Source organism: Equus asinus, chromosome 6 (genome assembly GCF_041296235.1).
Source record: "Equus asinus isolate D_3611 breed Donkey chromosome 6, EquAss-T2T_v2, whole genome shotgun sequence".
Classification (NCBI taxonomy): domain Eukaryota; kingdom Metazoa; phylum Chordata; class Mammalia; order Perissodactyla; family Equidae; genus Equus; species Equus asinus.
The window spans coordinates 13,886,863-13,958,430 of NC_091795.1; the positions used below are offsets into that span (position 1 = coordinate 13,886,863).

The 71,568-nt window shown below is 43.9% G+C and overlaps 1 protein-coding gene across 4 annotated transcripts; it reads left to right on the forward strand.

Annotated features, from left to right (window-relative positions):
* The first annotated feature begins 11,339 nt into the window (after window positions 1-11,339).
* Window positions 11,340-40,770, forward strand: CHST10 (carbohydrate sulfotransferase 10). Of its 4 annotated transcripts, XM_044772983.2 has the most exons (9): window positions 11,359-11,498; window positions 13,392-13,498; window positions 16,689-16,889; window positions 21,668-21,775; window positions 22,322-22,453; window positions 29,166-29,257; window positions 34,905-35,139; window positions 37,330-37,435; window positions 38,902-40,770. In XM_044772983.2, exons 4-9 carry the CDS (start codon window positions 21,733-21,735, stop codon window positions 39,437-39,439), a joined length of 1,146 nt encoding a protein of 381 aa, XP_044628918.1. In that variant the 5' UTR covers window positions 11,359-11,498; window positions 13,392-13,498; window positions 16,689-16,889; window positions 21,668-21,732; the 3' UTR covers window positions 39,440-40,770. The 4 variants fall into 4 exon arrangements, with proteins under 4 accessions (XP_044628917.1, XP_044628918.1, XP_070367722.1 ...); XM_044772982.2 differs by lacking the exon at window positions 16,689-16,889 and having other exon boundaries at window positions 11,340-11,498; XM_070511621.1 differs by lacking the exon at window positions 16,689-16,889 and having other exon boundaries at window positions 21,668-21,779; window positions 22,326-22,453.
* The last annotated feature ends 30,798 nt before the right edge of the window (window positions 40,771-71,568 follow it).

Consider the following 71,568-nt stretch of genomic DNA (forward strand, 5'->3'; position numbering starts at 1 on the left):
GTTAGGTACTGTACTTTGGTGGCCCCAAATGTGGCTGAATCTTAACTTGAATTTGGATTCCTAATTTTCGTTAACAAAGAAAAGGCTTACAACCATGATGTACCATCGAAACAGGGTCTCTGGGTATACAAAGCCAGTCAATTAAAGGCAGGGGGAATTATCAGACCTCTCAATCACAGAATTTCCCAAACTAGGAGAGGTTATCGTAACCAATGTATACTTTGCAACAGTCTACTCCGACGCATTGAACTACTCTCTGTCGAAAGCTTCTGGTCAACTTTGAAGAGCTTTTGAACATCCAATCATAAATGATTCAATTAAGGGGAGGAGGGAGAAGAAAACAGATTTTGACTAAATGGGAAATACAAATAAAACACAAGTATTCTTTGGTGAGTTTCAGAATCACTCAGCCTCTGGAGTTCTCAAGCAATCGAGATCATGCACACAGGTCAATACCCGCAGGATGTTTCCACGATGCTGTGCATCATTGCCAGGGATTCAGAGGTATCTTTAGACTCTGGAAACAAAGAGGACTTAGGCTAAAACTTTGACTGTGGTACTGAAAAAGAAAGGGTCTGTAATTGTATGGACACGTGATTACTATTTTCACTTAGTAAAAACAATTTTAGTACAATTAAACGTAGTGTTTCTCTGCCCTGTCCCCACCAAAGCTGTTCCTTAATTAACCTAGTATCTTACAGTCATGGCATCTAAGTGCTAAGGATATCCAGTAATTCAGGGCCTCGACTAGGCCAGTGTTCCCAAACCTGGCTGCTCACTGGAATCATCTGAGGAGCTTTTAAAAATTAGGACGTATTGGGTAAGAATCTCGAGAGGGCAGAGCATGGATCCGTACTTTCTTTACACACTCCCCTGCTGATCAGCCACGTTTGAGAATCAACAGCAGTGGGAACCAAGTGGTTCCCTCGTGGCCTGAAGAATCAAAGCCTCTCCTTTGCCGCTAACTTATTCCCAGGGGAAGATTTGGAAGAAGATAGAGCACGTGCATAGTGAGTTTCCAACTTTCCACTTGATGTAGAGCCTTTCTGATAACAATCCTAAAACGATCTTTAGCAATAAGACAGCAGGAGCTTGTTACTCGTCGATACTTACAGGCTGTTCACGCTTTATTATTAACAGGTCTTCTCTGAGAAGGACACATTTTTCCACACTCTGTGAACTCAGTATTAGAAGAGAGTTAGGACTAATTTTTCAAAGTGCCAACCTAGCATTACATTATGTCACCATAAGAGATGGCCCCACTGTTGCATTCTGAGCAGCATATCCGGTATGAGAAAAGATAATAGTAACTTTATTTTAATTGGCATTCTCTTTATCATAAGTAAAAGACATAAAAATAGGTCTCATTCTTGCATGATTAGAGAAAATAGTAATTACATTTCTAAGTAATTGTAATTGGATGGGTGGTTAATTATCTAACTATATGCTACATACAAAAAAATCTGCTTACTCATTTCTTATTTTTTGCTCCTTATTTTTTCTTCTTGGATGAATGTTTCCCACATTTTTCCTTCCACATTTTGCTACTTTTGTTACAGAACTTAAACCCAGATAAAAATGTATATTTCCTACAACAACTCTGCATATATTCAGGTCTAGCTTCCATAGGATAATAGGCTATTAGAGCTGGAAAGGAACACAGCAGTCATTCAAAATAACAGACTGATTTCATATTAGAAAACAGATCCCAGAAGTTAAGTAATTTACCAGAGTCTATATCAAAGCCAGAATGGAAATCACACCTCCTGTTAGCGAGCTTTCTTTCCATCCGCCATTCTGCTCACTAGATACACACACTGAAGTGAACTGTAATATATGGGAGGGTATTTTTTTAAATCACTACACATCCACATTTTTAATTAACATTTTTATTAAGATATAATTCAGATACCCTAAAACTCCCCCATTTAAAGTGTACAGTTCAATGGTTTTTAGTATGTTCACAGAGTTCTGCAACAATCTAATTTCAGAATATTTTCCTCACTCCCAAAAGAAACCCTGTACCTGTTGGTAGTGATTCCCAGTTCCTGACCCCGACTCCAGCTCCAGGAAACCGCTAATCTACTTTCTATCTGTATAGATTTGCCTGTTTTGGACATTGCACATGAGTGGAACCATTCACTATGTGTTCCTTTGTGTCCAGCTTCTTTCAGTTAGCACAATGTTTTCAAGTTCATCTGTACTGTAGGAGGTATCAGTACTTCACTCCTTGTTTGCCAAGCCATATTCCACTGTATGGATATAATACATTTTGCTTACTCATTCATCACTTGATGGACATTTATGTTGTTTCTATTCTTTGGCTATTATAAATAGTGGTGTTGTGAACATACATGTACAACTTTTTGTGTAGATATATGTTTTCATTCCTCCTGGGTATATACCTAGGAGTAGAATTGTTGGGTTACATGGTAACTCTATGTGTAACACTCTGAGGAGCTGCCGAGAAGTTTTCCAAAGCAATTGCACCACTCTCTATGCTCACCAGTGATATATCAGGGTTTCATTTCTCCACAGCTTGTCAACACCTGTTAGTGTCTTTTTGATTCTAGCCATTCTAGTGGTGTGAAGTGGTATTTCATTGCGATTTTGATTTTCATTTCCATACTGACTAATGACGAGCATCTTGTCACATGCTTATTGGCCTTTTGCATATCTTCTTTGGAGAAATGTCTATTCAGATCCTTTGTCCATTTTTAAATTGGGTTGTCTTTTTGTTATTGAATTGTAACAGTTCTGTATATATTCTAGATAGTAGTCCCTTACCAGATATATGATTTGCAAAATTTTTCTCCTATTCTATGAGTCTTGATAGTGTTCTTTGAAGCACAAAATATCTTAATCTTGGTAAAGTCCAATTAATCTATTTTTCTTTTGTCGCTTGTGCTTCTGGTGTCATATCTAAGAAGCCATTGTCTAACTCAAGTTTACAAAGATGTACGCCTGTTTTTCTGCTAGATTTTTAGTTTTACCTCTTGTATTTAGATCTATGATCCATTTCCAGTTAATTTTTTAATATGGTGTGAGGAAAGTGTCTAAATTCACTCTTTTGCATGTGGATATCCAGTCACCCCAAGACCATTTGTTGAAAAGACTTTTCCTTTTTCATGTAACTGTCTTAGCAACCTTGCCAGAAATCAATTGACCATAAATGTTTAGGTTTGTTTCCTGACTGTCAGTTCTATTCTATCCATCTGTATGTCTATTCTTATGCTGGTACCATGCTCTCCTGATTACTGCAGCTTTGTAATGAGTTCGAAGATTGGGAAGTGTGATTCCTTTGACTTCAATCTTATTTTTCAAGACTGTTTTGGCTACTCTGAGTTTCTTGAATTTCCATGTGAATATTATGGTTATGTTGCTAAGAAGCCAGCTGGAATTTTGATGAGGATTGCAATGAATCTGCAGATCAGTTTAGAGAGTATTGCTGTCTTAACAATATTAGGTTTTCTGATACATGAACATAGAATGTCTCTATATTTATTTAGGTGTTCTTTAATTTCTTTCAAAAATGTTTACAGTTTTCAGAGTGTAAGTTTTCCTTCTTTCTTCTTGCTTTGGGTTTAGTTTGCTGTTCTTTTTCTAGCTTCTTAAGGTGAAAAGTTAGGTTAAATTTGAGATCTTTTCTCTTTTTAATGTTCGCATTTATAGCTATTAATTTCTGAGCACTGCTTTCAATGTATTCCATAAGTTTGGATATGTTATACTTTCATTTTCATTTATTTTAAAGGATTTTCTAATTTCTTATGATTTCTTCTTTGACCCATTTGTTATTTAGGAGTGTGTTATTTAATTTAATTGTGTGAATTTCCCAAATCTCTTGCTGTTGTTGAATTCTAATTTAATTTCAATGTGGTTAGAGAACATACTTTGTATAATCTCAATCCTTTTAAACTTTTTGATGTTTGTTTTACAGTTTGGCATTAGCATATATCTCTTAGAGAATGTTTTATGTATCCTTGAGAGGAATGTGTATTCTGCTGTTACTGGATGATTCCATAGATATAGAACTTCTGTATTGGAGTGTTCCACAGATGCCAATTAGGTCTGATTTTTATAGATGAGAAAAATGAGATCCAAATGGGATTAGTGGATTATTCAATGCTATATATCTAGCTGGTCACAGAGGTGAAAATAGTGGGGCAAATCATGTGAAATTGCCATTCTTGAACATCAAAAACTATGGATTATCAGAAATTTCTTACAGTTCAGCCTCGTAGAACCTAAGTGTCTGACCTTCAGTCCAGCATTCTTAGCACTAAACCAGAACATTGTATCAGGATAAGCTGTGCATCTAAGGCATATGCCCTGAACTCTCCTTGCCTTAAAACAATGAAGGCTGATTGATTTCTTGTTCATCTTATTCTATGCAGCTACTGCACTTTCCTCCAGATGGTCACTCAGGGATCACACCCGCTTCCATTTTGTGTGTCTGCCTTCTAGAATACATGGCACATGTCAGGGGAAGATAACTTCAGGGTAAGCCGCAGAGGTGGCTTAGATCACTTCTGCACACATATCACTGGCTAGACCCCAGTCCGTGGCCCACACCTACTCTGTGTAGCTAGCTATCTTACTGCCAATATAATTTTCTATCCTTAGCCAATTACATCGAGAATATAGTCTAATCTGACAGTGGGGCGTGTTTGTGGTCTCTTTCTACCTCAAAAGTTCTGCACCTCTTTAAGTTTTCTCATTTTAGTATCATTTAAAATATATTTTCAACAATTCAAAATGTAGGTCTTGAAAATGCCTCTTATACTTAAAACATGAAATAAATGCCTCTTATACTTAAAACATGAAATAAATCCTCTTGGAGAATTTCTCCAAATATGAAGTCCCATCATATTTTAGTTGATTAAGGAGAAGTTACTAACAAGACAAAACAGTCCCCCATAAAGACCATAACAAAGTCAGCAGCGGTTTCTGAGGGCCAGAGCACGGAATCCAGCCCGTTCCACTCAGCCACCTGCTGGCTAAAAACAAAACAAAACTGAATTACATAGCCATCTACAGATTGGAAGGGAAAATCAACTTGTGTGAGCTTGTATATTTCCTGCCTCCAACTCCACCTCTGGGGGAAGTCTAACTAACTCACATTTCACAGTTCCAGAACTACACATAGAGAAGCCTGCTTGTAGTCACCACAGCTCTCCCAAAGCCTTAACCTGGACAAAATCTCACTTCAACCCTGGTAAGCTTCTCCTCATATACTCACCACAGGAGCCAAGTGCAATTTTTCAGTGGGCTGGGGAAAAGGAACTGGGATGTGCATTCTCTGTTTGCAATTTTCCATTACCTTTACAGTCCAGAGAGGCTGAGAAAGAATTTCCAAACCTGATTCCTTTTAAAGGAAGCCTGTGAGCGGCTGGCGTCCACTATGTATACTGAGATGAGAGTTCAGGAATAGGAAAGCCAATATTGTGGGAACCATCTCCTGCCCTGGCTGGCATGGAGCATGCGGGAGCCTCTCTGTGGTATGGCTGGGAGTTGGCACTGGGAAACAGGCAAGAAGGGAAACAATGTCAGTTTCTAGTACTCACCACCAAAGGACCCCAAGTCCCTATGTGCTTAACTCAAAATGAAGAACTGGAGAGAAACTTATAAAAACTTAATACCACAGAATGCTCAGAGGAACTGGCAAATTCCGGCTTGCATGAGACAATGGTGCCCTGTGTGGCCCCTACTCCCTGTAAGAGGCATCTGGTTTCTCTAGATGTATCTGTCTGATTAGTCCACCTTCAGGAAGGACCTTGGTTGGGTTCAAACAGTAGATAACTTCAGTCATTCCCCAGTATCACCTCCAGCCTTGACTTTAGGAATATACACTTGGCAGCTGTGAAGGGTAAGAGAGTCTGGTATATTTTTCTTCTGCCATTAAAAATCCGGGTTTTGGTCAACTAATATTTGACAAAGGAGCCAAGAATACTCAATGCCAGAAAAGACAGTCTCTTCAGTAAATGGTGATGGGAAAACTGAATATTTACATGTAAAAGAATGAAATTAGACCCCTATCCTACACCACTCAAAAAAATTAACTCAGGGGCTAGCCCCATGGCCAAGCAGTTAAGTTCGTGAGCTCTGCTTCAGCAGCCCGGGGCTTCACTGGTTAGGATCCTGGGCACAGACATGGCACCACAGGTCAGGCCATGCTGAGGTGGCATCCCACATAGCACAACCAGAAAGACCTACAACTACAATATACAACTATGTACTGGGGTGCTTTGGGGAGAAGAAGACTACGAAGAGGAGGAGGAAGAGGAAGAAGAGGAAAAGGAAGAGGAAGAAGAGAAGAAGAAAAGGAAAAGATTGGCAGTAGATGTTAGTTCAGGTGCTAATCCTCAAAAAAAAAAATTAACTCAAAGTGGATTAAAGACTTAAATATAAGACCTGAAACCATGAAACTCCTAGAAGAAAATATAGGGAAAAAGCTCCTTGACACGGGTCTTGGCAATGATTTTTTGGCTATGACACCTAAAGCACAAGCAACAAATCAAAAATAAGCAAGTTGCACTACATCAAATGAAAAAGCTTCTGCACAGCAAAAGAAATAAACAAAGTGAAAAAACTTATGGATTGGAAAAAAATATTTGCAAATCATATATCTGATAGGGGGTTAATATCCAAAATATATAAAGAACTCATACAGCTCAATAGCAAAAAATCCAAATAATCCAATTTAAAAAATGGGCAGAAGAACTGAACAGATATTTTTCCAAAGAAGATATATGAATGGCCACTACGTACATGAAGAGATTTCAACATCACTGGTCATTAGGGAAAGGCAAACCCAAACCACAATGAGATATCACCACCTCATGCCTGTTAGAATGGCTATCATCAAAAAGATAAATGCGGGCGTGGATGTGGAGAAACGGGAATCCTTGTGCACTGTTGGTCAGGATTATAATTTGGTACAGTCATTATGGAAAATAGCATGGAAGTTCCTCAAAAAACTAAACATAGAACTACCGTATGATCCAGCAATTCCACTTCTGGTAATATATTTCAAAGTTGTATGAAATAAAAACACTAACTCGAAAAGATATATGCACCCCCATGTTCACTGCAGCATTATTTACAATAGCTGAGACATGGAATCAGCCGAAGTGTCCATCAATAAATGAATGGATAAAGAAGTTGTGGTAGTATTATACAACGGATTATTATTCAGCCATAAAAAATGAGGAATTACTGCCATTTGTGACAAACGTGGACCACCTTGAGGAGGCTAAGTGAAATAAATCAGACAGAGAAAGACAAATTCCGTATGATCCATTTACACGTGGAATGTAAAAAAAAAACCAACACCAACCTCAGAAAAAGAGGTCAGATTTGTGGTTACCACAGGCAGAGGGTCAGGAGAGGAAACTGGAGAAAGTGGTCAAAAAGTATAAACCTCCAGGTATAAGATAGATAACTACTAGGGATGTAATGTATAGCATGATGACTACAGCTAAGACTGCTCTATCATACACAAGAGATTTGTCAAGAGAGTAAATCCTGAGAGTTCTCATTACAAGGAGAAAATACTTTTTCTTTTTTTTCCTATTTCTTTTTATTGTGTCTATGTGCGATGATGTCTGTTAACTAAAGTTATTGTGGTAATCATTTCACAATAAATGTAAGTCAAACTCACTGCTGTAACCTGAAACTCATACAATGATGTATGTCAATTATATCTCAATAAAACTTGAGGGAAAAAAATTGGGTTTCTTTTAGAACAGCAGTTCTTAAACATTTTGGTCTGAGGATCCATTCACACTCTTAAAAATTGTCGAGGACCTCAAAGTGCTTGTGATAATCTGGATTATATCTATCTATACTTCTTAGTAATTAAAACTAACGAATTCAAAACATTTGTTTATGAATTCATTTAAAAATAATAATATTCCCATTTTATATTATCATAAATAAGATATTCTAAGGAAAAATAGCTATATTTTCCAAAACAAAAATTTAACATTGTTTACCTTTTTGCAGATCTCTTTAATGTCCGGCTTAAAAGAAAACAGCTAGATTCATATGCTTGTTTCTGCACTCAATCTATTGCAATGTTATTTTGGTCAAAGAATTTGAATAAAATCCTTCCTGATGCAGATAAGTAAAAAAGAAAAATCTTAATTATCTCTTCAGATAATTTTGGGTATTTTTCTTTAATACTATACCTAAACTCAGCAAGTGGTGTATCAATGAACTTTTCACATTCTATGACCTTAAAATTCATCAGCTTGGGGTATTTTCCAACAGTAGCAATCCATTCTCTGATTCTCCAGATACAGACTGAATGTCCCACAATTAAATTCTGTTCTGACACTGACCACCCAGAGTTCAAGGGCTCAGTCCCACAAGCTGCTCCCATCGCAGATGCTAGTCACAAATACTGGGCCTCCAGGTTACCCACACTTCTGTCTGACTTGGCTACAAATTGGGGGTTCCCACACTCCTCCTCAGGTTTGATTTTGCTAGAACAGTTCACAGAACTCAGGAAAACAGTTTACTTACTATTACCAATTTATTATAAAGGATACAACTCAGGAACAACCAAATGGAAGAGCTGCATTGGACGAGGCGTGGGAGGCGGTGCACAGAGCTTCCAAGCGCTCTCTGCATGGCCACCCTCCCAGCACCTCAATGTGCTTCCCAATCCGGAAGCTCTCCAAACCCCACCATTTAGGGGGTTTCATGAGGGTTTCATCACATAGGCATGATCCATTATTAACTCAATCTCCAGCCCCTGCCTCTCCCCAGAGGTGGACAGGAGGTGGGGCTGAAAGTTCACGCCTTCTAATCAAGGTTTGGTCCTACTGGTCCCTATCTGAAGCTGCCTAGGGGCCTGCCTAGAGTTGCCTCATTAAAACAAGACCCTCCTGCCACCCAGAAAATTCCAAGGAATTTAGGAGCTTTGCCTCAGCAACCAGGAACAAAGGCCAAATATCAGAACAAAAGATGCTCCTGTCACTCCTATCATTCGGTAAATTACAAAGATTTTAGAAGCTCTGTGTCGGGAACAGGGGAAAAGACCAAATATATATTTCTTATTGTGCCACCATCAATCAGTATACAATATTTAAAAAATGGTCGTGAGGATGACCACTGATTTCATCAGAAAAATCGTTAAATATTGGGATGCAGTCAAACTCATAGTGGGAGGTACAGGTTTTCCGAAAGTCTGAATTTTCACATGAAGCCTGAATTTTATCATTGGCAACAAATACTATCACTTGTTTTCCTTGAAGTGACAGGCTCATTTCATTCATTTTGGAGAAAATGTCTGCCAAATACCCAAGTCTGTGTCACCACAGTTTGTCTGTCAGTTCTTCTTTCAAGTAGCAATGGTGTTCCAGGAAAAAAGCAGCCAGCTGTTTCGCATTGCAAACCACGGCCCAAGAGACCAAGGTATGCAGCAGGAGTACTTATGTGCATGTCCCAGTCTGTTCCAAAGGGCTCGGCTGCTTCACGGAGGACATTCTTCAGTGACACTTTCTGTTTGTATGTTTGTTTTTACTGCAAGTGCATGGTGGCAACGAATGCAATGACTACAATCCAGTTTCGTTCCACGGCCTGGATTCGTGCTGTGTCGTCAGTTGTACTCACCATTACTTTTACACCATCAGAGCAGATGTCTAAATAGTGAAGACAACTAATGTCCTAGTATTATTGTGAAAAGTTTTGACATTGCAGACCCCCTAAAAGGATCTTGGAGACCACCATGGGTCCACAGATCACACTTTTGAGAACTGCTACTTTAGGAACTATCCTCCTGTTATAAAGATATACAAAGACTTTCCTGTAGTTCATTTATAGAAACAAAAAGAAGAACTAGAATAATTTGGAAAAACCCAAGAAAAATTCTCAGTTACCTTAGTCGCCAGTAGGTAAGCCCTTAGAAAGAATTGTATCTTTTAATATTTGAAGAGCATCTCGGGAATGCACAGCAATTAATGCTCCTCGTAGTGTTCACGACTGGCGGAGAACTGTGCTATGTACCTTCCTGCATCATCTCCATTATTCCTTAGTACCACGCTCCGAGGTAAATGCTATATATCCCCACTTTATAGATGAGGAAATTGGGGCACAGAGAGATGACAGAACTTGACAGGGTCACCATCTATACGTGATGGAATAAGGATTTGGACCCATGAGGTCTAATTCCCAGAGCTTGAGCCCTTAAATCCTGCATAATATTCTATGTCAAATCTAAGCTCCAAATTTAGTTATCGTGCTTCTCCCATGGATGTGTGTCCACTCAGATCCTCAAGGAGAAGGCAAATGTTTGTCAACCACAGCACCCAAAGAAACAGCTCCATAAATATTGGAACGAGCGACCAGCAGGCCAGGTAAACCACCTGGCCATCTTGAACCATGGAGGTTAGTAATCCTGTTAAAAGTGAAATCCTGTTAAAAGTGGTGAGCCCCAACAATATTATACTTTACTCATTAACGAGGGAACCAACAGGGGAGACCAAAAAAAGCTGGTTCTTTGAAAGCCTGACAAAACTTTTATGTGCGCATGTGTGTGTGTGTACACACATATCTATATTACTCTGTTTGCTAAAGAGATATAGATAGTCAGCAAACATGTAGGTTAGATCAAAAGAAAACTAGTTTACTTTCTCCAGGGCAATAAAACGCCTAACACCTTTGGGATTGACTTCTCTACCAGGCTCTAAAATCCTAACGCTTTATCCACTTTTGCAGGTTAAGAAGTTACAACTCCATAGGGTTAAGAAGTTAAACTGTTAGGGCCTATAGCAGTTCATGAATCAACTACACCTTTACAAGGAAGTTACATCCCCCAGGCTGTCAGCCGACGGCGGCTCTGTAAAGAATAGGTCCTGCTTTTCGTAGGTAGGCTGATTAGAAAATCCTGGGAGAAATCCCAAACTTAAGCAATTTTGCCTTTCCCCAGGTTCGGATTTTTTTCCCCCTTTTTTCCGAGTTTGAGACTGGTTTTCGTTCCCAAACACCAAACCGGTTCTCTGGTTGGAGACCTGGCGGCATTCGGTTTGGCCGCACGCGTCTCTAACATCCTGGGATGTAATACGGTTTCAGGAGGAGGAAGGGAGGCGCGAGGACCCGGCGCGGGACCGGGCGGCGGCGACGCGCCGGGGAGACGGGGTCCTGCGGGACTGGCGGCGCGCGCGGGCGGGGCCGGTGGCGGGGCCGCGCACAGCCGGGCGGCGGCGCGCACGGAGGGGCCGGCGGGGCCGCGTGGGGCGGCGGCGGCGGCCTCGCCCCCCGGATCGGGCCTCGCGCGCCGGCTTCCTCCTTCCGGCGCCGCCGCCGCCACATCCCGGGCCGGGCGGGCTGCGGGCAGGCGCGGAGGCCGCCGGGCGGGGCGAGCCTCCCGCGCTCCCGGGACGGAGGGCCCCCGCGCGCTTCGCCCTGAGGCCCGCGAGGCCCGAGCCGAGCTTCGCCCCAGGGCCGCGCGCGGAGGGCCCCGAGGAGCCCAGCCAGCTCCGGCTCCGCCGAGGGTGAGCTCGGGGACGGGCAGGGGAGGTGGGTTTCATGGGGACCCGCACCCACACCCCACCCTGGGTGGACGGGAAAACGGGGTGAACCGGTTTTCATTGCGACCGACGTCCCAGTGTGTTTTGGCGACTTGAGGACCTCCCTAGTTCGTGGGATTAATGGGAAGAACCTTCATCACGTTAATTATGCAATGAGGCAGCGTCCTGGCTGCGGGATGCTGTGATCAGTGGAATTATTGCTACCCGGCGATCTATAATTCACTTCTTTCATCCTTGGCTGAGAATTTGCATTTTTAATTGGGACGGAAAGAGGAAGAAAATGTTCCCCTGGGGTGCAGGGGGCATGCAGAGAGAGAAAGAGAGGGCAGGGAAGAAGGAACATGTGCAGGCTTTCCTAAGCGCCCAGTTAGGCACGTCTTCCTTGGTGGATGAGAGGAGAAGGGGTGGTTGGAAATGCATGTTTCCTGCCAGATCGGCTCCGGAGTGCTCTCAGCTCTGATGCTGACAATGAGAGGCCTGTCAGAAGTTGGAGGTTGAGGCATAAATTTCTGCACTTCTGGCTGGAAGGATGAACTAGGTTTTCCAAAAGCTGTCGTTTTTGTTTTCCAGGCCTGCTAAAGGCAGGAAAGGGCTGGGCAGTGAATAGAAAGCAGTGCGGCCAGGTTCTGGTTAGCTAAACGGGAGGACTGTCATAAAGGGTTTTTTGTTTGAAACACCCAAAGTCTGGGGCTTTGGGCCATAGAGAGTTGGGTATTGGTCAGTTTTAGCTGCGAGAGTGAGAAATTTCTCAGACGTTCTTAAAATCAGGCAGCTCAGTTTAGCTCCCACATGCTGGTCTCCAACACCTACTTATTCTCTCTTTTCAACGACTGGGTTAAAAAGAAAAGACACAGAGAGAAACAGTCTTCTCCCTTTTCTCCCATCGTAATTAGGGCATAGTCCATCGTGGGTCAAAGCTGGAATTTCACGATGGAAAGAAAAATGTTTCCATCTTTGCTTTGAGAATCTCAAAGAAATACCTGAGAGAAAAATTCTTTCCTTCTCTGGAATGAAAACTGGAGTGCCTTGCGAAGAAAGGAAAGAATGAGTAAATATCCTAGGCAATTTGCAGTTATATTCAGATTACTTTTCAAATGCTTGAGGTCGTATAATAAAAAGGTGGGGGAAAGCCAGAAATGCAAACAGACGAGAGAGGTGAATGCAGGACCTTAGAGATTGCAGAAGCCAAGACACAGGTCTGGAACAATCTAGATGTGAGTACATAAAGCTTAATCTTTTGATCTACATAACATGGAATTGCTTTTAATTTTAGTATTGCGTTAATAAGAGTGAAGGGAAGCGCAGCTGAACTGTGCTACGTCCCAGGCAGCTTGGGCTGTATTGTGTGTTAAATAAGTTGTATGTTTATTTTGCCAGCTAACTCTTTTAAACCTGTAATCTTGCCAGTTCTGTAAGTTTGACTTGTTTCCAGTTATTTATTCACTGTACGACATTTGGCTAGAATTTGCCAGGTTGTTAAGGCTTGAAGAAATGCAAAACCCGGAGAACATCTTGCATTGGCAGATCATCTTATACAGAAATGCTTTACCCAATATCAAACATGTAAAACAGGTGTAATAGGATTTGGTTATTTTTGCTACATAAAATATTTCATTTTTCACACTAAGTTACAGGGAAGAGTCTTTTAAACAGCTCGCTCTTTTGGTACATTTAGAGTATTTATTCTTTTGCCAATAAATCTAAGTATAACCCACTTCTATAAGAGACCTATTGTGCAAAATATACTTGAATACTCAGAGTGGTTAACTGTTTCTCAAGTATAAACCAAGTCACGTTCAGTAAGTTGATTTGATAACTTTTAATGGTGCTTTTTGTTTTTTTGGTTGTTCTGTACAGTGACAGGAGGAACCGAGAACCTCAGACAAGGCAAATACTGCAAGACATGTGCACCCCAGGCCTCAGAAGGCCCGTGAAGAAGAACGTCAGCTCACTGGCTGCCTGAGGTCTGTGTCATTAGTATTCTCACTACCTCCTATCTTGCTTGTATGGAGATTTTAGGAAACTTAAAACTTAAGTAGGAGTATGTGCAGATATACTTAGAAACGCTTTCTTAGATGTCGTAATCAGAGCACCCTCTCAGGCTGAGAATTAGGAGAGTTTAGTGCCTGCTGAGAGCGGCGCCCGGCCCGCAGCAGCCCCTTCCAGCCCCTTCCAGGCGTGTGCTCTTTCTGATTCTCACTCAGGAGCCTCTGTCTTAACCTCAGGGACGTGCCTTCCCTGAGCAGTTAGGAATGTGCTTTCATGCCGCTGACTGAGGATCATCAGTCATTCTAAGATTGTAACTACAAGTTAAGACGACAGCAGAATAGACAAAGGAAATTTCTGAGTGTCGATCGAGAGAACCCCTTACTGTGAATTTAAAAATCGCAGTGACAATAATAGAACTTTATAAATTGTATAAATTGATATGCAATGGTTTGTTTTATTAAGTTGTAATTTAATTGTCTCATTGATTGGGTAATACATTTTAGATCAAAATCACAAGGTGTGAAGGGTTGACTGTGGAATGTCCCCACTGCCCCAGCCCTGCTCTCTGGTTCCCGTCTTCCCCCTCTTAGTCCTCCTGGGGTTACCAGTTCCTTGTGCCTTACCAGATTTTTTCTGTGAAGTTTCCTTCAGTGTCAGGGTGTGTTTTCAAAGAGTGTTTTAAAAACTGAACACTAGACGTGTGATCCGCTCCCTGGGCAGTGTGTGTGAGGGAGGGGGAAGCCAGGGGGTTCCATCTCAGTAAAGGGCCACTGATGGGACTCTTATCTGGGCACTTCCGTGTCATCTTGCTCACTCTGTGAGAGGGACACTGGCCACCTTGCTGCTCTTGGGATCCTGGGACCCAGACCAAGCTCTTCACCCTGGTGGCTGCTTGATTTATTCCCTCGCTCTATTCTCTGTCTTCTCAACCCGCCCCCGCCCCCTCCAGAGGCCTTCCCTCTAACCCTGACGCTCCTTCGTTATTAACCCTGGCACTCAGCGCCTGCCTGGTGGAATGGTAGACGTTATGTTTGCCTATGGCCTATCTGCCCCTATTAGGACCAGGCACCAGGAGCTCAGGGACTGTTACTGTGTCCCCAGGGCCTAGAAGAGCTCCTGGCTCAGAGTGGGCACTTGGTAAACATTGCTGAATGAATGACATTTGGAAAAAAGCTGGGGTTTTTGTTTTGTTTCATCTCATCTCCTTTCTCTGTCTCTATCTAGTTGTCTGTCCTTCTTTCTCCTTCACATTCAAGGAGATAAGTGAATATTACTGCTCACTTACCATCACTGATGTCCGCAGACCCCCTCTTTTATTTTATTTACTTACATATTCTTTTTTAATTCCCTTTCCTCAATCTCATCTCCCATCCCCCACCTCATAAATCACTGGAAAGGTCATTCTTTTCTTTCTCCCTATATGTTTTTGTAGAACATGTATTTTTGGTTTCAGTGCCTGCATTTTTAATTTACAGAAATGGCACTGTGTCATAATCTCATTCTATTTTTACTTTATTTCTTTTGCATCACAGCTTTGAGATTTAACCGTGTTGCTGTGTGCACATCTAGACCACTTGCTTTTTTTTGATTTAAACTCTGTTTTAAACAGAGTTAAGTGGTCTTATTACAGGACTTTTCAGGACCTTTTAGAGGTGACTGTGCCTAGTAAAAGAAGAAGGAGGTGGGAGTCAGGATTTTCCACACAAATTCAGAAACGCTGTGTGCTTTTTGGATGACAATTCAAACACGGGGGAAAGAGCTCAGGCAGCAATGTTATTGGCAGCTGAGCAAAATGGATTTACAGGCATCTTTTGGAAAATGCAGGGGAGGGAGAATTTGCACCGAAAGATGGTAATAGGACCAAACCTGTTGCTAGTAATTACAAGCATGTGAAATGTGTGCTCTCTTTCTTTTGTATTAGAGACAGAGAAAAACTGATTGGGGTTTCTTGTAGGTTCAGCTAAGGTCTCGCTTCCCTGACCCTGCTTTGCCCACATGTTCTTAAGTTCCTTAACCAGCAGTTCTGCCTCGTGGGTTTTCAAGGAGCCTGACCCTGGCCTTCCCGCCATCCTGACATGTGAAAATCCCACTTAATGACCGGAGGTGGGAAAGCTCTGAAGACAAATGTGCTGACTCCTGGGGGCTGGGGGGCCCTGTTCCGGGCAGCACACCCTGACCACAGGGAGCTGAGGCACACTCAGGTTTGCTACCATTAGCTACAAGAGGCACTTGGGGAGTTGTCTTGGCTCCTTGAACAAAGGAGAGTTAATTACAGAAAATGTCAGGCCTTTTAAAGGCCATTTGTCACTGGGCTACAGGGAGAGCAGTGGCCCTTGGCAGAGCCATGGAAGAAAGGACTATTGATGTCAGGCCCCAATCTCTCTGCAGACAGAAATAGTGAGCCCTGGGGTGTCATGCTTGGGCAGGAGACAAACCCCACGGAGAATTTGTGTGTTTCAGGGAACAATGCAGGTAGTGGGGCAGGCTTAGAGGAATTGGGGCTAAGCGAATTTGGAATGCCTTCCTTTTTGTTTAAAAAAAATAAGACAGATTATTATGCTTTTTCCAAGGTCAGACCAAATCCTAATTTGGTCTAGTTACCTATAGATGTGAGGACTGGATAAGAGAGTAAAAGGGAACAGCAGTGGAGGTCTTTGATTCCACTTAAACTTCTTTAAGCTGTTTTTTCAGAGCATCAATAGACTCTGGTTGACAGATTCTCTTTTGCTACCAATTTTTCTTCTTATACTGGAAGGAGGTAGTGAGAGAATGGCTATTATGTTAGAATGCCTAGAATCTGCATTTTAACAAGATCCCCAGGGATTCCTGTGGGCGGTAAAAGTTGAGAAAGGCTAGAGGCGTGGACCAGCAGTTCTCAGTCCTGGCTGCTCATTAGAATCCTGGGCAGAGCTTTTAAAACATGCCCCGGATCCATTTCCAGAGATTTGTGTTGTCTTGCCTCTGGTGTTCTTGGGGCCCAGGGCATTGCTATATATTTTAAAAGCTCCCCAGGTGATTCTAATGTTCCCAGGGCTGGGAACCACCATTCGGCAGATATCTAGATTCAGAATGCATGTAACCTCAAAGAAAGACACCCCACAGCCAACCCTACTCTTTAGGAGTCCTAAAACCCCCAACCCTGTCAGACAGTGTGGATCTTACTAGGTCGTTCGCTGGTTTTGGAGACCTGGATGCTGAGCTGGTGACGTGGAGCATTGAGCTGGGCGCTCCTGCTCCACCGATGGAAATGACCTTGAGACTGGGGAATTGCCCAGTGGACGGTGTGCTGTATGTCTTTGCCTCTGCTGCCAGAGAAATAGCTTCAAAATGTAAATCCGATCACGACACCAGCATCACTCTTCTCAGGTAAAACTCCCGTCGATGGCTTTCTGTTGCCCACAAGGTGAAGGCCAGGTTCCGTACCAGCTCTCTGAGGCCCCGCATTGTCTGACCGCATCTGCTTTGCTTGTCTCTGATGGCGCTCTGGAGACTGCAGCCGCAGGGGTCTTCCTGTAGTTACTCAGGGCCCCTGGCTTGTTTCCACCTACCCCTGCCCCAGAACCCTGACCCTTCACCTCCTTAGGTAACTGCTGTCCCTGACCCCTCCGCCCGGGTCCTGTCCCCTTGTATTTTCCTCTGGCAGCGCCGTGTCGCTCTCCCTCCTCCCCCTTCTGGGACAGATTCTTTGGTGCGTATGTGTCTCTCCGTTAGACTGTAGGCTCCAGGAGGACATGGACTGTGTGTGCATCTGTGTTTGGCTTGAGACTGACTCAGTCTTGTATCCTTGGCACCTATTTTTTTGGGTGAATGCATACACCTTTTCATGATGACCTTGGCGAATCATCAGTTTTAGGTTATTTTGTCCTTAAAAGTACATGCAGGTATACATCTGCTCATGTTTGATTGTTGTATGTTGTCAGCTGTAGGGGTATTGGACCAGAGTGGGGGTGGGTTCTGAGAGGACCAGGCTTCTGTCTTACTGGCTCTGGGTGGCTCACATACATGCCACTTGGAGAACAAGTCCACATTTATCTAGATTTTTAACCTGCTTGCTTTGACAGCTTTTTCACTTGAGTCTGTGTATAATTTGTGAATTTTCTTGCTGTGGAACACAAGAAAAAAAAATTAAGTGCTTAAAAACCGTGCATCTCTTCACCCCAGGCCTTCCTGCCAGCGTGAGCCTCCCTAGAAAGCATCCGTGCATAAGGCAGCGTGTCCTGGCCCGGCCTGGGTGAGCGCGCCTCCCCGCCTTCCCCAGTCTGCCCTGCCTTTCTCTGGGCCGGAGGACACCTTCCCACACCCATGCTCCCGCTCATATCAGAGGAGTCGTATTTGATGTAAACGTGTAATAGCCTGGATGGAGGGGACCTCTGCAGAGGGAGGGCCTCCAACCTTGTGTGTAACACTTTCTTTCCTTGGAAAACTCAAGTACAGCAAAACTATAGAGCCAAGTGTCTGTAAACAGGTGTTTACTATACTGTATGTTGTAAATATTAAATCCTTTTTTTAAACTAAATAACAACTAAGAAGACAAAGATGTATTTACTAAATATTCAGATACATATTGACCTTGTCCGTTCCCCACGTTTTTCCTGGCTGGAGGGGTATTTGCCGTCCTTTCCCACACTGTGCAAAGCGGTCAGGAGACTGCAGTTGGTGGTAGTCAGGTAGAAAAAACTAAACAGCAGAAATAAAAACACCACGGTCATGGACGTAGGTGGCGTTTCCTATTTTTCATTGGTTTTTATTGTAAAATGGATGCATGCTTATGGCAAAAGTTTTTTTAAAATACAAAATTGTACAAAGTAAAAAAATGGCTCTACTCATGCTCTAAAGATTTTATTCTGTGCATTACATCCATGTGTTTTTGCCTGTGGATAATCACATAGGACCACATGTATATGATTTTTAACAGGTAAGATCCTACATTCAGTTCTGCAGCTTACCTTTTTGTTTACTAATATATCTTAATGCTTTAGATCTAGGCAATTAGTTTGCCTTTCAGCAGAGAGTTTTATTTATAGTTAAAAAAAATTTATTTTGGACTCTGCCATGATTTCTTAACCCCAGTCAGTATGTTTAATGTTGTACGTCTATTCAAATGCATGTAAGTGCCGTGATTTATAAAACATAATTGCGTTTTCAAGTAATACTGAAGTCCTAGTAGCTTTTGGTTGTTTTCTAGTCTCAGTTATCGGATGTTAAGCATTTATCTACTCTCATAGGAGACTGGAGAAATATTTTGAGGTTGAAATGGGGCCTCATACCTTAAAGAGTTTAGAAACTCCCGGGTAAAGGATTGGGCAAGGTGTCTTCTGAAGTACCTTTCAGCTCCCCTGAGTTCTCCTAAGTTCCTTGGTTGACATAATCCTTCAGGACATAACAATTGCAGCCTTACTGTGTGACCATTTGGTCCTGGTGTACTCACAGGAGCTCACCTTCTCAGGGAGGCAGACAGTAAACGCCCAAAGCATTCAGGCTGCGGTGGGAGCACTGGAGGAAGTGAAATGAGATGCGGTAACGGAGAGCGGCTTTGGGGGCGCCGACAGGGTGTGGATCAGGGAGAGCCCAGTGTTCCCGTGCTGTGCCGACCTGGCATTTACAGAAGCCCAGTGGCCAGGAGAGAGATCCCTCCCAGGCTCCCTGAGCGCGGGCCTTCACCCTGACGCCTGCAGGCTCTGTGGCACGGGGGGCATCAGCAGGCCTCAGTCTGGTCTTGGTGGCTGTACTCAAGATACTGGCGAGGGCCTGTGGCTTTATACTCTGCTTTAAAAGAACATATTTGGCAGGGGCTAGGGTTTATGCTCCCTAGCTTTCCAAATCTGCAGCCCCCATCAGAGTGCCCATGTGTCCTGCGCGCCACCCCTGCCCAGTCCAGGTGGGCCGTGGAGGAGAGGAGGGGCAGGTGGGAACCTGGCAGACCTCCCTTCTCCCGACCCCGCTGCAGTGGCTGGGCTTGGAAGGGGTCAGGTTCTCTAGGCATCTTAGTTTACTAGGAGTTTGGCAGAAGTCACTTCAGAAGTTGAGCTTTTCTAAAATAAAATTCCCATTTGAAAGAAGACAGTGGGTGACGTATAGTAAGTTGTGGACGAGGTACTTTGGCAGACTCTGTCTCATCGGGCCCTCACAGCACACTGATGGGTATGCAGGTGGCTGTTGTATTCTTATAGGTGAGAGCTCCCCAGCTGGGAAAGGAAGAGAATAGACAGCGCCCACCCCGGCCTGCAGGGAAGAAGTGAAGGGCTCCTGACTTTAAATGAAAATCCAAGACTTAGGCACGCAGGCGAGGCTTCTCACTTTTCAATTAGCCCAGATGGAGAAATCCTACCTGGGAGCCACCTGGCTTTCTGGAGAGCAGGTGACGTGATCCTCATTTTCATGAAAGGCTATTGATTGATTATCTTCCACTTTTATCTAGAGGTGAGCTCGGTGGGCAGACTCAGATCCCTTCAGCAGACTAGTTCCCATGGGAAAGAGGAGATCCTTGAACCATAAGCACCTCCTGAGTGCTGGCCTGATGCCAGGGAGGGGGCTCCTGGGCCAGAAGCCCAGCAGGCTTGAGCAGAGCAGGCCGCCGAGAGTGGCCGTACCAGAGGGTTCTGCTCCCGGCCCTGCAGAGTGAGCATGCCTGCGTGCGTGAGGGAGCAGACCCCTTGTCCACGTTCACTTGTCTGAGCTAAGTGTGGCTTGCAGGCCCCAGGCCGCTCAGAACCTTGGTCTCTAATCTTCCTGAGAACTGGTGCCCAGGAACCAAGGCCCATCTGTCTGGAAGCAGGCCACCCTCCTGGTACTGTCTCCTTTCTCTCTGCTTGCTGCCCAACCCACACTGGCCCCTCCGCCCTCTGTTAGAAAAGGCCTGCAGCTGGCGTTTCTCAGTGCAGCTCCCCGCTGTGACCCACAGGGACCCCTCCGAGTGTTGCCGTCTTGGAGGGTCAGGTCTGGGGAGCCCTGCACCCTCTGGCACAGTCTATGCCTTGCTTGTCTCTAGAAGAGAAGGGTTAGTTGCTGGAGTCGCCTGCGATGGCAGTACCGCCTTTTCCTCTCCTCTTGGGGCAGACCAGGCTGTCGTGTTAATTTCTGGCCACTGCACTTAGAAAGGTACACGTGGATTAAATTGGAAAGTCACAAAGGATGCTGAGGCACGGGTTGATCTGTGTTTATAGGGGATCTGCCCCAGGCCGGGTGGGTACTGGTCCTTTTATGTGCATTCTCTCATTTAATCCTCATGGCCACCCCGGGAGGAGGGCCTGGTATTAGGGCAGGGAAGTCAAGGCTTCGAGGGGTTAAGTGACTTGCTGAGTCACGGAGCTGGTGTGTGGTGGAGCCACCCAGGGCTCTCTGCTTTGTGCAGCTGCCTCAGGTGAGGAAGGGCAGGAGCAGAAAGGGAGGCTCGGCTGGGGCAGCCCGCTGGCGTCTGGCGGTTAAAGCGGGATTGTTGTTCTCCTTGTTGGGTCGTGTCGCCAAATCAAATGCAGGACACCAGTTAAGTCTGGAATTCAGAGAGACAACAAATAGCTTCTTTTAGTAAATGTATACCCCATGTAGTATTGGGACATACTTATACTAAAAAATTGTTTATTATTTATCTGCAATTCAAACTTAACTGGGTGTCCTGTATTTTTATTTAATTTGACAACCCTACTTGGGAACCCCAGGAAACACACTGGGGCTAATGTGTGGGCCCACGAGGATGACAGAAGGTGGCTCATGAACCACCCTGTAAAGGTACAGGCCGCATGGCAGGTGGTGAGCTCCCCATGGCAGTGTGTATTCAGGTGTAGGCTGGATAACCACCTGGTGGAGGGAGCTCGGGTTTCAGATGCCTGGTCCCAGTGAGATTGTTGAGACAAGGAGGAGAGTTGATGACCTGGGTCGTCGCTGAGCTCTGTCCCTTCCAGCGTTCAGAAGCTCTCTGAAATCCTTTGCCGTCAGCACTGTGCTTAGAGGACTGGCCCTCCCTGCAGCCCAGGAGTGACGGATGCCCCGGTCAGCTGGTGGAAGCCAGCCCCGCCCGGCAGGGTCTCTTGAAGTGGTTTGGTTTGGCTTGAAGAAGCACTGTGTTAAAGGTGAAATGAAACACACTTTTTTGTCTCTCCTGCCAAGAATTGAGTGCGACTCCCTGGTTCTTTATGTGTCCCCTGCAGCAGAGTGTGACTTCTGTGATCCACTGAGGACTGACGTGCTCTGCATCACTCCGGGCAGTGATAGCATGAAACACAGCCACCCCCAAGGTTCCACCCAGGCCCTTGCAGGCAAGTGAATGGAGACGCAGAAGCTCCCGTGTTCGTTCTTTACTGCTTTAGAGATTCTCTAGGTGTGGCCACATCCCAGCGAATCAGGATTTTAAACGCAGCCTTCTCGTCGTTGCCTCAGAACGGTGTCTGCGCCCTGTGAATTCTGCGCAGCAAAGGTCTAGCCTTTGGCAGGCCGCCCCCTGCCCACCTGCTTCCAGGCCCTGCTGGGTGCCGGCTACTAGGAACACGTTCTGATGTTAGCCTGGGCCAGAAAGGAGCCAGGAGGACAGATCTGAGGAAGTAAAATCTTATCATGTATTCCAAAAACAAGTAGAAATGGCTGCTTTAAATTTGATTTAATTGTCAAATCCATAAATTAATATTACTAATTAAAAATAAAATGTTAAGTTAAATACTGAGTCAAAATACACATTGAATCAGCAAAAAAAAAAAAAATTTAAATATTCATATTGCTTCTCTTAATTGAAATCCCCTGTTCTTTTGACTGCCTTTTGTTTAACTGGTTCATCTGTAAGCAGCAGAGGCATTTTGCTTGTTTTCCAGGAAGAATCACTGAATGGCTGACCTTTGACAACATGCACCACCAGTGGCTTCTGTTGGCCGCATGCTTTTGGGTGATTTTCATGTTCATGGTGGCTAGCAAATTCATCACATTGACCTTTAAAGACCCCGAAGGTGGGTATGCTTCCTCGTGGAATGGATTTTGGCTAATCTAGACCTTGCTGTGATATTGTTCCTAGGTATATCCACACATGGCCTTTGTCACAGAAGGCAAAGGACTTTAATGCTGGAAGTGACCTCAGAGGTCATGGTGTGCAAATCCCTCACGTAACAGAGGTGTGAGAGGCGAGGTGGAAGGGGATGGAAGGGTCTTCCCCAGCACCTCCCCTGGGGTGGGCGGAACGTGCTTTCCTTGTGGGCTTCTTTGGTGGCCTCCCAGCAGAATCAGGCATCAAGGCGGCTCGCAGGCTCTGGGTCTGGGAATTCGCCTGCTCCGTGTCATCGTGAGATGCTGCCATGATTGATTAGCGTACCCGGTGCCAGCAGGTGCTGTACACTGGCGGCCACCTGTTTGGAAGTGACCTTCAGTGACTTCCACCGGAAGAAAGGTGATTTAAATATCTGTATGTCAGGTTGTCTCTGAAGATTTTTTAACTCTCCTTGACTTGGTTTCGGCATTCAGATGAGGGCGTATAAAGAGCTCCAAGCCCGGCTTCCGAAGAGCTGGTTCTAGTTCATGCCCCTGACTTTCGCTTCCCTGGAACGTAGTGTTGTTTCTGCAGAATGGGCATCTGAGTACTGTGAAGTGTGGGGTACACCTAAGGAGGTGCAGGGATGGTCATCTTGAACTGCAAGGCCACTCCTTTCAGTGGCGTAGTGAGGCAAGGTACATAGGAGATGTTGAAAAGGCTCATGAGCAGCTTGGGCCAGCCCTAGTGGCCTAGTGGTTAAGTTGGGCACACTCCGTTTTGGTGGTCTGGGTTTGATTCCCAGGCATGAGCCTGCACCACTCGTCTGTCAGTGGCCCTGCTGTGGCGGCAGCTCACATACATAGAGGAAGATCGGCAGCAGATGTTAGCTCAGGGCAAATCTTCCTAAGCAAAAAAAGGCTCATGAACAGCTTTAGATTTGCCTGACACCACCTGCCTGATAGGGACGATGCCTGTGAACGTGGGTGCGCACAGCACTTTAGTCTGCATAGCACTCTGCACTTTCTCCTGCAGGTGCAGCCTTTCGGAAAGGGAGATTAGAAAGTATCCATTCCAGCAGTTTCCTGATTTACTCCTGGCAGCTGCACAACCTGTGCCACCTGTGTGACCAGCAGGCTACAGGCTCCGCTGCACCCCAGAGAGTTCCTGGGTGTCCCTGCTGTGCTGGTGGTCCCTGATGCCTCACCCCTGCCCCGTCCTCTCTGTCTCCTGCCCTGTCTGTAGAGGAACAGCAAGGTTGGAAGGCAGATCTGCAGGCCAAAGAGGGAAGCCCTGAAATTAGCCCCAGGGGCTGGTTCTCAGCTTGTTTCGTTTCAGTAAGTTCTCAGGCCCTTAGTGCTCAGGCCCCAACTGGCTGTCATCACAAGTCCCACCCTCATCTTCCAGGAACCCTCCTGAGAACTGAGAGGTTTTCACAGCCTCCAGAAGGTAGTGTTAGACGTGCAGGTGTCTGGGGTACCAGGAGCGTTACAGAGCAATCGGGGAGCATCACAGATAATCAAGGGCCGAATGTTGGAGGGTTGTTGAGTTGAGACGAAGATCTCAGCTTGACAGTTTGGACATTTCTCCAGCTGCTCCGGCACAGCTACATGCTACCTGTGATGGAGATCCCTGTTAAGCATTAGAGCAGTGGTTCTCACCCCTGTGACACTTGGGAATCACTGGGGGGCTTTGTAAACCTTCTGCTGCTTGGGCCCACCTGGAGACCAAGTGCATTAGGGTCTCTAGCAGTGGGTCCCAGTGAGAAGCACAGACGTAGAACGCAGCTGGGAAACTGAAGGAGAAGCGGGGCTGCTGAGAGCCTGAAGTCGATATTACCAGGAGCCCACACGCTTTACTCCTGATTCCCTCAAATGTCACCCCTGGTAGGGAGGGCACTTAAAGGAAAGTCATGAGGTTAAATTAGGGTTTATTTTGTTTAAAAAAGTAGTAGTATATGTAATACATTTTATGAGACTTCCACTAAAAATAATGAAATAAGAGGTGTGCCTTTGCCTTGTGATGTCCTCTGGCAGAATAGGTTCTAAAGGACGCCTCGTTCCTCGGTGGCTCTGATCAGTGAGGGGCCCTTCTGCTGTGATGTGGCCAGTTTCATGCTGAACCTTTTCAGAAAAGTGTAGAAGCTCTAGAGAGTTTTGTGAAGGGAGCAAAAACTTAAAGGGACAGGAGGTAAACCTGCAGAGGAGGATGCCGGGCTGTAGGAGTTTATACCTGGAGGAAAGCCCTGTGGCCGTCCTGGGTGCTGCTCCCCACGTGCCCGGCCCTTTCCGCAAGTGGCAATTCCTCGCGCCCTTTGATGTTGTCTGTGGTCGCTGTAGTCGGTGGATGGGAGCGCGGTGGTAGGGCCACTTTGTCAGGAGCGTTGGTGCTGGTGGACACGTGGCCCCACTCCTCTTTTGCCACCTGCGGGAAACATGGAGAGCTGCCCAGGGTGGGTCACCGTGGAGGTGATGTTGGCCTCACAGAGTGTGGTGAACTTAGAGTGAGAACCCTTTGTTTCGGGCCCAAAACATAACCCAGCGCATCTTGACCACACAGGATCTTATCTACCTGTCCCTAAGTACCTGGTTAGCATCACAAAGATGGATGTCCGTTGGCTGAGTTCTGAATGAAGGAGGTGAGCTTGCTCGCAGGGTGTCCTGCTGGTCTGGATGACAAGCAGGCGTCTGGCACCCACAAGAAGTTAAACACAGCCTCCCTGGAGGCCGTCAGAGAGGGCCTGGGCCGGGTGGCTCAGGCGTCGCTGCCCCTCCAGGGCTGTGGTTTGGTGGGTACGGTCACGTAGGCTTAGGGGAGGCAGTCAGTGCCTCCCCCATGGATCCTGGAGCTGTACAGGAAAGCGAAAGAGGTTTGTAAACGCGTGGCCATAAGAGCTGTTCTCAGGTGTTGGAATTTGTTTCACTCGTGTTTGCAGTGTTTTTGCTTTTGAACCAAAAGCCCATTGTAAAGTATCATCATGAGGAAATAAGTGACAACACAGTGGTGTCCTATGCGATGAATTGCATTTCCTGGAAAGCGGATAGCAAATCCTCGCTCTCAGTGTTCGGGGAGCTGGTTGTAACTGGGTGTCTGTGGGGCTGCTCCTTCTGGCTCTGTCTCCTGGGAAATGGGGCTCCGTTCCAGAATCCCACTCAGTGGACACGCGCATTTGCTTTTGACCTTCCTGTTCTCAATGCTTTGCCCACCACTTGAGCTGATGGGAAGAGCAGTCTTGTCTTGAGCTGCTGTTTAAAGCGGTGCTTACCTTGTTCTTAAAAATGGTTTTCTGGTCACTCAGCTCAGCATTGAAGTCACGGTGATAGTTGTGGCAATGACACATCCTTGGTTGACAAATGTCAGCGTTATATTGAACTAGAATCAGGTGTTATCATAGGGAAATAAATCCCGTTCAGTAATTGGAATTCTGTGGCATGGAATGTTAAGACTTGAAATAAAAAATGGCGTCCTTGTGAATCTGGTGTGTGTGTGGAGACACTGGTTTTCTTCTTACTTCTCTTTGACTCCTTTTCCAGCCTTTTGCCTCGACTCAGCCCCTCACCTTGGCTGTAAATCCTTAAGGGCAGAGCCCCTGACTCGAATGTCTCTGCACACCCTCTGCCCAGCGTGTGGTGAGGGTGATGCTGGGCCGCTGACGCACAGTGTGAAGAGGCAGATGCGTGGGTGTGATCACTTCTGGAAAAACAAGGCAGTACATCCTTGGCCAACTTAAAGACATGTTGTAAAACAATAGAATGATGCCTATAACAAAAGTGAGCTAATACAAAACCAGATGTAAATTGTGTTATCAGTTTTGTTTGACTCTAGTTGAATCAGGACCGAGGGGAGTAGAGGAGCAAATGCCAGGAAGTTTAAAATCATAAAAATGTTAAAAATTGTGGATGATCGACCGGTGTGTGTGGCATTGGAGTGTGAGGTGTTCCACAGCTTCCACAGCCTGTTCTGTGTGCTGCAGAGTGTGTGAGAGAGGTTGCTTTTCAAAAATTCATTGATTAAGTCAATTGTTTAGAATTCAGAATACATTGTGCTCTGTAAAATGTCAAGGAAGCTTAGGGTTCTGCGAAACCCATTCAGCCTGTGGCAGAGCTGAGCGCCACAGTGCTACTACAGTTGTCGTTGTTTTTGGAGCACAAAGTGACCCGACGAAGGGGAGTGTGAATTGATTACTGTGTCAGTGCTCAAAGATGACAAGGACGCGCAGGAGGCAGAGGGCTGGGCCCGGGTCTCTCAGCCCTCGAGTGCGTGCAGGAGCTGTGGGAGCTGAGGGCACTAGCGCTTTTCTCTATTTTTACACCTTATGTAATATTCTTTGTCCTCATTGCAGGTACAGAACAGCTCCTGTGCACAGCTCTGGTCAGGATTGCATTTAAACTCAAACATAGAAAAGGAAAAAAGATTTTAGTGGCATTCATAAAGGTGTGTGGCGGGGAGATTTCTGTTGGAGTCCGATAACTGAGAGGTGTCAGAGATGGGGAGGTGGGATTGTCATTCTTGTCAGAGCACTTGTGAGGGGTTTTTGTCCTCCCCCTGCAGGAGGGCCTCACGCCACAGGAGCTTGCTAGGCAGTGCCGCGCTCGGGGGGGGTCCGTTCTGGGGGATGTTTAACAGCCAGACTGGGGCAGGACAGGGCTGCAGTAGAGTGTGGAAAGTGTTGGTGTTAATAACCCAGGAGGAGTGGGTTTTGATTTTTTTTTAAAGCAAAGTGTGCCTTTGTTTATGTTTTCTTATGCTGATTTTTATGCTTTTATTTGATATTTGCTTTTTCTTTCTAATTATTTATTAGGCTTTGCAAAATTCTGAAAGCAAATGTTTCTTTGGTTGTGAAGATCTGAACATTAACTTCAAGTTCTACCCCAAAGTTTTCCCCCAAATCACTTTGTTGTAAATTATTACCCTGGACTAGCATTTTTTTTCCCCCTGGGGTGAGGAAGATTGGCCCTGAGCAAACATCTGTTGCCAATCTTCCTTTTTTCGCTTGAGGAAGATTGTTGCTGAGCTAACATCTGTTGCCAGTCTTCCTCTTTTTTGTTTTTCTCCCCAAAGCCCCAGTACATAGTTGTATATCCTAGTTGTACGTCCTTCTAATTCTTCTTTGTCGGATGCCACCTCAGCATGGCTTGATGAGCGGTGTGTAGGTCTGCACCCAGGATCCGAACCAGTGAACCCTGGGCTGCCGAAGCAGAGCGTGTGAACTTAACCACTGTGCCCCTGGGCCAGCCCCTCTCTAGTCTTACTTCAGTTCCCATGAATTTCTAAGTAATGTGTAATCACTAACTTGACTGCTAACTTGGCTTTGTTTTTAATTAAGCTTTTAATTTTGAGATAGAGTCATATGCAATTGTAAGAAATAACAGAGAGTTCTGTGTACCTTTTACTCAGTTTAACCCAACAGGTAACATGTTGCAAAACCACAGCGCAGAATCACAACCAGGATATTGACGTTGATACAGTCAGGATGCAGAACTTCTCCATCACCACCAGGATCCCTGTGTTGCCCTTTTATGGCCACACCTACCTCCTTCTTCCCATCCTCCACACCTGCCCCTCCTCCCTGGGCAACCACTGATCTGTTCTCCTTTCCATAATTTTGTCATTTCAATAATCTTATATACAGTACGTGACCTTTTGGGACTGGCTGTTTTTATTCACTGTAGTCCCCTGGAGCTTCATCCGATTTACTGTGTTTATCAGTAGTTTGTTCCTTTTTATTGCTGAGTAGTATTCCATTGTATGGATGTACCACCATTTGTTTAACCTGCCCCTGTTGGAGGACAGCTGGGTTGTTTTTAGTTTGAGGCTATTACAAATGAAGCTGCCACAAAATCTGTGTGCAGATTTTTGTGTGAACAGAAATTGTCATTTCTCTGCCCAGGAGTGTAATTGCTGGGTTGCTTGGTAGTTGCATGCTTAGTTTTTTAAGAAACTACCAAACCGTTTTCCAGAGTTGCTGTACCTTTTTACATTATCAGCAGCTTTGGATGAGTGATTCAGTTTCTCTGCATCCTCGCTAGCATTTGGAGTTTTCGCTATTTTTTATTTTAGCCATTTTGATAGATGTGTAGTGGTTTCTCATCTGTGGTTTTAATTTTCATTTGCCTGATGGCTAATGATACTGCACAGCCTTCGTGTGGTTATTTACCACCTGTAGATCCTTTTCAGTGAAATATCTGTTCATGTCTTTTGCCCATTTTCTAATTGAATTGTCTATTTTTTTTTACTGTTGAGTTTTGAGAGTTCTTTGCATATTCTCGATACTAGTCTTTTGTCAGATGTGTCGTCTGCAAATACTTTCTCCCATCTGTGGCTTGTCTTTCCATCCTCTTCACAGGGTCTTTTGCAGAGCAAAAGTTTTAAATTTTGATGAGATTGGGTTTATCAATTTTTCCAAAGATTTTCTCCTGTTTTTTATAGCTTTATGTTTTACATTTAAGTGCTGGTCCACTTTGAGTTCGATCTTGAATAAAGTGTGAGGTTTGGGTCAAGGCTCCGTTTGGGGTCTGTAGGGGTGCAGTTGAGCACCGTTTGTTGGAAGGACTCTCCCCGCTGAACTGCTTTTGCACCTTTGTCGGATGTCAGTCGGGCGTATTCGTGCGGGTCTCCCTCTGGGGCCTCTGTTCCATACTGCTGATCTGTGTGTCTGCTGCTCCATGAGAAGACGTTTTAACCTCTCTGTCTCCTAGCATACAGCGCCAGACAGGAGCTTCTGTTCCTGACAGCCGTGCCAGACGCGGGGAAGTTGCCAGGAGAAAAGCACTTTCCTGAGGAACTGAAGGTGGGCACAGCAAGACCGAGGGCACTGTCCCCTCTGACCTGGTCAGCAGAGGAGCAGGGCAGCCTCTCCTGGTTGTTACCTGTGGTGTCTCCCACCTGCTCCCCGCTCCTGCCCCAGTGGGTCCCCCTTTGTGTGGGAACTGGCCTTCCTCTGTCCGTGCTGTCATCTCATCAGCTGGTTTCCACTTGCCATCACGTTCTGCTTTAAAGTTGCTGCTTCTGCACGTTTCTGCTCATCTTTTTACTTCTCTTTGGGGGAGGCGCGGTCACATCTGTTTTTATGTTCCTCACAGTGCTGTGTATATCATGGGTGCTCTGTACATGTTGACTGAGTTAAATTCCTGAGCAGCTGAGAACGATCCTTGCCAGGGGGATGGAGGGTGGTAGGCAAGGGCAGGAGAAAACCAAGGGAGTGGGAAAAGCTTTCTGGCCTCGAATCATGGAATCTTAGAGTTAGAAGGGGTCCTGGACAGAAGAGCAGCTAATCCAGCCTCTGAACAGTATGGCTGAGAGAACTGAGTTCTGGAGAATGGCCGATCATCCCAAATCGTGTGGGCGTTGGCGGCGGAGCGGGCGACTGTGGCTCTCGCCCGGCGCACCTTCCTTACACTCAGACTCCAGGTCTCTCTCCTCAGGCGCCTGCTGCACGTACAGTGCTAATCGTTTCCCAGCCAAGGTGGGGACACTCTTTGAGATCCCCTCTCCCTTCCTAACCCCCATTCTGAGTCTGGAAGGTTCAGGTTGCAATAGTGCCAGAAGGCTCTTCAGCCCGGAATTAAACCATAGAGAAGGGGACAGTTCCTGTCCAGGATTTGCAGTATAAGGGCAACAGATTAGAAGCCAGCAAAGTCTAGAAAGCATGCACCAGCTCAGACTAAAATGCTGCTGGGGGTTACCTTCTGCGGGACATTGATGGACTAGAGATCAAGTCTGCAGGTCTCTTTGAAACAGGCTGGGAATGTTGCTTTTAGGATGAGCATTCCAGGGCAAGGAGGGAGCGTGGATGGACCACAGAGACAGGAAACCAGAAATCCCAATAGGAAATAGGAGGGTGGCTTTAATAGAAAAAGTTAAGGAGAGCACTGTTTCGTTACTTGGATCAATGATGACGCGAAGGTAGCGTAAGGGTTTTGCAGGAGGAGCACAGAGCTTGGAAACGGGCGGCGCTGGCGCTGCGCCTCTGTGAGGAAGGAGAGCGCTCATCCTGGGGTCACTCCCAGCGGACGGTGGGGTGCTCCTCCTGTGAAGGCTGCTGGCCTTCAGGAGTAACTGTGGTTGAAAATACTGCACCTGAATGTGCTTACCGTTTATAAAGCACTTTACTGGGCTTTAATCCTACTGGTGATCAAGAGCAGCCCTCGGAGGTGTAAGTATTTCTGTTCTCATTTGCAGTTGGGAAATGTGAGGCTCGAGGAGCTGACCCAGTGTGTCAGGGGCAGCAAGTAGTGGGCCTGGGCTTTCAACTCAGTGTCCTCTGTCCCCTTCCCCTCCTGCCCTGTCCCGCTGATCCTCAGAGCACTCAGGAGTGGGCTGAAGGAGCTGGGGAGCAGTGGTCGGACATCATCCTCTGAGGCCAAGAATCGGTAGAAGTTGAACTCAGCATAGGTTTTCCCAAAAGAAAGGTGATTTAGAAAGGTGATCAGGTTGCATGGCCCACCTTTAACAGTTTATTCTGTGCATAACGTAGCTGAATACTTGAGTGGAAAAGAGTGAAAAATAATCTCAGTCATTAAAATTGATTTAGTATATTTGCAAAGGGAAAAAATAGAAAACGCCAATTGGTAAACGCAATTGAACAAAAATTTTTTTTATATATATATAATGCTTAAGAAAAGCAAATTTGAAAATGATGGCGATTTTTCTGCAGTTTCTGGAGAGAACTTGTTTGGAGGTGCTGGCTTGTGCTGCTCTTGAGTGTCGGCCGTGATCCAGGTTAGATCTGAGGTTTACAAAACTTGGAATAGAGTGCGGAGAAGAGAGAGAGACTCTGAGTGAGCAAGAGTTGAGAGCAATGAGGGAACGAGGTAAAACTAGACTCTGTTTATCAAAGCAGGAAGGCGAGTGCCTGGCGCGGTCTTGGAGACGTGCGTGGGCCGGGGCAGCAGCGTGGTGCTCCTGCTCCTTGGAGAGGAGCGGAGGTCACTCTGTGAAGGAGCGGAGGTGGTGAGTCTGCAGGTGCCCGCTCTCACTTGTAGAATGTCTTCACCTCGGGAAGGAGCCATTAGGGATCCCCGAGACATCCTTCCTCCTCCAGGGAAACCCAGGAAATCGAGTGAGACACACGAGAGACGAAGTGTCCTGTAAAAGGTTATGTGTGTCAGGGAGTTGGTTATGGTAGAGCCTTGGAGAAAGAGCAGGGAGCCAGGGCGGTGGGGTGGAATCCTCTGTGTCCCATATTCCCAGTGTCCCTGCTCCAGAGTGTTCCAGAGGCTTACGTCCTCCCCACTTTGTAACTGATCCTGTCCCTCGGGGAGGACAGGTCCCTACAACTGCCACATAAGTGGACTGCCTGGAGAGCCCAGGGCATTTTAGTCCACTCGATAAAGTTAAATTGGAGGGACTATCTGCTTTAAAATCTTGGGAAGAAGGTCTGTGTGACTTTAAGGGCGTAAATAGATCTAACAGCAGAAACATTTCAAAATGCTGAGAAACAAGGCCACAACTAGAGGTGGCCAAAGGAGTAGGGTTGGAAGAAACAGCCTCCCTGTTCAGAACTGCCTTTCCAGATGCTTCTTGGAAAAACAGGAGGCGTCTGTGGGCAGACATTCCACCAGGATGTGAACAATGAGGGGATAAAAAGTCAAGGATGGGGGGCACTGAACAACTTCTGCCTGTGTTGGTGCATCTCCATTTACCCCTCCAGCCCCTCACCTCCTACCCCCAACACACACGTGCACACACACAAGTATGCACACATGCATGTACACACACAGCGTCACGCATGTTCTCTCTCAGCTGGGGCCTTCCCAGTGTCTCTAGAAAACTCTACAACTGCATCCAAGCACAGAGTAAAGACTCAGCAAATATTTGTCAAACGATCGGTTCTGCCTCCTAACAAAGCTGTAAAATTTTGGCTCGAGCATTAACAAAAGGCCTCTTGTGTTACAGATAGTCGGTTAGGTTCTAAAGCAGACCCAAGGAGTGTGTGTCATAATTTCGAACTGAGCTTTTTCATCTTTCTTGATTTTTTAAGTCAACCTTCACTCAAGAAGGAAAGTTAAATGAACCCATTTTGCATCCGTTTTCCTTGCCAGCTATCCTGATTCATCTCTGATTTATTGGGCAGTGGAAAGGCCCTGAGGCCACTTCAGGAAGTGCCTGGAAATAGTGTGTCACTCAGTAGAAAAGGGAGGAAGGAAAGAAAAGAGGGGGCCCGTGGAAGGTAAGAAAGGGACAGGCCAGCCCTGGAAGGACGTTCAGAGGGGACTCTGGGAGAGAGTTGTGGCTTTTACTTGGTGGAAGTCCTGCTGAAGGAAGAGAGAAAATGATGTGCTGTCTTGGCAGGGCTTCCTTTGGATACAGAAAGTACCCAAATGTGGTAGAAATAATCCATGGAGGACTTGAACGGTTTTCCAGAACTTCCCAGAAGTCTTTATAGGTGCTCCCTCCACCAGCCATTATTTTTAAATCAGACTTTTTATAAGTAATGTGTACTCACTCTGTATTTTAAAGAAATACCCAGAATTGAAAGGAGAAAACATCAACTACTGTTGTAAGCCGCAACTCTCTTTGAGACCTGTTAGGACTTTTGTGTATTTCCTTTTTAGAAAGCATTCATTGCAGTGTGACATACGTGGCGCATGACTGTTTCCTTGGTGGTAAGCACCCGATTGTGCCTCTCTGGAACGCACTTTAGGGAGAGGGGAGGGTTTCGCTTGGTCGTCATGTCAGTTGTGCCAGAAGTTCAGCCACTGTGAGCAAATGCCGGAGAGCATTGGCGCTGGTTTCTGCTCTAAGGGGTCATCAAACCAGGAGAGGAAACCTGCGTGAACCGGGGGCTGAGGCTCCGACTGGACACCCCTGCCCGCCTCCTAAGGTAAAATGACTTTCCTCCTGTCTCACGTGAGCTCCACCCCCCGCCCAGGTGTCCCAAGGAAAGGACCTTTCCTGGGACGCTGGCACACGGGCTCACCACATTCCAGGCAGAATCAACGAGGACACTCACGCTCGCATTTCCTGGCAGAACTTTTAATGTGCTGGAATCATGACCAAAAAGTCCTGCAAGCACCCAGGTATGAAAAGTCGGTTGCCTATAAAGAAATGACAGTGGCAGGGGCACGGACTTCTCTGCACTGGTCAGTCCCAGAACGTGACGAAGCCTCAGCTCAAGAATTTCATGGGGAGAGTTGTGACTCGGTGTTTTCACTCGAGTTGTATTCTCTGTGTGAAGGCAGTGGAGGAACTGCCTTAGCTGCACATGGGCTGGAAATTATACCTCCCATATGCTGATTTTTTGAGGGGAAAAAAGTTATTCAGGGACCTATTCCAGATAACTCGGAGATGATCAAGACAGACACCTCAAAAATTGATACATGGGGCCAGCCAGGTGGCATAGTGGTTGAGTTTGTGCTCTCTGCTTCGGCAGCCTGGAGTTCACAGGTTCGGATCCTTAGCATGGACCTACACACCACTCGTCAAGCCATGCTGTGGTGGCATCCCACATGCAAAATGGAGGAGGATTGGCACAGATGTTAGCTCAGGGACAATCTTCCTTACCACAAAAAAAAAAAAAAAGGCATCACAAAATAAAAGCAGCAGCAGTTTCCCTTGTGCAGTTTGGACCCTGGCCTCAGAAACCCCACCGGAGGTGGGGCTCCTAGCAAGTCCCATGGTCTAGGGGCTGAGGTGCGCTTCCAGCTCGCCTGCTCCTGCTTGGTTCTAGACTCACTGTCCTGACGGGCTTGGGTGTCTGGCATCAAAGTCTTCACCCCACAGTTTGCTCGGGTTTCCTCTCCTGGTTTGATGACTCCACCGCCGCTGAGCTCCAGCATTTGCTCATGGTGGCTAAACTTCTGGGACAACAGATGTGACGACCAAGCCAAACCCTCCCCTCTGCTGAAACTACCTCACAGAGAAACGCAATCAGGTGCTTTTCACAAAGGAAACAAATGGTTTCTGCATTTTTAAAACCCATGCTGAATGACCTAAGGTATTTTTTTAATTAATAAACCAGATATACCAGTATACCAGAGTATCTTCAAAACAGTCACCATGTGTGTAGACAGCTGGTCCTTAGGTACCGTCATACAGACACTCAGAATTACCCGGAGGGACCTGCTAGGGAGAATGAACCGGGAACCTGGCCAGCACTAAAATCCCTGAATGAGAAGTACCAGCTGTTTCTGGGAAACCATGGGCCGTAATGCCATCAGCAAAGCGACAGGCAGGCAGCCCACCTGCCACCTCGGTCTGTCCCAGCTGAGGATGAAGAAGAAGAAGGCCCGCTCTCTGATTAAGCTGTGGTCCTGCATAGCCGCGTGGCCTGAAGCCCCAGCCCCTGTGGGTGGGTCACACCCCAGAGCCCTGCTGTTTGCGAGGGTGGCTCCGAGGTTCTCGCGCCCGAGTGTTCCTGCACGGCCCCCGGGGGCTCGTGCAGGGCTCTGCCCTGTCTGCTGCTAACGAAGCCTGTGCCTCCTCCTTGCTTGCAGCCCACTGGGGCAATGCTCCCAGACAGCCAGCTTGCTCAACCCCTGGTCTATCTGGAGCGCCTGGAACTCATCCGCAATGTCTGCAGGGATGAAGCCCTGAGGAATCTCTCGCACACTGCCGTCTCCAAGTTTGTCCTGGACCGAATATTTGTCTGTGACAAGCACAAGATTCTTTTCTGCCAGACTCCCAAAGTGGGCAATACGCAGTGGAAGAAAGTGCTGATCGTGTTAAATGGTGCGTGCAGCGCCCGGTGACTGTGGTGGGCGGGGGACATCTGGGTTTGCCCAGGGAGGTCACTGTGGCCTGGGTAGGGAGGCAGAGGAGGGTGGAGAGAGGAGCAGAGGAAGGCACGGTTCTCCTGAAAAGGCAGTTCTCTGTCGTGTTTTTCCAGTTAGTGTGGGACTTTAAAAGTTGGTCGGTTAATTTCAGTACTGATCGCTTTCTCAGGGCCACACCTAAGGTCAGGATCTGCTGGCTGTCCACAGCGGGCTCCCCATCCCGGGCAGCCTGCCCACCCGGGTGGATCCCTTTTCTTCTCAGACGCAGTGCACTGATCCTTACTCGCTCTGGCCTGGTAGGTCAAGGCGTCACGTTCCCTGAGCCCAGGAAGCTGCCCTCACAGCTGCCCTTTGTGTGGTGAGAAGGGCCCCCCACACCCCGTGCCTGGGAGGGGAGCCTGGCCAGGTGGCCTGGGAGCCTCTTCACCCACAGACCCAGTATTCTGTGCCGCTTGGGTGGAAAGGAATTGTCCCCATTTTACACTGAGCATCGATATTCAGAGGGTTTAATTGACTTCAGGAAATTTGGGAACAGATCAGACCATTGAGAAGTGGCCTCACACACTGCAGTTTTTGATTACTCACCACGCTTTTCAGACACCATGTTTATTTGTTTAAACTCCAATTACTCTGAACTGATCCAAGATAAGTATGGGTTCCATCTGTTAAATTCAGCTTCAAAAGGAACATGATTCCAGTCACCTGCAGTGTGACTTCCTGCACCCACAATCAGGCCTTGGAGCAGAGTGGGAGGTGGCCCTGGGGCCTCCGTCCTCCACCCACCACTCCTGCTGCTCTTCTCAGAGTTTGCTGTCCTTTGGCCTTTTCACTGGTTGGTTGGTGGGGAAAGGGAGACACTGACCTCATCGTCTGTGTAATTAACGTGCTTCTTGAGTAATATGACAGTATGTTGGATTTTTGATATCAAAGAATGAGGTTACAAATCAAGTTTAAAACAATAAATATATAAAAGTCTTACAAATCTGCTAGCACGGTGTGAAGCATCAGACTTTAAAGAAGTAAACACCCATTTACAAGGGCGGGATAAAAATGGGAGTGGTTTGCCAGGCCGTATAATAGAAAAAGGATGGTCCTTATGGCTGTCGTCAGTCGTCTCCAGACACACCTGCACGGGGACAGGTGCCTGCGCACGCCCAGGGGCAAATGCACATTGAGGGCGGGTGTTCCTCTTGCTGGTTTTACAGCCCCCACAGCACTTAGCGCAGAGATCCAGACGGTGCTTACACATTTGGGGAAGGAATGAATAAAGCAGGCGAGGCCGTCACTACTGCTCAGATGGTCAGAAACAGATTCTTCCCTGCCAGACTCTAAGTTTAAGGAGAGAGGATTAACATAAAGACGGGCATGAAGGTTTGCAGAGGCCTGGCTAAGATCTTCTCAGTGACGCTTTATTTCCATTTATCTAAGTGGAGAAAAGAGTGAAAAACCTGCCCAACCCCCCACCCCGCCGATGGGCTGCACGCAGCCTCTGTTCAGTAGTGGCCCCAGGCCCTGGCCTCTCCATCCTGCCCTGCCGCCTCCTCAGACACTCCCTGTCCTCCTTCACCCCTGCTTCAAATAGATCACGTCACTCCCACAGCATTAGCCACGTTTCCAGCACCAAACATCTTTGCCACTTGCCAGCCTGGGGTGCTGTGAGGTTCCCTAGGAGCCACCTTGGGCCCCGGGGGCTGTGGTGCTGGGAAAGCCTGGTCTGTTGAGAGCGATGGGCCCGCGACGGTGCTGTGGGTGTAAATCACTGTGTGTCATGGTCTGCTCCTCCAGCGTTTTCCCCCAGCTTCAGAGCAGAATAAGTGTTGCTGGTTTTAGCAATTGTTTGCATGCAGTGATCTTTTTCAAATGTCAGATTTAACCCAGTTTAGGTGTGTTGCCAGGGGTAGGTATTGCCCCCTACTCCTCCTAGCTCGTCTGTTTCCTCTAGTTGGCTTATGGATTACCAGCAGCTTTCCTCACTTTCATCTCTGATCCTGCTGGCAGAAGCAGTTTTGGAATTCAGTAACCTATACTTGGATACTAGGGTGGGCTTGTGGGGGACCTGGGGCCTGAGTCAGGAGATGAGCATCTTGCTCTAAGGATGGCACCGAGGCAGGCAGCCAACCCAGGCCTCTCCCTCTTTCCTTCACAGGAGCCTTCCCCTCCATCGAAGAGATCCCCGAAAACGTGGTTCACGACCACGAGAAGAACGGCCTGCCTCGACTCTCTTCCTTCAGCGAAGCAGAAATTCAGAAGCGGTAGGAGCAAGTACCTGGAGGGGCTGGGGGGAGCGATGCTGATAAACACTGAGGCTCAGTTCCCTGCTGGCCAGGTATCCCAGATTGCTCCAGGAATACTGGGGGCCGTGGCTTTGTGCTGGTGGAGGCAGCCAGGCATACGCCAGCACTCAGCACACTTAAATTCACACGTCTTCCTGAGAACTTCAGAACATCTCCACCCTTGGCTGTATGCAGGCCATGAAAGTGAAGGTTACATAATGGAAATAAGTGGCTGTTTGTGTTCTGCTTTGGTTCTGTTAAGTTTTATGGATTCTTTACTGAATGTGATCTTTATTTCATACAAAAGGGGTTTGGGTTGCAGGGAAACCCCCTTAGGTTTTCCTTTTCCAAAGACGTCAGGCCTGCTTCTCCAGGAGCTGCCCCCAGGAGTGGTGGTGTGTACTGGACCTGGCACAGGCAGGGAGAGACTGCCCTCACTGATCATGGCAAGGATGGAGACTGGCAATGAAGAAACTACTTAGCTAGTCGTTGAAAAGTTCTCTTTGTTAGCTGTGAAACGGCCCCGTAGAGCAAGGTTTCAGAGGAATAGGATCGCGTAAGCAGCAGATAAATCTCAGGGCACCAAATGCCCTTTGACTTCCCTTGCTTGTCAGCTACTTCATTGTCATTGCTTCTGGCGTGGCTTATTTGGTCTTCCCAACTTGTGCAGAACCTTTTGAACGCAGGTGTAAATGCCCGGTCAGAGATTCTCCTGGGGAGGGGTCCTGCTACCCCCAAGCACTGATCTCCTGGGCTTGTGTGAGAGTGAGTGAGTTAAGATGTGCAGAGCCCTGAGAGCAGGTTCTGGCGTGGAGGACACACACCGTAATCACAGCCGTGTCCATGTCGTCACTGTGTGGTCACCCTCATCACAGGCCCTTCACACTGGCACCACTGTGCCACTCCCCAGACCACCTTCCTGCCAACTGGAGCCTTGCTCTCTATTTCCTCTTACTGCTCCTCCCTCGTTTTTCCTTCCTTGGCAGTTTGGAATTGAATTTTTAAAGACATGCCCTTAAAGTAAGTTTTCTCTGGCCTCCACTGTTCCTCACTCACTCACGGTTCCTGCCGTTATGATTGTCTGCCCAGGAAGAAAACCTTTAAATGTTCTTGAAGTTCTGAACTATTCAGATACACCAAACGTAGGTTAAGTAGATATCTCTACGGTGGCCCCGAAGGATGCTGAGTGCTGTGGCCTTAGACCAGTGCAGGTTCCGAGCCTCCGTTTCCTCACCTGTAAGGCTTCCCACAGGGTCTGCTTCCAAGGTGCCTGAGCAGTTTACGTAAGAGCTGCACGTAATGCACCCATCACAGGCTCGGCCGGGGTGAGGGTTCAGGGAACGGGGGCCGTGGCTGCCCCGATTGGTGTTCTTCACTCTCCGCCCCCAACTGTGACAACCAACAACATCGGGTTAACCTCTTCTTTATCTTCCTTTTTTCCTTAGTTTGAAAACATACTTCAAGTTTTTTATTGTAAGAGACCCCTTCGAGAGACTGATTTCTGCCTTTAAGGATAAGTTTGTTCACAACCCCCGCTTCGAACCTTGGTACAGGCATGAGATCGCCCCCGGCATCATCAGGAAGTACAGGAGGAACCGGACAGAGACCAGGGGCATCCAGTTTGAAGATTTTGTGCGCTATCTGGGCGATCCAAACCACAGGTGGCTGGACCTTCAGTTTGGGGACCACATCATTCACTGGGTGACGTACGTGGAACTGTGCGCACCCTGCGAGATCAAGTACAGCGTGATTGGTCACCACGAGACCCTGGAGGATGATGCCCCGTACATCTTAAAAGAAGCGGGCATAGACCACCTGGTGTCGTACCCCACCATCCCTCCAGGCATTACCATGTATAATAAAACCAAGGTGCAGCACTACTTCCTGGGCATCAGCAAACGAGACATCCGGCGCCTGTATGCACGTTTCGAAGGGGACTTTAAGCTCTTTGGGTACCAGAAGCCAGATTTTTTGCTGAACTAATGCGTAGGATTGTGAATTCAAGTATCTTTGTTAGACCAGAGGCTAACCAAGTGGAGATCTGAGCACAGAAGTGACACTTGCATCATTGCGCTGCTCCTGAAGACTCCTGCAGTCTCCATGGACCTGTGCGTGCCTCGGCCGATGAAGCTGGACCCTGACCGTTACGACTCACTTTGGGCATAAGGTGCGCTGAGGGCCCTTGGCCCCTCCCCACCCCTACCAATGCCACTGGGCCTTTGCTGTCCTCAGCAGGGGAAAAGGACTAAACATCGCAGTCTTACAGACCGGGAGGGAACATTACACGGCGTCAGGAATCATTTCCCTCAGTTGTCAAAGAGGCAGACATACTGCCAGCTCCTGTGGATGGTGGGGCGGTGCTGCCTGCCGCCAGTGGATTGCAGGAATGGCACCCAGCACTTTCGCAAGGGATGGAGAAGCTTCTGGTCTGCAGAAGTCACAGGGGCTCACACAGGGTGAAATCTGAGTAATAACGTGGCATCTCTGGCCCTCACCTTGGTGCTGCTGTCATCACAGAGGCAAACCATTCTTTCTGTGTCTGTTTTGTTCCTGTGAACTTCAGGATGCCCGAGGGCCCTTTTCAATAATCCGTCTTTTCAGGGTACGTGTCTGCGTGCTGCTTGTCCCTGTGTCTGAACCTCCGCCTCCCAACTGACTATCTCATTTAGCCCAAGAGATGTATTTTGAAGTGAGGGGAATGTATGATCTTTCTACCTGAGAAAGGGACCATCTTTGGGCAACTTAGAAGGAACAGGAAGCGCTGGCTGGGTCCGGAGCTCAGGCTGCTGTGGATTTGGGCACGTCCATCCTGATTATTGCCTGCCTCTTGTCTTTGACTGTCCTGTCTGGATGCGGGGTTCTCTCCCTGTCTTCTCCAGGGCCCACCCCTGGGGCCGAAGGCAAGCAGGGCAACATGCCAGCATCGCAGAATCAGTGCAGTTTACACATTTCAGTTTCCTTTCATCTCAGCAGAATGCTCACCACTGAACCCATTTCTGATAATGCCATCATCCCGGACTATAAGTTGGATAATCAAGTTCACCAGCAATAAAATCCTGGGCCCCGGCAGCCTCCAGGAACGCATCTTCCAGGCCCTGAGAGCACGCCACGGCTCCCGTCTCATGCTGTCTCACAGTGAGGGCCCTCGAGATATGGGACAGCTTCCCTGGTAACAGTCCCAAGTGCTTGACTCTGCACAGCGCCCCGAGCCCAGCCTTTCCTCCAGGCAGCCTCAGCCTTCCCTTCCTCAAAATGCCTTCCTTAGTTTGTAAATGTGAAAGTAAAATAAAATTAAAAATATGTGCCAAACCTGACACATGCTGCACTTCCAGGCAAGGGGCTCCCTGCCCACTCACAGTCCCGAGGCCTGCTGCCAGTGATGGGCCACACGGGTCTGCGCGGACGGCGTATGGTGACAGGACCGTGGAAGGGAAGTGAGGCTGCTCGGGTGCCGCTGACCACGACGTTGACGAGGGGCAGTCAGTGTAGTGGTCTCTCATCCTCCACTGACATGCAAAGGATGCAACCCGAGTTATTTTTCTATAAAGTTTTAGCAAAGCCTTGTTAAAATCACTTCACTCCTAATGAGCCAATTGATTACCTCTTTCCTACTTGAACTGTGATAGTGTGAATAATGTATCTGAATTTAAGGCCTTAAAGTTAGTTGTAATTTTTTTAAAAAGTCGTTTTCTCTCAGCAACAAAAGGTTGCACACCTGGATGCCCATCCTCCCCTGGGCCTCTGGCATTTAGATTTAGGTCATTTTTCTCTAGCATTTGGGTCATTTTCCTAACATTTTGCCAAACAAGTGGAGCTCGCCACCAGAACGTCTCCTGGACATTTCACAGTAGGTCCAAAGGGGCACACCCCACCACCCCTGCTCAGTGCCGCTCCTGTCCCGCACAGCCAGCCCCCTGGAAGTGTGCAGCCCCTCACCCTCCTGAGGTCGTCAAATGGCCATCTTCAGAATCCCCTTCCAGGCCTTTAGAGCAGGTGCCCGTTCTCCTGTCACCTGAGGGCTGTTTTAACCCCTCTACTCCCCAGACAGAGCTTTACAGACGCAGCCTGGAGCAAACCTGTCCGGACCCTTCCTGGCAGCGCCCTGCCTTTGATAGAACCCCGCTCACCTAGCAGGCATCGTCTGCACCCAGGCATGCTCCCGGGAGCCATCTGCCCTCAGTGCTGGGCCCTCTCGGCTGAGCCAGGGCACTGCCACGGGGCAAGGCCGGGGAGGGGTGTGGAGTGCCACCATGGGGCAGGGCCTTGGGGGTGGGGTGCCACCACGGGGTGGGGTTGAGGGGTGTGTCACCAAGAGGTGGGGCTGGGGAGGGGCGGAGTGCCATCACAGGGCGGGGCTGCGGAGGTGGGTGCCACTATGGGGGGGGGGTGGGGGGAGGAAGGAGGGCAGCGGGGAAGGCCAAGAAACGGGGCTGCCACTGAGCAGGGAGCACAACTGATTCCCAGGAGGAGACACCTGCGCATAAGGAGGCTGTGGGCAGCCTGAGAGGGTGGCCCCAAGGGAGGTCAGACCTCAGAACTCAGAAGTAACAGTAAGCCTGGGTTTGAAAGAAATATAAGAAGCAACTCTGTCTTCAAGAAGTGGTCTTAAGGCAGCGAAGGCAGTTCCTGAATATAAAAGTTTAATAATATTAGATGGACTTAATAGGCTTGTGTCTTAAATTTCAGTTTTCTTATTGGATTTCTCTCCTTCACGTGCATTTTAGTTTTATTGATCTTACGTTGAAAACCATTGCAGTGAAACGTCCAGAGCTGAAATGAGATTTGATTTTCATAGTGGCTGACTGTACACAGAGATGTGGCAGATCATTACATGCAAGGGACCCAGGCGGTCTCCCCTAAGAGGTTCCTGGAAGGGAGAGCCTCTGAGGGGAGAGGGGTCTCAGAGGGTTACTCAAGGATGTTGGTCCCCATCCCCCCACACTCTACCCCTCATCCTACCCCCACCCCCACATCCCCACTCTAAATCCCAGTGTAGCCTGCTCAACTGGAATCTCCCAGAACCAGTGAACAGCAAAAACCTGGATCAGGATGGGGGAAATAATCAAGGTGGCAGCTAAACATGAGAGGAGAGAGGCCCCTTCTCCTATTTGATGAAATTTAAGTTGTTCACGGGACAGTTTCCAAGGCCCTCGGACATGCCAAGCCCTGCACCAGGGTTATGGTTCCAGAGCGGAGCAGAAGAGCAGGCTCAGAGGAGAGGAGAGGTGCAGGACGTGCTGGACAGGGCTGCACAGGCCCGGGGTGAGTGGGGACAGTTTCTGGCAGAAGTGGCAGGTGCACTGGGAGGATTAGGGAAAGTGTAGAGAGCAGAAATTCTTTTTGCTTCCTCACCCCAACCCATCTCCCCGTGGACTTCGTAGAAGTTAACGTTGAAGCCGTCTAAAATAAGCCTCGGAAGGGACTATCACATCCATAACCTGTATTTTCCTCAAGGCTGGTTGCTTTGTTGAGAAGTCTTAATGGGCCTTTGCTCAAAGCTGCTTTCACTCTTATTTCCTATGGTCGGGAATCTTTAAACAGTCAATTTTTGTAACACTGCAAGGACTTAAATTTCTGGACTTTTTTTTTCTTTTTGTGCGTGCTTGCCAATTTAGCCAGTTCTCTCTTTCTGTCCACTTGCCTAATAGAGAGAGAGGAACAGTCAGTACACATCAGCATTAGCGTCTTTCCCACTGTTTTCTCTAACAGTCTCTGTTTTCTCGTTGTCGTCCATATTACCACAGGTGACAGTTACACTCAGTATTTCACCACAGCATGAGTCCCAATCTTTCCAGCCTACAATATCTGTTTTTTTGCCACACAGCCCCTAACCCCTATCGTCACTTATTTTAGGCTTCTGTACTTGCAGCCCCAATATCAAGACATCGATTTCTTTATTAGCTAGGATAGCATTAGCTATCGTAACAAACATCAAGATTTCAGTGACTTAAGACAATAAAATGATGATTTCTCACACACCTAACAATCCAGTGGTCTGTTCCTTGTAGGCTGGGATTTTTCCATCTTATGGGTCCATCATGTCCAAGGGTCTCATGGTCCTCTGCTTCCAGGAGAAGGGTTAAGAGCTTGGAGAGCCACAGGCGACGTTATTATGGATCAGTTGTGGGATTGGGACGCGTGTGTTCTACTTCATTCTTTTGGCACAGAGCAATTTCCAGGGAGCTGGGAAATCTAATTCCTGGCTTAATATTTCCTGGTGAAACTACGCAAATTTGTGGTGGACACTGACAAATAAATAATAACCCTTTATGTAAGGATAGTAGTTTACTATGTAAATAATGACGTGAAGTAGGCCTAAAAGACTTATCTCCATATCATAAAGGGAGAAATGGATTCAGGGGAGTTAACTTGCTCGAGATTATACAGCTAGACTTCTGGTTTCGGATCCAATGTGTAAAGAGCTTGGAGGTTGTCACTCTTGTCCTTAGAACAAGAAAAAAGCTGAAAAAACTGAAAATCATCGCCTTTTCTTGTACTCATCAGAGAACTGAGGTTGCGGGGCAAACTGCTCACCTGATATCTGGAGAGATGGGTGAATGCAGAGATTCACAGCTGAGATCAGCTTGCCTAGAGCTGCTGGAGCCATAAACTGGTAGGATCCCTTCTATGGTAATTTTGACATTGCTGGGGGCTGAGTGCTCTAGCTTGACAGGGAGAAACTCCTGGAAACCACAGTCTTAGGGGGTTCTCCAGTTACCTCCAGGAACCCCACCAGTTTTTTATGGTGAAGAGTCAAGAAAAATCCCCTGCTGGCTCTGGCAGGTGGAAGAGAAAGGTAACCATTTTGAGATATGCCCAGAACATTCTGCATAACAAAGGCCTCCTCTCTAGGGGAAAAGACTTTACCAGAGCCTTATCCCACATGAGAGAAGGGCATTTACCCAATTCCAGCCCCCTCAAGCCTTCCCGTCTCACCTCAGGAGTGAAAAACGTGCTAAGAATCCTTTGTGAAGGTGACAGCCCAGAGACACAGGCCCAGTAAAAGACTGAGATTTAATCATTAAAATTATAGGATGCTTCCCCTCCCTGACACCTCATCTCCACATCAACAGGAATTGAGTATAGTAACAGTGAGTTACAGCTGAAAGAGCTGCAAGGCGCAGACTGTTTAAGGAGGGGTTCTCAGGGCAGCCCAGAGGCGACAGAGGAGGCGACAACAGCACACCAGAGGGGGCGGAAGCCTCTGGCACCCACAGTTACAGAAACGTTCAACAGCCCTGCTCCCAGCCAGATTAGCATGAATCCTCACACTAAAGGACTTCACCTCAGTTCCTATTATCTGATACATTTTGTCTGGATTTTAACAAAAAGTTGCAAGTCATGCTAAAAGTCAAGGAAAAAACATAATCTGAAGAGCGTCAGAACTAGACAGATATGACCCAAGTGTCAGAATTATCAGACAAGGAATTTTAAATAAGCAATTAGTACATTGAGGGCTGTCATGGAAAAAGTAGACACTGTGAAAGAACAGATGAGTAATGTAAGCAGAGAGATGGAAACTAAGAAAAATCGGAAGGAAATACTAGAAACCCACAGCAACTTAACACAAATTAAGAATACCTGTGACAGGCTTATCAGTAGTGGGGACACTACACGTGAAGCAGTTTGGGGTTACTTGAAGGTGGGCTTAGATGAAGTGTACATGTGTACGCAAAGTTGAGGGCAACCACTAAACAACGTAAAAAGGAAATACAATTGATATTCCAAGAGCAGAGAGAAGACGGAATCATATAAAGTGTTCAAAACCAGAAAAAGCAAAAGCAAAAGAAACAGAACGGTGAATAGAAGTTATAAATGTGATCTTAATCTAATTATATCAATAATAACTTTAAATGTAAATGGTCAAAATACCCTAACTAAAAAACAGAGATTATAGAGTGGATGAAAAGCAAGACCTCACTATATATGTTGTGTACAACCCACCCGCTTACAAAGATCCTACAAATAGTAGCAGAACTAAGAAAACCCACATTCTTTAACTTCAGTCCACTTATCCTCTTCTCCGGCACACACTGCCGATGAATTACAAAGCCAAGTACAGTTTCTAGGAAAAGCAGAGCTTTACCATGCCTCTGACATTTACATCAAGGTGGATAAATTAGGCCATCATTCTGCAAGTCCTTGAGGGCTTGCTGTAATTGCGAACAGAATATTGGATTAAGTGAGCCTAACTCCTGCTCACCCTGCAAGGAAGCCTCTGGTCAGTTACCTGTTAGAGGAAAGAATTTTTTAAATAGATATATCTTCTCACATTTCCTGCTCTCCTTCACCCCAAACTACCCACTCCTCCTCCTCCCACCCAAAACTGTGCGACCCTCAAGGACAAGGACTGTTTCCATTTATCATCGTGGCTCCCGAGCCTCAATGTAGTAGGTGCTCCCTGAATGCTGAATTGACTTGGTGCAGTCATTCTGAGTGGAGTGTTTTCCGAGGGGCGCTCATCAACTCCCTGGATTGCCCATCTAGTGCACAGCCTGGCACAGCTGCAGCAACCATTGGGTCCGCCCTCCTCCCCAGCTGCCAGCATTCGACTGAGCAGTAAGTTATGCGCTGAAGCTGCCTCCACCCCACCCCATGCCAAAGACTCAGGAGCGGCTGTTCTACTTCCCACTCTCCCCATCCCATAACTTGAGGATGGGGCTGCTAAATAAAGGAGCAAACCCAGACACAAAAATGCTGCCAGTTTCTAAATGCATGCTCTTCTTGTTGGCTATCTGTTGCCTTTTTCCTTAGCAGAGTGCCGTATGTCGAAGAACAGTGACATTTTGCAATTCCTTCATGCCTTAAAGTGACCTGAGTGTAAGGTATACTTTAGAACCTTTTGTGCATGATAGCAAAATGATCTGTGAACATTTGGCAGTTCAACTGATGTCAGGTCACACTGCTTCGGAAATAAGAACATGAGAATCTCATCTTGAGCCAGCCAAGGTGGCTCTGCTCCACCTTAAGATCTGGAGGCCCAGAGGAGCTCCTCCAAGGCCAGAGGCTTTAAGGAAGAGAGGCAGATACACCTCCGAGCTGAAGCGGAGGGAGTGGCCACAAGCAGGGCAGAAGAAGGAAGCAGGGCAGCCTGTCCGGGCACTGTTCCTGGCTACAGCAGAGAGGTTAGTGTAGGTTAGAGCAGTGCTTTGTGGCTGGAGGAGAATACCCTTTAATAACCTTGCTTCAAAGTCTTCACAGAAAACTCGCTGAAAATCCAGGTGCTGAGAAAAAGAGTATTCCTTTTTCCTTCCTCCTACCTCCCCTATACAAAAATTTGAAGCATCTGGCTCACAGACCTTTTGATTCTGTATCAATACAAGAGCTATGTTTTCTAATTTCATAATTATGACCCATGTCCCTACATGAGTAAGTACACTCATATCTCAGGATAGGCCATAATGTGAACATTGGGATACAAAGTCAACATAAGGCTGGAATTCTCTTTTCTTGCTGTTCCAGCCAGTCCTCAGGCAACTTCGTGTGAGCCCCTGGCTTCTTGTTACTCGAACACTGACCTGCGCTCTGGACCCTGCATTTTTCAGAACTCCAGACCTGAAGATTTATCCTCAGGGGCCGGCCTGGTGGTGGTTCAGTGCGCACATTCCGCTTCGGCGGCCCGGGGTTCACCAGTTCAGATCCCGGGTGCAGACATGGCATCGCTTGGCAAGCCACAGTGGTAGGCGTCCCACATATAAAGTAGAGGAAGATGGGCATGGATGTTAGCACAGGACCAGTCTTCCTCGGAAAAAAGAGGAGGATTGGCAGCAGTTAGCTCAGGGCTAATCTTCCTCTAAAATAAAATAAAATAAATTTTTAAAAAATTTTAAAAATTTAAAAAAAAAGATTTATTCTCAGCCCCCAGACCTGGGTTATGGGTGAGAATACTGAGCCAGCATTTTCCACGTTTCCTGGGCCCTGGCCTTCTTCCACTCTGGACATTGCTGTTTTCCCTGGAGCTTTGTAGCACCTGCCACTCTCTGCCACTCCCTCCCCTTTAGGCAGAGTCCCATCTGATAGACCCTGAACAATGATATTGTTTTGCTGCCCAAGTTTTGGTGTGATTTATTTAACTAGCATGCCAAAAATTCCTAGGGGCTGGCCCCGTGGTGTAGCAGTTTGCATGCTCTGCTTCAGCGGCCCGGGGTTCACTGGTTTGGATCCCAGATGTGGATCTATGCATTGCTTATCAAGCCATGCTGTGGCAGTCATCCCTCATAGAAAGTAGAGGAAGGTGGGCACAGACGCTAGCTCAGGGCTAATCTTACTCAAAAATAAATAAATAAATATAATACATTTCTAAAGTCAATAAGTCAACTCAATAACCATGAAGTTCAATTATCAAAATAACGTGTTTTTTTTTAAAGTATATGAACTTCATGAAGCTGACGGTGATACACTTTAAAAATTTTGTTTATGTTTTTTATTTTTCGTTTTGATTGAGATAATTTACAAGCCATAAACATTACCTATTTTAAGTCTATAGTTCGGTGATTTTTAGCAAATGCATATAGTCGTGCAACTATTACCACAATCTAGGTTTAGAACACGTCCATCACCCAAAAACATCCCTGCGTGCCCCTTTGAGGTCAATCCCAGTGCCCACATTCAGCCATAGGCTACCACCGATCTTCTTTCCATCTCTATAGTTTTGCCTTTACCAGAAACTTCACATAAATGGAATCGTACAATGGTAAACTCTCGAGTATGGCTTCTTTCCTTTAGTATAGTCTTTGAGGTTCATCCACATTGTCACATGTATCAATATTTACTTCCTTTTTCTGCTGAGTGGTATTCCATCCTGTGGAAATAACACATTGTGTTGATTCACCATTTGATGGATATTTGGATTGTTTCCAGTGTTTGGCTCTTATAAATCATGCTGATATGAACTTCTGCATACAAAAGTTTGGGTAGATGTATGTTTTCATTTCTCTTGGGTAGATACCTAAGCATGGAATTGCTGGGTCATAGAAAAATTATTCTTAAAAGAAAATCCAGTGCTATGGCTAGAAGGAAGTTACTAAAGGGCAAGACAAAATAGAACCAATGTCCATGTTACATGGAGAATAAAACTAAGGAATTAGCCATGAGCAAATTGCACCAAGAAATTGTCTGGAAACTAGATGGATAATAGTAAAAATAGCAGTGATGTATTCCCTAGTCTTCAGATTGTTGGTGGATCTTAGATAAATATGACCAAAAGCAGCCAACTTCTGGACCAGGGACCACCCCATAGAAGGGCGTAGTCCCCCTTCCCAGGCCAGGAGGGCGGGAAACCCGGGGACATCTGATCTGGAAAGTAGAAAGAAGTGACAACCCATTTCCTTCTCCCCCAGAATACCTGATTGAAACCTCATGGTTAATTTTAATTAACTTCCTGATGTTTCACGGTTTCGGCATTCCCATCGATGGCATCTCTCAGTGATCTTAAAAATAGCCAAATATGGAAACGCCTAAAATTTTGGATAAATCAAAAGTCATTCTTTAGGAGGAAAATGTCAAGGACCTCTGACTTGCAGAGTATTATATACACTTCCAAGGATAAGAAGATGAATAGGAGGGAAGAAGTGAGAAAACCCATTTTACAGTTGGGGTATCAAAGTACAGGAACTGCACAAGTTAAGGGGGTCCCAGGCCACCCCTTACTAGCTGTCCTGCGGTGGCCGTTTCTCCGCCAGCTTTGTTTCACCACATTCCTCCAGGGGGCGCTGTCTCCTATTCTAGCACCCGCTAAGCCCAGGTTCCCTTTATGTGAGCAGGTGAGCTCAGTAAAATACTCCGGGAAGCTCCAGTGATGGCAGTACAAAACACTACTGTACTGAGATTGGGCCCTGGACACACGTGGTCAGATTTTCTCTGCTGAAGAGCAGGTAGAGAACAGGAAATCAAACTAAGTCTACAGAAGGATTGCCAAAAATCTCTGAGCCATGGATATAGAAATGTTGTCTAATTTACTGAATCACAAGTGCTAACTAAACTGTCGAAAGCTTCCCTTCGCAGGAGGTAATTCTTAGCAAGGGGCTGCTAAAGCCTGCAGGCTTTTTGTCGGTGGTGGTGGTGGTTAGTGTTAAATCTGGAACCCCTTGCTTTGGTCCCTGTATGATTCCACCGTTATTTTACTCCTACTGGAACTTGTCCCAGTGATCGTTGGAGCAAATCAAGCTAACTCTCTACATCTGGTTCTGAAAGGAGTGGAGACCTCCTGTGGGCCCAGAGCAGCTCTTCTGTTTGTGAAGGGCGGTCTTCCCCTGCAGTGAAGAAAGCACGTGTCGCACGAGGGCTCGGCCTGCTCGGCCTGAACAGACACTCCCAGGGCTTTGGCGGAAGTTTCAGAAAAACAAATCTTTCCCCAGGCCTGTCAAGAATTGCACACCCATCAGCATCAACAAAACCCAGCTAACTAAAACCAAACAAAGCTTAGGCATGGAGCATTCATGAGCAATTTTTCTGTTCAACAACCACTCAAACTTGCAGATTAATTATTCTACAGAAAGGTTTTCCTGTTTAATAAGAGCCCTGCAAGTATAGTAAAATCAGAATATGCAGAAAAAGCTTTGTGTGTCTCTGTGCATGTGTGTCTGTCTGTACACACACATACATATCTGTACATCTGTAGACAATTTAGGTTGATTTCAGTAAGCCCGCAGCTTCCATTCTTGGCAAATAGATATAAAATGTTCGCTTAATCTTTATGTGACTCACTGGAGTTTTCCTTCTTTAAAAGTTTTATGCTGTATACATTGCCTGGTGTCTGCTTGCCCTGTTGTCATGTGCACACTTCTCTGACAACCTGTATCACTGAGGTGGTTGTCCCCTGTGTAGGGAAACCACAGTATCCTGTTGATTCTGCCTTCGCGTTATTAATGGAAGATGGCTCAAGAGCTGTAGGTGGGAACCCACGTGTGAATGCAGTCACCTGGGAGGCCTCGGTGGGTGTAGTCCTTTAGTGCTGTGAGTAAAGAGCAGCAGTGTGGACAGTGAGGGAGTCTGAGGAAGGGGTGCTAGCCCAGAAAGAGCCGTGAATGAAGACAATGCAGAATAGGTAGGATGCTTTTATGTCTTTAATTTTTTTTTTTTAGCCTACTTGCTTACCAGATGATTCCGGAGAATGTAAACCAATCGTTAGGCAGTACAAGAAACCAAGTCATACATTTAAGGACTACTTTGTGAAGAAGATTCACCAGCACATTGTGGAAAGGATTTGTCAAGAGAAATTTCCATTGTGATCCTATACATATGCAGGTTCAGGGAGTTCCAAGGGGGAAAAAGGGCCACATAGCTTTTGTCTGATCAATAGCCTCATTACCACTCAGCCAGTAACTCCACTAACTCTAATGATGGCTTGTTTCTACTTTTGGCAGCAAGTTCCGAGCTTGAAGAATGACTGAGGGTCACTTTCTGTGGAAATCCATACCGTTTCCTGTTCCCTGTGCATCTGTCTCACAGATGGTTGGAATGTTTCCCATAGTTTATTTTTATACTCTATAAATCCTGTAAGTCTGTGCCTGATGTAAAAAAACCGTCTGCCAAGGGCCAGTATAAAAATGCAGTGGTCGGTGCGGTTAACTGTGCTGAGTGGCTTTCACCTCACCATCCTGTAGGAAATCCTCATCCATCATTCAGCTTTCATCCTTAGAGAGTCCTACTCATTTGGGCATCAGCATGTTTTCTCAATATAATTGTAGTGTAAGTATAATTGTGAAAATAAGGAACAAACATACTCAGGCCCATCAAGGGCTGGCATCAGAGTTTATTGGATAGTGTAGGCTTTCCACATATGAAACATCTCATTATGGTGAACATGATGTAATCTACACAGAATTCGAAATATATTACAATATACGCCTGAAAGTTATATAATGTTATAATCCAATGTTACTGCAATAAAAAACTGTTTATTTAAAAAAATTTTAAAATGTCTCATTTTGGTTGTTTTCCTGTCTTGGCATATGATTAATTACTTCACCCCGTGTGTTCCTTAGTCTTTCTCAGTAGGAATGGTAATACCAGCTACCACGTTGAGATGTTGTGCTACAAAACCTAATGATATTTCCTCAAATTTTGAGGTTTAAGATGTGATACAGGCTAAAAAATGTACTTAAGATCAGGATTTTACAAGCTTTAGTAAATAATAATGCTACAGAATTCAATAATGAAAGTAGAATATTTTGGTTTTATTCTTCACTTTGAGGTTGATCAATGGACACCGTCAGCCTTTCCAAAATACCATCGCTCAGTGATCCTGTCAGAAACAAAAGGATGCATTGAATAGAGAGCATCGCCATCATCCTCGTCATCATCACCATCAAATGACAACCACTTTGGAGTGCTCAGATATGACGCACAAAGAGCTTATAATCTAGCGATAGGGCTCTCTGTCTCCAGGGAATGTGCACTCTAAAATCAACTAATAATTTAGTATGTCCTTGGGTAAATGAGAAACATAGAAATTTAAACAAATATATTTTTGGAGAACTTGAACCTCTTGTAGGAAGTAAGCTCAGGGTGACTTTGAATGCCAGGACATATAGTTCATTAGTAAAGCACCGTAGACCCCTGGCGGGATGAGGTCAAGGTAGTTGAAGTTAGACTAGATATAAAGACAGTTTAAGAGGGCTAAGCACAAACAGTCACCTCTCCTTCCCACTTCTGTCTTTATTGCTTTCCAACTTCTTTCTTGCCCACCTCCCCAGGGAGCAAGTTTTCCTCCTTCGTCTAACATACTGGAGGCAGGTTACAGTAAACAGGAAGAGCAGCCACCGACATGTGAACAGGGAAGCTAATGATGAATGAGCACATCATCAAGAAGCATCAAACACTTGGGGGGAAAACAGCACAATGAAGCAGGAACAAAATTCCATAGCAATAACATAAAAAATATATTTATAGAAGGACAAATCAACAGCAATGCCAGAAAAACAAAGAATATCATAACTTGAACATAAATTTTGGGTTATCTCTGAAGAACAGAAAACAGATGGAATAAGATTAATGGTGAAAATAATAGCCCCAAAGCACACAAAGAGAGGGCTGTGGCAAAAGGGCGGCTGCTATCCTGGAGATGCTCTAGGCTTAGGGGCATCGGACACAAGGTGCAGCAAGGGGACCTGGGCAACCTGAAAAGTCACTGGTTGGGGAACTACATTAGGAGCAGCCTGCTAGGGTTGATCCTTTGCCTAGCTTGTATCTAGCAGCTACAACAGAGGTGTTGGCTCCCAGCTTGGAGCCGTGAGTGGGTATGCCCTTGGGCTGGGGATTCTACTCAACTCTTCGGCCTGGAGACACCCAGGAGGAACAGGGAGCTTCACACCTAGGAAATGAGCTGCTGTCTACCGCCTCCTTCCCCTCAAACACTGGAGGCATGGTATCCCAAATAAGGACAACAGCTAATGATGTGGGAGCCTGGAACCTCAAAGCTACCAGTGAGTCAGCACAAAATCAAGAAGCACCAGACACTTGGGGAAAAAACAGCACAATGGAGCAGAAGCACCAAGCCCCCCCAAGGGAGAAAGCTGCACAGGAGGAAACAGAATGAAGAGAGCAAACAGAAGATGACAACATCATAACAAGATATTTTGAAACCAATGTTTGAAAGCAAGAAAGATAATTTTCTCATCCTTTGTCTCACTTGAGCATAGAGTGATGTGGGGCTTATAAGCAAGTTTGAAAAGTATGTGTTTGTTTTGTGAAAAGAATTATTTTTGTTACCAGATTATTAGCATATATTTCACATACCATAAAATTCACCCATTTAAAGTATCTAATTCAATGGTTTTTAGTATATTCACAGATATGCGCAACCATCCCATAATCAATTTTAGAATATTTTTATCATGTTAAAAGGCATCACCATACCCTTTAGCTGTCACTGCTATTCCTCCATCCCCCCAGCCCTAAGCAACCACTTGTCTACTTTCTGTCTCTATGGATTTGCTTATTCTGGACATTTAATATAAGTGAAATTATACAATATGTAGTCTTTTGTGATTAGCTTTTTACACTAAGCATAATTTTTCAAGGTTCATCTGTGCTGTAGCATGTGTCAATACTTTGTTCCTTTGTATGACTGAATAATAGTCCATTATATGGATATATCACATTTGGTTTGTCCATTCATTAGTTGATGGGCATTTGTGTTGTTTTCACCTTATGGCTATTGTGAATAATGCTGCTACGAACATTTGTGTACAAGTCTCTGTGTGGACATATGTTTGCATTTCTTTTGGGTATCTAGGTGAGGAGATGCTGAGTCAAAAGGTAACTCTATGCTTAGCCTTTTGAGGAACAGCCAGACCGTTTTCAAATTGGTTGCATCATTTTATATTCCCATAAGCAGGGTATGAAGGTTCAAATTTCTCCACGTTCTTGTCAATGTTTGTAATTATCTGACTTTCTGATTCTAGCTATCCTAGTAGATGTGAAGTGGTATCTCATTATGGTTTTGATTTTCATTTCCCTGATGACTAATGATGTCAATTGTGTTCTCATTGGCCGTTTGTATATCTTTGGAGAAATGTCTGGTCAGATCCTTTTCCCTAATTTTTAATTGGGTTATTTGTCTTTTATTATTGAATAGTAAGTGTTCTTTATATATTTTATATAAAAGCACCTTTTCAGATATATGATTTGCAAATATCTTCTCCCATTCTGTGGGTTGTAGTTTTACTTTCTTGATAATGTTCTTTGTAGCACAGAATTTTAAATTTTTTATGAGGTCCAATTTATCTTTTTTTTTTCTTTTGATGCTTGTACTTTTGGTGTCATATCTAAGAATTCGTTGCCAAATCTGAGGTCATGCAGGTTTACCCATGTGTTTTCTACTAAGAGTTGTATCGTTTTACCTCTTATATTTAGATCTTTGATTCATTTTGAGTTAATTTTTGTATATGATGTGAGGTAAGGGTTCAATTTCAGTCTTTCACATGTGGCTATCCAGTTGTACCAGCACCATTGGTTGAAAAGACAATTCTTTCCTCCTTGAATCGTCATGGCCTCCTTGTCAAAAATCAATTCACCATAGAGACATGATTCATGTCTCAAATCTTGATTGTATCCCGTTGGTCTATACCTCTGTCCTTGTGCCAGTACCACACTCTTGATTACTGTTGTTTTATAGTACACTTTGAAAACAAAATTATGTTCTCTGACTTTTTTCTTCTTTTTCAAGATTGTTTTGGCTATTCTAAGTCCTTTGCAAATCCATTTTAATTTTAGGATTAGTCTGCCAATTTCTACAAAGAAACCAGCTGGGTTTCTCATAGGGACTGCATTGAATCTGTAGATAATTGAGAGTATTGCCAGGGAGTATAGTCATCTTAACAATATTACGTTTTCTGATCCAAGAACATGGGATGTTTTTCCATTTGTTCAGATCTTCTTTAGTTTGAACAATATTTTATAATTTTGAGTATAATTTTGCATTTTGTGTTACATTTCTTCCTAAATATTTTTTTATGTTATTGTCAATGGAATTGTTTTCTTAAATTTATTTTTGGGTAACTCATCACGAGTATATACAATTGCAACAGATTTGTATATTAATCTTAAATCCTGCAACTTTCCTGAACTCATTTGTTAGTTTTTTAGTGGACTCTTTAGAATTTTCTTTATACAAGATTATGCTATCTCCAAATAGATATAGTTTTACTTCTTTCTTTCCAATCTGAATGTATTTTATTTAATTAGCTTGCCTAATTGCCCTGGCTAGATCCCCCACTTATAATGTTGAATAGAAGTGGTAAGAACCAGCATTCTTGTCTTGTTCCTGATTTTAGGGGAAAAACATCCAGTCTTTCACCATTAAGCATGATGTTAATTACAGACTTTTCACAGATGCTCTTTATCAGGTTGAGGAAGTTCCCTTGTATTTCTAGTTTGTTGAGTGTTCTTTTCGTTTTATCATGAAAAGGTGTTGGATTTTATCAAATGATTTCTTTGCATCAATTGAGATGATCATATAGTTTTTCCTTTGTTCTATTGATATGGCATATTACATTAACTGATTTTCAGATGTTAAACCAATTTTGCATTCCTGGGGAAAACCCTAGTTGGTCATGGTAGATAATCCTTTTTATATGTTGCTGGATTCCATTTCTTAGTATTTTGTTGAAGATTTTTGCATTCCATATTCATAAGAGATAGTGGTCCATTCTTTTCCTTGTCTGGTTTTGGTATCAGGGTAATAATAACGTGAGTAGTATGAGTTGTGAAGTGTTTGCTCCTTTTCTATTTTTTGGAAGAGTTTGTTAAAAATTTGTATTAATTCTTCTTTAAATGTTTGGTAGAATTCATCAGTGAACCCATCTATGCCTGTGTTTACCTTTGTGGATAGTTTTTAATTACTAACTCAATCTCTTTTCTTGCTATAGGTCTATGTAGATTATCTGTTTTTGAGTGAGTTTTGGTAATTTTTAAGTTTATAGGAATTTGTCTATTTCACATAAGTTACTTAATTTATTGGCATACAATTGCTTATATTCCTTTACTGTCGTTTTTATTCCTGTGATGTCCCCTATTTTATTTCTATTAATTTGTGTTTTTCCTTTTTTTCTTCCTCAATCCAGCTAAAGCTTTGTCAATTTTATTCATACTAACTTAATTCCAGTGAGATATAGAAATATTACTTCTAGGGCTGGCCTGGTGGCATAGTGCTTAAGTTTGCGTGCTCTGCTTCAGCAGCCCAGGGTTGACCAGTTCAGATCCTTGGTGCAGACCTACATTATCAAGCCATGCTGGGGCAGCATCCCACATACACAAACTAGAAGGACTTACAACTAGGATATACAACTATGTACTGGGGCTGTGGGCAGAAAAAAAAAATAGGGGAACGTTGGCAACAGATGTTAGCTCAGGGCCAATCTTCTTCACCAAAAAGCGTACCTTCAAAAAAAAAAGAAATATTACTTCTGTATAGCTCTCTTCACTTTCCCACTTTTTGTGGTTTATTACATCTATTAATGTTAGAAACAACACTATATCATTATAATTATTATTTTAATAATTTTATGTCTTAAGCTATGTTGTTGTGTCCTCCAAAAAAATGGGTTCTAAGCCCCAATACCTCAGAATATGGTCTTTTTTGGAAATAGTGTGATTGCAGATATAATTAGTTAAGAGAAAATCATTTTGGAGTAGAGTGTGCCCTTAACCTGGTATAACTGATGTCCTTATAAGAAGAGGAGAGAGAGGAGAATGCCACGTGAAGATACAACCATGCACAGGGAGAAGAGAGCCACCTGACAATGGAGACATAGATTGGAAGGACTCATCTACAAGGCAGGGAGTACCAAGGATTGCCAGCAACCACCAGAAACTAAGAGAATCAGGGGACTGACCCTCCCTGGGAGACCCCTAAAAGGAACTAACTTTACTGGCACCTTGATTTCAGGCTTGTAGCCTCCACAACTATGAGAAAATAAATTTCTGTTGTTCTAAGCCACCTACTTTGTGATTTAGTTTGGCAGCCCTAGAAAACTAATAGAGAAGCTAAGGAAAGAAAGGAGAGCAAGTATACATTTATAGCTTTTGTTATATTAGTCTTCTTATTTATTGTTTCTGGTTCTCTTCGTTTTTTTTTTTTTTTCTCTGTGAATTTCAGTTGTCTAGAGTAATTTTCCCAGCTCAACATAGCTTTTCTCTCAGCCACTTCCTTTGTGCTCTTATTGCCAAATATGTTACATTTCTATATGTTATAGATGCAGTAATACATCCTATACATATTGTATACAGTTGTTTTTTAAGCCAGTTAGAATAAAGGAGAAGAAATATGCATTTATATTGTGTTTTATAATTACATGATTACAGTTCCTGGTGCTCTTTGTTTTATTGTGTGGGTTCAGGTTACTGTCTGACGTCACTTGCTTTCAGCCTGAAGAAGTTTGTTTAGTATTTTTTGAAAGGCAGCTGTACTAGCAACAAATTCTTTCAGTTTTTGTTTATCTGTGAATATCTTTATTTTGCCTGAATTTTTGAAAGATCACTTTGCTAACATAGAACTCTTGGTTGACAGTTTTTTCCCCTGAGCACTTTGACAATGCTATCCTACTGCCCTCTGGCCTCCACTGTTTGTGCTGAAAAGTCAGCTGTTAATCTTACTGGGGTTCCCTCATAAGTGACACTTGTTTTACTCTGCTTGCTTTCAAGATTTTCTCATTGTATTTGGCTTTCAGCATTTTTACTGCCATGTGTCCATTTGTGGATATCTTTGAGTTTATCCTACTTGGGATTCATTGAGCTTCTTGGGTGTGTAGATTAATGTTTTTCATCAAATTGGGGAAGTTTTCAGCCATTATTTCTTCAAATATTTTTTCTGTTCCCTTTACTCTCTTATCTCCTTCTAGTATTTCTGTTACACATATGTTGTTACACTTAATGATGTCCCACCTTTCTCCGAGACTCTCTTCATTTTCCTTCACTCTTTTTTCTCTTCATTCTTTGGATTGCATAATCTCTATTGAGTTATCTTTAAATTCACTAATTCTTTCTCCTGCCAGATGAAATCTCCTGCCAGATGAGCTGGGGGAAGGGCAAAGAAGTTGCCCTGAATTCTTGGCTGTGCCAGTCTGGAGTTGAGACCCTCTTGTGAATTTTTTATTTCATTTATTGTACTTTTCAACTCCAGAATTTTCATATATATATATATATATGAATATACTCTATTCAGTATGTGGGTTCTTAATATATATATATTAGATAGAAATTAAATTTTATATGTGTATATAATTTAATTTCCATCTCTTTATCAGTATCATATATTTCATGTGACATTGTCATTATACCTTCCTTTACTTCTTTAATCATGAGTCCCTTTAGTTCTTTAAACATGTTTGTAATGGCTGCTTTGAAGTTTTTCTCTTTTAATTCCATCTCTAATTGTTTTCATAGCCAAATTTTGTTGCCTGCTCTTTTAAAACTTTTTGGTGTATGGATCCTACTGTCCTGTTTCTTTGAATGTATCACAAGGTTTTGTTGTTGGAAACTGGTCGTTTTATACAACATATTATAGCAACTCTGGGTACTGGTCACCACCCCCCCCCCCCAGGGCTTGTTATTGTTATTTGCTTGTTTATTTGTTTAGTGACTGGCTGGGTTATTTTTGTGAAGTCTACTTCTGCCCCAAACTCCCACTCCAAATATGAAGCCTCTGATGTTGCTCTTCAGACAGCACAGCCTTGGGTATGCCAACAGTCACCTTGGGATAACAGTGGCTTTGACTGGGCTCTCTTTGTCTATTTCTTTGACAACACTCAGCTGTTAAATTCCACCAATTTCTGGTTGATTGCTCTATTATTTTCAACAATGCCTGGGATGTGAATTGTTTCATAGACTAATCTAGTCAACTTTGGGCTGCTTTGAAAGAATAGTACCCTAGGCCACTGTTTGAAATTTGTTCTGACTCAAAGAAGGTTCTTTCCAGGTTTTTCTTTCCCTGTTTCTCTCAGGAAAATAGCTGGCCTACAGTTTCACTGATATCTCCAATGAATCTATCAGTCTCCTCCCAATTGCTTTTTACCGCAACTTGCACTGTTTTTGAGAAAGCCCTTAAGCTTGAACTTCTCCACACTCTATTGTGGATGAAGTCAGTTCCCTTCCAGAGGAATTTGGAGCTCTCTGCTATATGGCTTGCTTATCCCCTCAAGCAAAATCTCTGAGCCACTGCTCTGGTACTGGGGGTGAGGACAATGGCACACTTCCCTCTGAGTGACATCCCTGCTTTGGGAACTGAGCACTCAGTGGATTGGGGGCAGCAGTCCCAGGTCCCCTCAGCTTGCCTCTCTTGGCATTGATTCCCTGACACAAAAGCCAGGGCAAAGGCACTTGGTGCCCCAGTATTCTCATTATTGCTCTGCATAAGGAAGAGCCTCCATCCCATGATTGTAGACTGGGCGGAGTTAAGGGACTCCTCACCTCTCTACTGCACTAGCCTGGAACTTGGCCTCAGCAACAGGTAGCTAGTAGCAGGATGGGAAATCTGATGCCTTGGCCTGAAAGGGAAGATAGCCCCCTGAGTAGGAGCTGGGGGAATGGCAAAGAAGTTGCCCTGAATTCTTGGCTGTGCCAGTCTGGAGTGGAGTTCCATCTCACTAAGCTGGGAGGAGAGAGCGTGAAGGTATTGATTTCTATACCAGAGACTCTTGCACTTCTTACTGAGATTTAGTACATTTTTAAAAATAAATATTTCTTCATTTGCTGCATGTCCATAGGGCCATTTCAGAGACTTAAAATTCTATTGTTTTCTTTCCATGCTTTTTACTAGTTTTGCTGGAGAGCAGGTTCATGGAACTCCCTATGCTGTCATTCAGGAAGTGGAACCCCTGATTAATTTTTGAATGTTGAACCAGCCTTGCAGTTCTGGAGTAAAACCCCATTTAGTGTTGGTGCATTATCAGACAAAGTATATTCCTAATCACATACTCATACCTACAAATACACTTCACTGGATTTGATTTGCTAATATTTTCATTAGGATTTTTATGTATATATTCATCAAAGAGATTGAAATTAGTATTAAATATTAATATTAAATCAATATTTTCTTTCTTGTGAAGTCTTCTTCAGGTTCAGGTGTAGAAATTATGCTAGCTTTATAGAAAAATTGGGAAGTATTCACTTCTGTTATATTTTTCTAAGAGTTTATGTAATATTTGTATTATTTCTGCCTTAATTATTTGGAAGAATTCATTGGTGAAGTCCCCTTGGCTTGGGGTTTACTTTGTGGGAAAGGTTTCATAAATGACTTTAAATTATATGATAAGTATAAACTTTTAATATTTTTCTATTTTCTCCTCTGTAATTTTTGATAAGTTGCATTTTCCAAGGAATTTGTTCATTTCATTCAAGTTGCCTAACTTACTGGTACAAAATTGTTCATACTATCTTCTTATATTCTTTTCTTTGACTTAAGGATCTATAGCAATGCCCCTGTTTTTATTCTTACTACTAGCGATTTAGATTTTCTTTTTTTTTAATTGATCTTGCTCTAGGAGCTTATCAATTTTATTATTCTTTACAAGGAAACAATTTTTAGCTTTATTGATTTTGCTTTATTGTATAACTAGTTTCTATTTCATTGACTTCTTTAGTCCTCACTACGTCCTCCATTTTTTGTAGCTTCTTGAGAAGACATCTTAAATCATTGATTTTCCAGCCCCTCTTCTCTTTTAACATATGCATTCAAGGCTGTACATTTTGTGCCCATCAACACAGATTTATAATTTTTTGCTTTGTACAGTTATCTTTTAATTCATATAGGAGAAAAAAGTTGCAAACAATTTGCATTGTCTTTTATGTTTACATTGTCTTTGTTTACCTATATAACTGACTTTACTAATACTCTTTATTTATTCATGTGAATTTGAATTATTGTCTAGTGCCCTTTCATTTTACTCTGAAGGACTTCCTTTATTATTTATTGTAGGGTAAGCTTGATAACAACAGTCTCTCCGTTTTGGAGTATCTTGGAATGTCAATTACTCTACTAATTTTGAAGGACCATTTGCTGGATACAGAATTCTTAGTTGAAAGTCTCTTTTCTTTTAGCACTTTGAACATTTCGTACCACTGCTTTCTAGTCTCCAGGGTTTCTGATGGGGAATCAGCTGTTAATCTGTTGAGGATTCCTTGTATGTGATGAGTCACTTCTCTCTTATTGCTTTCAAAACTCTCTCTCTGCCTTTGTCTTAAGACGGGTTAATTATGAATTGTCTAAGTGTAGGTCTCTTTGAGTTTATCCTACTTGAATTTTTTAAAGGTTCTTGGATATCTAAATTAATATTTTTCATAAAATTTGGGAAGTTTTGGGCCATAATTTTTTCAAATATTTCTTTCTTCTCCTTTCTCTCTCTCCTCTCCTTTTGGGCCTCCGGTTATACATATGTTGGTATGCTTGATGGTATCCCAGAGGTCTCTGAAGTTGTGTCCATTTTCTTCATTCTTTTTTCTTTCTATTCCTCAGACTATATAATCCCTTTGACCTATCTTCAAGTTTGCTGACTCTTTTCTTCTGCCTGCTCAAATACACTGGTGAGACCTTCTAGTAAATTTTTCATTTAACTTAGTGTACTTTTCTGTTCCAGAATTTCAGTTTAGTTCTTTTTTTTATACTTTCTATCTCATGACTGATATTCTTTGTTTGGTGAAACATTGGTCTCATATTTTCCTTTCATTTTTTTAGACATGTTTTCCTTTAGTTTTTTTTTTTTTAACATATTTAACATGGCTGATCTTTGTCTAGTAAATCCAAAATCTGGGATTCCTCAAGGACATTTTCTTTTTTTTTTTTAAGGAAGATTAGCCCTGAGCTAACATCTGCTGCCAATCCTCCTCTTTTTGCTGAGGAAGACTGGCTCTGAGCTAACATCCATGCCAATCTTCCTCTACTTTATATGTGGGATGCCTACCACAGCATGGTGTGCCAAGCAGTGCCATGTCCACACTCAGGATCCAAACTGGCGAACCCTGGGCTGCCAGAGTGGAATGTGCACACTTAACTGCTGCGCTACCCAGCCAGCTCAAGGACATTTTCTATTGATCACTTTTTTCCCTTGTGTATGGGCCTAACTTTCTTATTTCTTTGCGTGTCTCATAATTTTTTCTTGACAATTGGACATTTTAGATAATATAATGTGGCAATTCTGGAAATTGGATTCCTCCCTCCCTAGGATTTTTCCTGTTATTTTTGTTTGTTTGTTTAGTGACTTTTCTGAAATAATTCTGTAAAGACTGCACTTTTTGTCATGTGTAGCCACTGAACTCTCTACTTAGCTAGCTTAATGATCAATTAGATAGAGATTTCCTTAAATGCCTAGAACCAGTCTTTCAATCTTTTCCAAGGTGCTCTGTGTGTATGTTGGTGCATGCCTTCAACACACAGATAGGCAATTCACAATTCTACCTTAGCTTCCCCTTCCTATTTTCACAGAGCCTCAAGGTCAGCCAACAGTGAGAGCTTAGGGTTTTCTCAGGTCTTTCCTGAGTGCTATGGTCTGAATGTTTGTGTCCACCCAAAACCGATGTGTTGAAATCCTAATGTCCAATGTAATGGTATTAGTAGGTAGAGCCTTTGGGAGGTGCTTAAGTCATGAGGGTAGAACCATCATGAATGGGACTAGTGCCTTGTAAAAGAGACTCCAGAGAGATCCCTTGCCCTTCAACCCTATGAGAACACAGCTAGAAGGTGCCAGCTACAAACCAGGAAGAGGGCCCTCACCAGAAGGCCACCATTTTGGCTCCTTCATCTTGAACTTCCCAACCTGCAGAACTATGGCCAATAAATTTTTGTTGTTTATAAGCTACTCAGTCAGTAGTATTTTGTTATAGCAGCCTGAAGAGAGTAAGACACTGACTACGTGCACAGCCCTATACATGTGTGTAGACTTTTTGATTTCCAGGAATATACAGGAGCTTTTTAGAGCCCTTATGGACATGTCATTCACCAGCTTTTCCTTTTAAGCTTTATGGTTAGTCTGTTGTTTGCTCCAGCTGTTGCCCATCTCCTCAGGCAGCTGTGAAGCTGAACAATTGCTTCTAAATTTTTTCCACAACTACTCCCAGAGGACAGGGTTTTCTGCACTGGGTGAGCTACAAGTCAGGTCAAATAAAGGCAGACTTGCAACTGGGGTCTTCTAGAGAACCACTAGACCTATAGAATAATGACAATTCTCTGGGAATAAGGCTTTGAAGGAGCGTCAGCCCCATTCTGCCTTCGCCAATGGCTGCCAGGCACTGGGTTTCACCATGATGTGGGCTCTTGGTTTTCAAGGTTCTTGTGGAACTGGCAAGGAGAAAATGGAAATAGAGCAAGTTAAAACGCCCCGAAAGGATTGTTCTTTCAGAGATCCCAACATTTTTCTTGATAAATGCACCCTGGATTGCTGCAAAACCTTGGTATTCCCAGAATTCTAAAAAATTGGATTCTCACCATTTTTGCCAATTTTCTCATTGCTTTTATGGAGGAGATAATTTCTGAAGGTTCTTACTGTGACATTTTCTCCAACATCACCCTCTTGTTATCTGTTTAATGGCTGTAGAATCTGTAATGACAGTCTCTATTTAATTCCTGATATTGACGATTTGTGTCATCTCTTTTTTTATTGTTGTCATTTTTTTTTTTTAAGATTTTATTTTTCTCCTTTTTCTCCCCAAAGCCCCCTGGTACATAGTTGTATATTCTGCGTTGCGGGTCCTTCTAGTTGTGGCATGTGGGACGCTGCCTCAGCGTGGTTTGACGAGCAGTGCCGTGTCCACACCCAGGATTCGAACCAATGAAACACTGGGCCGCCTGCAGCAGAGCGCGTGAACTTAACCACTCGGCCATGGGACCAGCCCCTTACTGTTGTCGGTTTTGCTAGAGCTTTATCAGCTAGAGTAAATGATTTTTTTCAAAGACACAGCTTTTGTTTCATTGATTTTTCTCTATTGTTTTCCTGTTTTCAATTTCATTGCATTCTGCTCTGATCTTTATTTTTGCCTTCTTTCTGCTTTCTTTGGAGTTATTTTGCTTTTCTTTTTCTTCAGAGTTATTTTCTTTTCTTGAGATAAGAATTTAGATAATTGATTTGAGACCTTTCCATTTTTCTAATGTAAGCATTTAGTACTATAAAATTTCCTCTCAGGCTGCTTTCACGGCTTCCTACATATTTTGATAATTTTAATTTATGTTCAGTTCTATGTATGTATTTTAAATTTTCTTTGAGATTTCCTCTTTGACATATTGATTATTTAGAAGTGTATTGTTTAATTTGCACGTGTTTAGAATTTTTTCTGTTGTCTTTCTATTACTAGTTTGTAGTTTGATTCCATTATGGTTGGAGAACATACACTGTATGACTCAATTTATTTTAATTTGTTGAAGTTTGTTTTATGATTCAAGTTATGGTCTATCTTTGTGAATGTTCATGATTATTGAGAAAAAAGTATGTATTCTGCTGGTATTGGGTGGAGTATTCAATATGTCTATTAGATTCATTGGTTGATTGTGTTGTTCAGATCTTCTATATGCTTGCTAATTTTAAGTCTAATAAATCTATCGATTGTTGAGGGGAGATGTTGAAGTCCTCAACTATAACTGTGGATTTGTCAGTTTCTCCTTGTAGCTGAATAAGTTTTTGCTTCATGTATTTTAAGGCTCTGTTGTTTGGCCGATACACATTTAGGATAATATGTTTTTTTGGTGAATTGATCCTTTTTCATTATGTAATGCCACTCTTTTTATCTAGTAATTTTCTTTGCTCTAAGTCTACTTTATCACTTATTAATAAAGTCTGCTTTCTAAAAAATTAAAATTTTAAATTAAAAAATCAAATAAATTTAAATAATTTTAATTTAATCTTAGGAATGAAATAGGAGCTATCACTATAAATAATTTTTAATAATTTTAATCATTAAATTTTTAATTTTTAAATTAATGTTCACATGATGTATTTTCTTCCATCTTTTTACTTTTTACCTGACTAACATTATTGAATTTGAAGTAAATTTCTTTTAAACAGCATATAGTTGGTCTTTTTTTTCATACATTCTGTCAGTCTCTGTCTTTTGATTGATTTATTTAGGCCATTTACTTTTAAGGTAATTATTGATGTATTTGTGTTTAAGTCTGCCAATTATTATTTGTTTTTTCTTTGTTTCCTATGTTTCTTACTCCTTTTCTCTTTTCTTGTCTCCTATGGATTGCCTGAACATTGTTAGAATTCCATTTTGATTTATTTATAGTGTTTTTGAGTGTTTCTGTTTGTATAGTGTTTATGGTGGTTGCCCTGGGTATTAATTTATGTAGAGAGAGTTACATGTATACATATATATATATATATATATATATATATATATATATGAAGAGAGAGAGAGAATTTATGTTTTCTGTACATAGAGTATCATACCCAGAGCAATTACTACAAAAACTATACATATCTATGTTTATATATGTATAGATATAAAGAGTATATATATATATAAACTATAGATATATATAAGTATGTATAGATGCAGCTATCTATTATCTATCTGTCTGTCTGTCTATCTACTTTTGACCATCTGGTATCAACATTTTATCACTTCAAGTGAAATATGAAAAGCTCACTTCCATTTAGGTTTCGTCACCTTTCTGACTTTTAAATGTGATTGTCTTGAGTTTCAGACAATGTTATAATTTTGTTTCAACTATCAAATATGATTTCAATAATTAAAATTTATGATTCTAAAAATTCACTAGGAAAAGGATAGTCTATTTTATATGCCCATATTTCTTCTCTTTTTCTTGTTCCATCTTCTTTCCTGATGCTCCACGATTCCTTCTTTTAGCTGTCCTTTCTGTTTGAAGAACTTTATTTAGCCAATCTTTAATAGTAGGTCTGCTAATGACAGATTCTTTTGGTTTTCCTTCATTTGAGAAGGTCCTTATTTCCCCTTTATTCCTCAAGGATAGTCTCAGTAGATATTGAATTTGAAATTAACTTTTATTTGTCTTTCAGCACTTGAAAAATGTGCCACTTCCTTCTGGTCACCATGGCGTCTGATGAGATCCACTGTCATTTTAATTGGTGTTTCCCTATAGATATGATTAATTTATCTCTGGCTGCTTTCAAGATTTTTTCCTTTGCTTTTAGTGTTCAGAAGTTTAATTATGATGTGTATGGTAGGCAGAATAATGGCCCCCAAAGATGTCCATGCTCTAATCCCCAGTACCTGTGAATATATTACCATACATGGCAAAGGGACTTTGTAGATGTGATTAGGTTAAGGTCTCCGTGACTGGAAGATTATCCTGGTTTACCTGGGTGGGCACAACCAAATTTTCTCAGCTATGGTGCGAGAGATGTGACAACTGAAGAAGGGTCAGAGAAATGGGACATTGCTGGCTTTGAAGACGGAGGAAGGGACCATGAGCCAAGAAACATGGACAGCCTCTAGAATCTGGAAAAGGCAAGGCAACAATTCTCCCCCAGAGCCCCTAGAAAGGAATGCATTCCTGCTGACACCTGACTTGAGCTTGGTGAGACCTATATTGGACTTCTGACTTACAGAACTGTAAGATAATAAATTTGTATTGTTTTAAGTTTGTGGTAATTTGTTATGACAGCTATAGAAAACTAATGCAATGTTTCTTGGTGTCATTTTCTTTGGGTTTATTTTGTTTGGGATTCATTCTGCTTCTTAAATCTGTAGGTTATGTCTTTCACCAAGTGTGTGAGTTTTCAGCCATTATTTATTTAAACACTTTTTCAGTCTCACTTTCTTTCTTGTCTCTTTTTTGGGACTGCAATGATACAAATGTTGCATCTTTTATTACTTATCACAATTCTATGAGGCTCTGTCCATTTTTAAAAATCTCTTTTCTCGCTGTTGTTTGGATTGAGAGAATTCTATTGATCTATCCTCAAATTCACTGATTCTATCCTCTGTCATCTACACTATTGAGCCCATCTAGGAAGTTTTAAAAGTTTCTGTTGTTGTATTTTTCATTTCTCTAGTGTCCATTTCGTTCTTTTCAATAACTTCTATTCCATGGATGAAATTTCCCATTTTTAAAATTTGTTTCAAGGGAATTTGTAATTAATTGTTGAGGCCTTTTATGAAGGCTGCTTGAAAATCCTTGTCAGATAATTCCACCTTGTAAATGATCTCAGTGTTGGTGTCAGTAAGTTCAGATTCAAGTTGAGATTTTCTTTGTTCTTTCTGTGACAGGTGATTTTTTTATTGCATCCTCAGCATTTGTCTGTTATGTTGGGAGATCCTGGGTCCTATTAAATATTTTATTTTATTAGGAATTCACCCTGTTTAATTAGAATGCAAATTCTGGCCTATTTGTGGGCTGTTGTTCCAATGACAATTTAATTTTCAGAACCTTTTTGATGCAATTTTCTCAACCTGAGTTGGTGCTGCTGCTGCCTAAGTGGGCACAAGGAGTTCTCCAGCCCACCCTCCTTCTCTCTCTCTGGTGGGGGTCGGGGGGGAGTCTCAAGCCTAGCAGGAAAGTAGCGCATTCCCCTTGGTTGTTTATTGCTGGCTGGGCTTCTGATCAATCCCCTTGCTGGTGGTGTCAGGCTCACCTGATGTTGTCAGATGGACCCCCATTAAATGTGGGGAAGAATTAGCCTTCCTGAGCTGCCTTCTGTTACTAGGTCAGGGGTCAGAAAATATGAGGTCCAGGTCACCTTCTTCTGTTGGGTAGGGGCATCTAAGACACCCTGCTACAGAGCTGTTTCTCCAGCCCTGGGTTCCCAAACTGGTTTGTTTTCTTCTTACCACATTTGAGATATCTCCTTTGGTTGCCTCTTGTGTTATTTTCAGAGTTCATAGTTGTGCTTAGCAGGTGGGAGTGGGGAGAGATGAGTCTACACCATCTTGTCTGGACTGCAAGGAGATAGTATATTTTCAGTTACATCTTTTATTGCTTCCCTTACAATGGAACAGCATTACAATATTTTAGTTTATTTACTACCTTCTCTCCTTTTTTCTTATTGTTATCATATATTTTAATTAGACATATATTTTAAACTACACAAGCCCTTTTTTATTTCAGTTGTCATATTATTTTATGTTCTGTTTTTATTCATAAGTGTTTGTATAGAATTAAATTACAATTCTTTTTGTTATTGATGATATTTAAATAAGGAGCATTTTCCTGTGCTTTTAAGAACAGATTCCAGTGGACAGGGGCGGATGGACCACATAGTTTTCCTAGCTTCATGGCTTAAAGGATTCTTCCTCTGTTGCTACCAGGAAGTAATGAAAAATGGCCTCCCTTTGAAATCTCGCTCTTCCGGCCATCCATTTTTCAGTACTGGTGCCCCAGTTCTTACCCAGCTCAATCTGGATTTGCTACTAGCAGTTGCATCATTGTCCTTCTAGAAGGGAGATTTTGTTAAAGGTGTAGGCCACTCTGATCTTCCCACTGCACGCAGTGGTTCCTGTGGTCTTTCTTCACTCAAACCCAGATAGGAACCTGTACAGACTTCTCCTATTTTGCCAGTTGTTTTCAAATTCATTGCAGAGGTTTCTGCAAAAGTTGGGGCCCACTGTTGGGCTTTTCTCTCCCCTCCATACAGCTGCATAACTCATGTGGCACCTGTGAAGGCCCTATTGTTGGCAGATGGTTTTGCCTACTTTTACATATGTTGAGTCTTGCGGGATATCTGGTCACTTAGTCTTATTGAAGATGTGGTCCATGGGTTTTTCTTTTTCTGCCTTGATTTTTCTGTCCATTTTTAGGAGGGGATCTAAAGGAGATTTAAAGGGGATTTAAAAAATTATGATGTCATCGTGATTTTGCCCCAACTAGAAATCCTTCCTTATATTTTTTCTTCTAACCACATTATTCCTGAACTTAGTCTTCAGTTGGAGTTCTGGACTCTGAGATTCAAACCTTGATCCTAGCTATAGTTCTTCAGATATGGTGTTTATATCAGCTTTTCCAGAGTCTGAATGTGGCCTTTCCAAGGAGATAGATTTGATTTTCTCCTTGTTCTGGATACTTCAATTACCCATGGCACCCAACAGTGACAATGGCCATCCTATCCTGGTCCAGCTACCCTTCCAACTTCCCTCTGAGCCTCATGGAAGAGAATTCAACCATTAGAGATCATTTTGTCTATCCTCCTTGTTTTATAGATGAGGAAATTTAGGTCTAAATAAATTAGGAAAAATCTCCAAAGTCCCAGAGTCTTTTCATAGCAATATGAACTAACTTCCTGGCTAACCTAATATACACCAGTAGCCTCTGGCAAAAATCAATTTTACATTATTTCCTACGGAGCCTGAACAGAGCCACAGAATTCTTGTGAACACAATGTGCATGGCAGTTACTTCTGGAAGCTTCTAATCCCAGTCTAATATTCTTTCTAGAACACACTCTACTCCTTCTCTTAGCCATAGCAACAAATATACTTACCTTTTATCTAAGTACACCACAATGCTGCCTTCAGTTTTGTTTGTGGTTCACTATGACCCTTGTATCCTTTTCTCTTGTTTATCTCAAATACAAGGAAATTCCTAGTCGTAATTTGCAGTTTGTCTTCCTCCTCCTCCTCTTCCTCCCTTTTTTGTGTGCTGTCCTTCACTGTGTTCTCCAATGCTTGTTACTGTTTTTACTGAGCATTTCTCCCCCAACCATTTCTGAACAATAAAATGAAAGCTTTAGACAAGGAAAACTAATTTAAAACTATAAAGGAGTACAAAATTGCCCACCAGCATCTGGGAGTAGATGAGCATATGTTTTCCGAAGGCATTTCATAAGATCTTTTCATGATTTCTATGAATCTGAATGCTTTTGCCACCCATTTGTTTAGACATAGTATTTATTAAATTGCACATCTTTGTGCTCCCGCACATCTTGTACTGACTATCCAGTGAGAAGAGGCTTTTCATGTTTTATTAACGCCCCATTCCTGTGTGCCTTGTACGTTCCTTACTCTCACTGCTGTTGCATTATGTGCTGCATGACTGAATATTCATTTGGCTCAGCCTGTAGGTTTATAAAAGTTGCTATCTAAAAGTCTTATTTTATAATCAAAACTTCTCTCGGTTATTTTATTCACCTCATTTTTCCTAGTTGATCCTTTCTCCTTTCCAATTCCCTCAAGACTGAAAATAATAAATATAATTTCTCCATCCACCGCATATACCTGATTTTTTTTCTTTTCCTCTCTGTTTTCTGCTGGGGCTTGCTATATATCAGGATATCCTGACTTCCTTTCATATAGTCAGGCTAGCTGTAAAATACAATTGAGAGGAGGATATCTAGGCCTCTTTGGGCTGGGGGAAGTCAAGGTCTGCATATTATGCAAGATTGCAGAAAACGTATAAATACTTTGAGAAGACTGAGGGAGTTTCATGGATTTCAAACCTGGCTGGGAGAGATGATTCTCACTTTTGTCTTGGATCTTTCTGGCCAGTCCAAGGGCCAGGATGGGTTCTTAGTCCTGGGCCCGTGCACGAGAATTCCACCCAAAGACCTGAAAATGAGTTCTCTCCAAAAGAGAATGTTTGGTTCCGCCAGAGGGGAAAGTTTGTCCTGCAGCCTACCCGAGCCCAGGAGTGCAGCCCCTTAGTCCCAGATGCAGCCAACTCCAGGTCCTGCTAAGAACAACGTCATCTTGGGCTGAGGAATGAAGGAATGAGTAATACACTGTGCACTGACTCAGGTGCCAGAGAAAATAGACATTTTCCAGCCATCCTGGCTGATTCTCACAAGTCCCTTGAGACACATAGTATGAGCCTCATTTTGTCAAAGATTGTCAACAAAGTGAAAGGTTTGAAACTGTTTTAAGTTTTAAGGTGGAACCAGCATTCAAATTTGGGTCTTGTAATTCCTTGTCTTAACCTCTTCATGATTCCCCTGTGATAGCATCCTCTTGTCCGTTATCCCTGGTACCAAGAGGACAGGTAACCATATAATTATTTATATAGCTATATAAGTTATATGTGTTATTTATTTTAGTTTGCTATTGTCCCCAGGTTTTGCCTGGGACGTTGTGGGGTTTTTTTTGGGTATAAATCCTTGGTTCACTCTGTACATTCTTGTTCATTTGACCTTGTTAGGTGTGCTCAGATGAATGTTGCTGTTTTGAAATTAGAATTATCCAGAGAACAGAGTTTATGCCTATTTAATATGACTTTAGCTGAGTTAGGTGGGCTGCCCCACTGCTGCTAAGAGGGTCTTGCCCAGCAGAGAGTCAGAACCATCTAACCTCGAGAGTAATCCTATGCCTTCCCCTCCATACAGGTGGTGACTATATCCCCCTTCATTCCTCCAATTTGGTCGTTGCTCATTTGGTCTCCTTTTCACACCAGAGGAGATGCTGTCCCCAGATGTTCACAGGTGCCTCTGGCAAATCCCCACTGCTCTCTGAGGGGTATGGCTAGTTTAGAGCACTGCTTCTCAACCTTGAATCACTTGCAGTTCTGGTTAACGTATATTCCAGTTCAACAGTTCTGAGGCAGGGCCTGAGATATTTCATTTCCAGCCAGTTGCAAGTGAGGCCAGTGCCTCTAGTTGGCAGACCACCCTTGGAGCAGCAAGATCTGGGGAGCCATGCCCTGACCCATCCCACATCACAGGCTACCCCCAATTATCCAGGTGACCAAGTGGAAGCCAACTTGCAGATAACCAAACA

Bases quoted from the DNA above. Each gene is read 5' to 3' on its own strand.
- CHST10 (XM_044772982.2), top strand. From the start codon at position 21,733: ATGAAACACAGCCACCCCCAAGGTTCCACCCAGGCCCTTGCAG. The intron at 22,454-29,165 runs GTGGGTATGCTT...TCTGTCTCCTAG, and splicing joins GACCTTTAAAGACCCCGAAG to CATACAGCGCCAGACAGGAG. The intron at 29,258-34,904 runs GTGGGCACAGCA...CCTTGCTTGCAG, and splicing joins ACTTTCCTGAGGAACTGAAG to CCCACTGGGGCAATGCTCCC.